This window comes from Nannobrachium achirus (genome assembly GCF_963921795.1).
Source record: "Nannobrachium achirus genome assembly, chromosome: 5".
NCBI lineage: Eukaryota > Metazoa > Chordata > Actinopteri > Myctophiformes > Myctophidae > Nannobrachium > Nannobrachium achirus.
The window spans coordinates 44,293,281-44,365,369 of record NC_137814.1 but is presented as its reverse complement, the minus strand read 5'-3'; the positions used below and the strand labels follow the sequence as shown (position 1 = coordinate 44,365,369).

At 41.8% G+C, this 72,089-nt stretch overlaps 2 protein-coding genes across 2 annotated transcripts; both read left to right on the top strand.

Moving 5' to 3' along the window:
• Positions 1–47,348: 47,348 nt before the first annotated feature.
• Positions 47,349–70,270, top strand: LOC308284723 (RNA-binding Raly-like protein; the record flags this gene model as incomplete). The annotated part of the gene is made up of 7 exons (XM_080725447.1): positions 47,349–47,604; positions 63,657–63,732; positions 64,087–64,134; positions 66,907–67,100; positions 68,100–68,213; positions 68,934–69,091; positions 70,232–70,270. The coding sequence occupies 7 exons, from the start codon at positions 47,349–47,351 to the stop codon at positions 70,268–70,270; spliced, it is 885 nt and encodes a 294-aa protein (XP_080581573.1).
• On the top strand, positions 48,420–50,827 carry LOC308286091 (14 kDa phosphohistidine phosphatase-like; the record flags this gene model as incomplete). The annotated part of the gene is made up of 2 exons (XM_080727050.1): positions 48,420–48,511; positions 50,443–50,827. The coding sequence occupies 2 exons, from the start codon at positions 48,420–48,422 to the stop codon at positions 50,825–50,827; spliced, it is 477 nt and encodes a 158-aa protein (XP_080583176.1).
• Positions 70,271–72,089: the final 1,819 nt, after the last annotated feature.

The window sequence follows — 72,089 nt, the reverse complement described above, 5'->3', positions numbered from 1 at the left end:
TAAATCAAGATTCATTTATATTCATAAAGGTCTAGCTATGTCATCCTGCAATTCGTTTGTGTTTTCCGGGAAGTAATCGACTTTTAGGGGATTTTTTTATATAAGAATATGAACATTTTCACTATCAAATTTGTCTTTGCCAAAAAATAGCCGATCTACAAGCTCACATCACGTTGTGAGCTTGTAGATCTGCTATTTTTTGGCAAATGTTCCGCCCCAGGATAATGGATAATGGATTTAGATTATTGCGATAATATTGTTTCTTTTGTAACAATAATCGTGATATGAAATATTAATATAGACTGCGGTCCCCTGCATCCAGGAGTGATGCAACGACTCCAATTCCCATGATGCATCCGTAAATGATATCATCCTGAAATCCACCCTTCCGCCCAAACCAATCTCGGATTCTCCTCACAGATTGTTTTTGGTCAAAACAAGTCTTTTTCTACGGACCATAACTAAAGCACGGACGATCGTGGTTATAGTTTCTCTTTACCAGGCAAAATAAAGATGATGGTCTGCTGCGACCGTGAGCCTCCGTTTACATACTGTATGGACACATGCGTTCATGGAGCCTTCGAAAATAAGGTAAAAACACTGAGAAACCCTGGCAGCGTCTACTGAATTAATGTTCATATTACAAAATAGTGTGACGAATAAACGCACAAACAACCCATTCACACCACCAATAGCACTGTAAACTATTCACGGAGCCAATCTGCTCATTGTGAGCGGTTAGGGGATCAGTGTCTTGCCCAAGGGCATGTTAACACGCAGCCATGAGGAGCCAGGGATCAAACCTGGAACCTTCAGACTCCAAGACGGCTGCTCTACCCCCTGAGCCACTGCAGCCCCATGATGACAGAACATATAGGAGATTGACAGGTCAGGGCCAAGACACATGATGTGGAGGAGAAAAGCAATAATGTGCAGCCACATCCTGACAGACAGACACACACACATACACACAAACGCATGCACGCACACAGGCATGCACAGCACGCATGCACAGCACGAACACAGGGCTGAACGCATTATCTCCTGGCAAGGATCATTCATGAATTTGTATTTACTGGTCAAAATTACATTGTTTCGTTGCCAGATACGATTTAATTCATCAATCACATCTTATGGGCACAGGAAATGTAATGAATTTCTGTGTAGGTTTAGTGCAAGTCTATAGTGCATGATGCAGTTGTTAATTACCTCCTGACAAATGCAGTGCAAGTGCAGGGTGCATTATTACATTATCTAAAAGTATAATTAAATATAAGGGGCGTTCATAAATATTTTGTGGCAATATGCCCTTTAAATAATAGAAACTTTGTGTCTACAATATCTTTGTCAAAAGATAAAATAGATAAAATAAATTGAATGTTGCCTTTAGCACTACTTACTAGCAAGTGGGAAAAGACATAAAGGCCTAATGTCCAGTGGGTCAGGCTGACAAAAGCCACGTCCTTTTTACACAAATTGAGTGGGCCATTTCAGGACAGGTCCCATAGTTTGAGAAATATGACTTTTCCAGCAGACACATCCACAAACGTATATCAAGATGATTTATATGTTCCTCGACAGTTTTGCGGAAATCCATTTTTATGTCAGTTTGAACAGACATGGGGGTTGCTCTCATTTACATTCCCACCTATACTTTACACAAGCTGTTAACGATCACACTTTTCATACTGTACGTGCACAACGTTGTACTCCACTGATCGCCCCCTTCTAGTTTGTTTGTATCAATTAATTCAATGCGCAAGTGATATTTACAGTTATTATGAGGCATATTTCATTTAAGCATGGCTTAAGAGCTGCAAAGCTTATTGCGACCAATCACAATGCTTGGCCCGGAACTACCCATTGTATGATTTAAAGACAAATCATCTCTTTGGAAGAGTTCTCTGTGTGAAGTTTTGAGATTTATGGCAGAGGAGACACAGAGGGGAGGTATCAGGCAGCCACTTTCTCATTTTTGACAGCAGTGACTTCCCAGCAGAATGGCATGCCATTAGCACAAGGCCTACTACTATAATATACAGTACAGTAGATACTTTTACATACTGCCACCGTGTCCTTAAGGGGGAATTGCATTTACATTTTATATACTACTAGAACCCAACTGGCCATATCCACACAGGGCCATCTTGATCTGACGTCATCCTTGGCCGATGGGGTTTACCCCCGTGCAGTGGTGTAAACTAACTAAGTAAATCTATTCAAGTACTGTACTTAAGTACAAATTTGAGGTACTTTTACTTTACTGGGTTATTTCCAATTTTCAATACTTTTAAGTTTTACTTGTACTCCACTACATCTCGGATCCAAATATTGTACTGTTACTCGACTACATATTTGAAAACTTATTTTGCAGATGCAACGTGTTGTGAGCTTGTACATCATCTATTTTCAAACATATTAGTACTTTTACTTTAGTACTTTAAGTACATTTTGATACCAATACTTTTGAGCTTTTAAAGTAAAACATGATTTATTTATTTATTCATTTATTCAACCACTGCCCCCGTGTGAATCTGGTCAATGTAGGCTATGTATGAGTAAATTCACAGCGTGCCTTGGTGAAATGACCCATTAATCCTAATTTGGTAGGAAATATGGCTGTGTCATTTGAATCGGTCAGGTGTTCAACATTTCTGGAGCTTTTATAACGTTTATTTGTTTCCTGTACTGCCTGATGATGTTGTTTATAAGTCATGCGTATACACACATAAGTTCTTATCTGAAAAAAGAAAAAGAAAAATGCAATAGACAGGATGATGTGAAACTATTACCCATCTCCTGATGCTTGCGGTACAGACAAGATAAATGTATGTGTCTCATTCAGTCGCTACACCTTCAGATTAGACTACAAACCCCCATACCCTCAGCCACCTCCACGCAGGGTACAGCTGCTGAGTTATTAATGCGTTTTTAATAATGCTGTCGTTCCCTTCCACGATCACACTCTTCTGCATGGCAGCCTAGAGGAAGAATGATGCAGTCACCTTCCATCCACTTTTCATACAGTGCCGTCACTCTGGGTCTCCATCAGGTCAGTCCAACAGAACCGGCTTAATAATTCAAGCCATGGCCGCAGGGCAGGTAGGCCCCACCTGTCTTGTATGCATGGGGTCTGCAACGTTTTCCAGGCCAAGGACCTGAGCCAAGGACCTTAGCTGAGAGAGCGATGAGGCAGGGACCCCACTATATACTGTTTAAACATTTTCATAGATTTTATAGATTTCTTCATAGACTTGTTTGACAGCACAATCATAAGTGTTGTGTAAATTAAGGTTTTTGGGTTTTGTTGTGACCGTCAGGTCGCAGTTATTAATGTAATGTAATTGCGACCGTAAGGTCGCAGTTTAGTATGAAAACCTCCACCGGCCGTCCGTCGGTCACACGTGCGGTCGACCGCACGTCACACGTGCGGTCGACGTGTGATGAGGTCACGATGAGTCATCTATGCCCAAATATAGATTTCTAGGTCAGATGGCCCATAGAGTTTGTGATGTCAAACCTAGCAACCCAATATAAACAAACCTGATGTCAGACCTGAAGTATCCTTTTATACCCATATATGGAGATACAGAGATCTCCATATATGGGCATATTAGAAAGCCCATATATGGGCATATACGGATGACATCAGGGATATCCATATATGGGCATAAAAGGGACAAGGGCTTACAGTTAAGAGATCTCCATATATGGGCATATCAGAAAGCCCATATATGTTCATATACTGATGACATCAGGAATATCCATATATGGGCATAAAAGGGACAAGGACTTACAGTTAAGAGATCTCCATATATGGGAATAAAGGGACAAGGACTGTTACAGTAGATATAGAGATGTCCATATATGGGCATAAATGAACAAGGACTGACAAACACTGAGATCTCCATATAACCTATGGGAATATAAGGGACGAGGACTGTCAGCTTGTAGACCTATTTTCTAAATATTGTTGTACATTAAAAACTTGAAATGGGTCGTTCTGCATAGTACTTGGGATTTGTTGATGTAAATGTTCACATAGAGTGTAATAATTGGTAAAACAAACTTTTGGCCTACGATTAGGGAGTCTTACTGGTGATATTTGTGGTCGCTTATCTCCCGATTAGGGAGTCGGTCACACGTCACACTGTGACACGTCACACCTTTGCCCTGCTCATATCTCCGCATCAGTATGACATCACACCACATGTGTACACACACCTTTGTGTACGTTGCTGTGGCAACAGTCTGTTGTTGCTGGTCTGTTAGTGTACGTTAGCAACCATGGTTTTACCCTAGCAACCAACTGTTTACCATAGCAACCATGTTGTTTTACCCTAGCAACCAACTGTTTACCATAGCAACCATTTTTTTTACCCTAGTCTAGTTGTACAAAGTAATCAAAGAATGGGTTGACTGGTAGGCTGGTTGACTGCTTTATCTGTGGAGAGTGTATGTCACAGAGTCCTTTTATAGCGATTGAAATCATGATGAGGTCACGATGAGTCATCTATGCCCAAATATAGATTTCTAGGTCAGATTGCCCATGGAGTTTGTGATGTCAAACCTAGCAACCCAATATAAACAAACCTGATGTCAGACCTGAAGTATCCTTTTATACCCATATATGGAGATACAGAGATCTCCATATATGGGCATATTAGAAAGCCCATATATGGGCATATACGGATGACATCAGGGATATCCATATATGGGCATAAAAGGGACAAGGGCTTACAGTTAAGAGATCTCCATATATGGGCATATCAGAAAGCCCATATATGTTCATATACTGATGACATCAGGAATATCCATATATGGGCATAAAAGGGACAAGGACTTACAGTTAAGAGATCTCCATATATGGGCATAAAGGGACAAGGACTGTTACAGTAGATATAGAGATGTCCATATATGGGCATAAATGAACAAGGACTGACAAACACTGAGATCTCCATATAACCTATGGGAATATAAGGGACGAGTACAATGCGTAGCATTGTGAGCTTGTAGACCTATTTTCTAAATATTGTTGTACATTAAAAACTTGAAATGGGTCGTTCTGCATAGTACTTGGGATTTGTTGATGTAAATGTTCACATAGAGTGTAATAATTGGTAAAACAAACTTTTGGCCTATTTGTTGGTCGCTTATCTCCCGATTAGGGAGTCTTACTGGTGTCAGTTACTATCAAAACCTCCACCGGCTGTCAGTCAGTCAGTCAGTCTGTCACACATCACGTCACACTTTTGCCCTACTCATATCTCTGACACCGTTGCCCCTATCCATGCCAAACTTTGCACACACACCCCTTGGCTGCCAAACCACAACTTCCACCCCTCATTTCTCACATGGCCCTCTTCTAGCGCCACCATGAGGCTGATTCTTGTAAAACACATTTTTTGGACACTGCTCCTACAGATCTTTGCCCTAAAATCAAAGTGGTACACACTATCTCTAAAGTCATGTCATCAACATGCATCTGTCCCATTTCCCATATTCCCTCCTGATTGGCTACCATTGCCTTCTAAAGTTTTTGTATGCGACCTGACGGTCGCTTATCTCCCGATTAGGGAGTCTTACTGGTTTACACATTATTACTTTTCTATTAATATGTTGGGTCATGTTAGCGTTCAGACATTTAAACACCTAAACCCTCAATACTTGGTAAACATGACCTTTGGCTCTGTAGTCTGTACTACTTAGTCTTTTCTTTTTCCCTCCCTACCAAACCCCCTTGCTGAAAAAATCTGATCTATAAGTGTGTGTGCGTGAGGTTGTACAGGAGACTTTCTGCAAATATTCCCCACCTATCACACAAAGATTTGGCAACCCCTCTGTAATAACTCTGGGGACCCCCCTAGGATCACACAAAGGATGCGCAAAAATGTAGGAGGATCATCAGAAAGCCAAACACACAGCTCAATATCAGCGTGCTAGATCAGCGTTGATCCAAAATGACCTGACAAGGCAACTAAAAGATGAATGGGTTGCTGTGGGACCTAACGACTCCACACAGAACACGGTTCAGGTTGAGCTGCTACAGTAGTACTGTGTACCTGTGATACATAATGTTAACTATTATGTTAATGCCATTTACAGTAGCTGGAGATCTATGTGAGCAATAACAGTGCGATATTTTAAGCTCCCATAAGTCATCTCGAAAGGAGCTCTCTGAAAATGGTGTAGAAAAAAAATTACTTTACGGCACACTTGTTACAAAAGTGGAACAGGGACCTACTTTGGGGGGTTGACAGCCTCAGTGTATGTATGTTAAAACCCCATAAGAGCACATACTAATCTCCTTTTATGCTAAGCTAAGAGGGGAGAGCTTCTCTATCTCCAAAACGTCTCCATCAGCTGAATTAATCACGAGGCTGAAAGTGGGCTACTCTTCACAGTCGTGTCATGTCTAATGTCTCCAAGTCAGGGCACAGCCTGTCCCTAACTGAACTTCACACACTTAAGGCTGCAGAAAAAGGAGACGGAACAGTAAAACACCATTAGTATTGGCATAAAGGCGTGCACGTTTGCATTAAGAGAAGCAGAAAGAGAGAGGTTCCCTCACTGGGGGACAAAGGTGTTGTAGAAGTCAAACGTTCGGTGGATTTTCAACGGACACAGCCAGTGTCTATGAATAACCCTGCCAACTTTACAGTTCATGTCATACTTTCAGAATGGATGCCATAATTTGAGTTTCTTTTTTTGTCTTTCTTTTTAGTAAGAGTGTTCACTCTCGCAGAGACCTTTCTTTGAACAATACAGACATCTTGAATTGCTATGACAGATGGACAGGTATTCCTGTGGGTGCTATTATACATGGGGGAACTTTGCATATCAAGCAAGCAACTAATAGTTTGACATTTGGATTAAACTGCAGCCCCCCTTGTTCTCCCTCTCTCTGGAGTAATAGACATACTGTCATTTAAGAGTCCCGGGGGGTGTGGGGAGCGAGTTCCATTCTCACGACCATATCGATTGACTGACTGCGCGTACCTGATTTACATCGACATGCGCGGCAGGGTTCCAAATGAAAGTAAGCATGTTTACCAAATGCAAGCCCAGGGGACACGTTGCACCAGCCTCCTCAAGACAACTGTGAAATAAAATGCTGATTTTACTGGATTTTTGTGCTCATTAAAAAGGTCTGTAAGGAGGCTTACTTGGCTAGTTTCTTCCGATACTCCTTTGAGGAAGGGGTCATTAGGAAAAATAGAAGATATTCTCCTTCGATTGAATTTAAGGTTCATAAGAGCCATAGCCTTATGCTTGTGTTGCATCTTCATAAAACGATGTTAGAGGACGTTCTCAAAAGATTGAATAAAGCTATCTCATTAGCCATGATTAAATGCAGTTATATTCAATGCTGCATTCCTGAAGTGCTGTTTGTTCTTCTTCAGTAAGCATTGGGCCATGATATTGAGGGAGCGCCAGCTATATTGGAACAGAAATGTCATCAAAGTGACATTGAGCAACTTGTATGCTCTATAAAATAATAGTCTAGTTATGTTACAATTTGAATTGAGGTCTAGGTTGACAGGCCAATGGCACAACATTATTAATAGGTCTCATTATAGCCATTCTGGGTCACACAATGTCACACCTTACAAAGTGTTTTAAAATCACACGCACGCACGCACCCACGCACACGCACACACACACACACACACACACACACACACACACACACACACACACACACACACACCACATTATAAAGTAAGCTTAGAGTCTTTAGGTTAAACAGTTGGCACAGAAAGCTATGTGCAGACATCAATTGTTTATCATTACTTTTTTTTAAAGAATGGCTTAGCACTGACGAAGTTGAGACAAGGTCACTCGTTAAGGCCTGGATTATCATTGATTTTTGGCTAACAAGAAGCCCTAGAGCTCTATATACAGTTATATAAAAGCTGCAAAAGGTATAACTGCAGTAGTTAACTGCAGGCACAATCAAGTCCATCACTGGGATACTTGAATAGCATTTCATGGCGATAATGACTCAGGCTTCACTCTCAGCCATGTGTTAGCACAGAGTAGGAGGAGAGAAAAAACAAGGTGAGTCACTGAGTTTGCCAGGTTAATTTCACAGTGTGATAGCGAGCCTCACAACATATGGACAGCCATATTGGGTAGCAAAGGGAGCAGATGGACCAAAACCCCACATAGTCAACTCATATTCGAGTCAAATTACCGTCCTCATCTGAAAAGACCAGATGTCTGGGTTTAACGGGCCAACCGGGCCATATTATTTGGGTAAGGTGCGTCGGTCAAAGGAAACAGCGATTCAACCACGCCCAGGCAGGGTGAAAGAAAACTTTGGATCCATAATTTGGATTTACCTACATTACACCACTGGTGTTTGCATTCACCAAAAGTTAAACAATGCATTTTAAAGTTGTCCTACTTAATCAATTGAAAAGCCTACTCCACACACATACACTTGTGCATGCATGCATAGGTACACACACGTGTGCGCACGCACGCGCGCGCGCGCGCGCGCGCACGCACGCACGCACGCACGCACGCACGCACGCACGCACGCACGCACGCACGCACGCACGCACGCACGCACGCACGCACGCACACACACACACACACACACACACACACACACACACACACACACACACACACACACACACACACACACACACACACACACACACACACACACACACACACACACCTAATACTGTAACTAGGGATCATAGACCGTAAAAAATATGGACGGTGGGAACCGCCACGTGACCCATTGGTTTCTATCAGAGCGAAAATGAAGCTTTTTTTTTGCCCTCATATGGGTGTCTGCCATCATTGTTTTAATGGTGTCCAAGGAATGATATTGGCTGCCGACAGTCACGTGCAACCGCAGGTATACTTGGGACATTGTCTTGAGCTTGGCGAAAATAAAGCACACGAAGAAGAATCATCACAAGCCTATGATCACAAGCCCCTCCTACAGCATATCCTACTTTAACATCAATTCTAATATATAAATGGGACGATATCTTCACAAAACACATATCATGGTGATTGAAACAAGGCTTTAAACTAGCGACAGGAACCATAAAGTATTTATGACAATGTATTAAGGTAAGAAAATCAAATGTAAAAGTTCTGCACTGATGAATTGAGTACAATGGACCATAATGGACACAAACCCCTGGGGCTTCTTGTGCAATCCTTTTAGCATAACACAACATAGTCAATCAAAATGCACAATATTGAACTTTTGGACGATATTGGACAACCAATTATATTGACCATCCGATATTGTTATCGATATTGCAATACCATTTTCAACCAGTGGGCTTTACCATACTCCTGTTATACTGTAATTGTGATGCGGGGTGCAGATGCAGATTTCTAAAAAAAGAACACTGCTTTGTTATGACCTGATTCATAAGGCATACTGAATATTATACTCTGTTTCCAAGGGCCTGATTTAAACAAGTGCAGTGTGTCAGATATGATTACAATATGCTTTTGCGAGGATCCTCTCCGAAAAGTAACGCTCCTCCACATCTCCACACTATGTATGTGTGGAGGAGTGCTATATTTTGGGATATCACATCCTCAGGTGGCTTATTAAATTGGTATTAAACAACTGTGTCTTGCTCCCTCCTTGCATGACTGCAGCTCAACAACCATTGCAAATAGCAAATTTGTTGTCACTTTCAGAGACTTTGAAATAATTCCACACCGTTGTCTCCTGTGTAGGTATTAACTCAAGCCGTTTTCCTTTATGGTTGGCACATAATTCATGCGTCATATTGGTGCAAATAATTTGCATATCTGTCCAGTACTGTCCAGCATATATGGAGGTCCATGACAGCAGGGATCTCTATATATGGGCAGGTCAGCCTCCATATATGGGCAAGATGACATCAGGGATCTCTATGGGCATGTCAGCCTCCATATGGGCAGGTCAGCCATAGGCATTGAGGTCAGCTATAGACATTGAGGTGTTACAGAATCGCTGACCTACTGACAGGATGTGGCGGTTTACATACTTAACTGCGACATCAACAAAGCCCATCTGACATCACTGACTGACATCACTACAGTGCCCAAATTTGGAGATGGCATCACAGACTGGCCTGGACACGGAACACCATGTATGGGCATAAAAAGAGTGCCAGCCAGACAGACGGATACAACAGGTATGGCACAACATGTGGATGGTGACTATTCCAGCAAGAGCCGTTGGCCGCCGCGTCCACGTCCATGGACGCGGCCGTGGACGCGTCCATGGACGCGGACGCGAAAAAAACGTCCGTGGACGCGAGGCCGCGTCCACGGACGCAAACGGCCGGCCGTCCCGGCCGTGGACGCGGCCGTGGACGAGGCCGTGGACGCAGACGGCCGGGGACGCGGCCGTGGACGAGGCCGCGGACGTGGACGCAAACGGCCGGCCGTGGACGAGTCCATGGACGAGGCCGCGAAAAAAAGGCAGCGAAAAAAAAAAAAAAAAGGTGTCTATTGTATGTATTTTTTGATGGAGAATTCAAATATGACCTTCTTTTTTGCATAGGACAACTCTAACCTGCATCAATTGGTATTTTATAATTGCCAATTGTACCCTATCCATCTGAAAAACAAATTGGATGTCTATTGTATGTATTTTTTGATGGAGAATTCAAATATTACCTTCTTTTTGGGATAGGACAACTCTAACCTGCATCAATTGGTATTTTATAATTGCCAATTGTACCCTATCCATCTCAAAAACAAATTGGATGTCTATTGTATGTATTTTTTGATGGGGAATTCAAATGTTACCTTCTTTTTTAGATAGGACAACTCTAACCTGCATCAATTGGTGCATCAACCTACTATCTATCTATCTATCTATCTATCTATCTATCTATCCATCTATCCATCTATCCATCTATCTATCCATCTATTTATTTATACTTCACCTTTAGTCCAGAAGAGAGTTCAGCATCAGGAACTTGCACACATGTAACTGTGTCATGACTGTGTCATGGAGCTAAAACAGGGCTATGTTAAATACTCAAAATGACTCTGATGGACCAATCAGGGTGGTGGTGGGGGGAGGGATCAACAATAGACAGAAACTGGATAATGCTTTGTTAACTGTCCCACCTAAGTCCCTGCTAGTCTGAACAAACATCACCTTCCCTCTCATAACACTACTACTACTACATTTATATAAAGCTGCTCTTGCATTTGAATTCAAGTCTGACACAAGTTAAGGTTAACTTAGGTAGTATTTCATTTTGCTGGCTTTTAGGGTCTGTGTGTGAGTGTGTAGGCTCACAAATTATTATAATTGTCATTAAGTGACTCTATCTATCTATCTATCTATCTATCTATCTATCTATCCATCTATCCATCTATCCATCTATTTATTTATACTTACTGTTTACATTTTCTATAAATATTTATTTCTATATAAAACTCAGTTGTGTGGAGTTATTGTGTGCCTTTTCTTGTAGCTAAAGAGTCCATTTGTTCACTAGACATTAAGTCAAGGTTACTATTTTGAGTTGAAGCTAAGTGTTTTATTGCTTTGTGGTTTAACATGATTTAAAAGGCAAATTCATTGTTATGGTTACTTTAGAAGACTGCTTTTGCATTCATGAGTTAAAAAGAGAGCCAAGCTAATTTAAAGAGTTAAGTTAAAGGAACACAAAACATGACCTAACTCGCTGCCATTGGACAGACAGTTACAACATAGGCCTACTCTTATCTTTCACAGAACAGACAATTATCATTTGTTTTATCTATTTGAGACTATGTAGCTGCTCTATGGGAAATAGAGCATTATATCAGCCTATTCAATTGATAATGACCAATGGGTGCCAGTTTCTAAGTAGTTAACCATATTAACATAACAATATATGTGGCCTAGACATGGATATTGCCCAATCAACTCGTAATCTACAGAAATGTCCACCACATCACACAGTATAAAACTTAGTAGGCTCAGTGGATTCACCTATGTTAAATCATGTCAGGTTAGTTTGGTTCAAGGTTCAAGTATAATAATTTATGAGACAAAAATGTAAACAGCACAAATGTACAATCACATCTCGGCTAGAATGATAACATAAAGTCCTGACTACTCCTTGTTATTGTGGTCCTAAATACTACAATGATTAGTTTGGATGCATTGCTTCTATCATGTCCAATTAAAAATAAATACATTACATACATACAGAAATCTGCCTTCTCCTGTATTGTATTAGTGACATTCATTATAAATAGTAAAATAACAGGACAGAGCAAAAAAGGCCTCTGTTGTGTCTTTATCTGATCACATGCAATCAGACACTCACACTGCACAGCAATATATAAACTTTATTACAGGCTCAAGGCCCACAGGGTAAGAAGACAATACATTACAAAGATAATAATTTAAAAAAACAACAACAGAGAGTACATTCACAAAGCCCCACCGGAGCTAAAGAGGCACTCATGCCAGTGTCCTCTAACGGTAGACGTGTACCTGACAGAGCTTTCCCCACATTGGTTACAGATATAAGGTTTCTCTCCGGTGTGAATTTGTTGGTGTATTTTGATATGTTCCAGTCTAGGAAAGCTCTTTCCACACTGGTCACAGCAATAAGGTTTCTTTCCAGTGTGATTTTTCTGGTGTGCTTTGAGATGATGCATATCACTGAACCTTTTCTCACACTGGACACAGCAGTATATGGCTTCTCACCAGTGTGGATTTTCAGGTGTCTTTTCAGAGCCGTCTTCAGAGTGAACCTTTTCCCACATTGGTGACAGCAGTAAGGTCTCTCTCAAGTGTGAATCTTCTTGTGTTGTACGAGGCTAGATTTTACAGTGAAACGTTTGCCACAGTGTTCACAGCAGTAAGGCTTTTCTTCGGTGTGAAATCTCTGGTGTACTTTCAGAGCAGCCATTAAACTGAACTTTTCCCCACATTGGACACAGCTGTATGGTTTCTCTCCTGTGTGAATTCGTTCATGTATTTTGAGATAAGACAATCGAGTAAAGCTTTTCCCACACTGGTCACAGCAATAGGGCTTCTCTCTAGTGTGAATTCTCTGGTGTTCTTTTAAAATCCCCTTTTGAACAAATCTTTTCCCACACTGGTCACAACAATAAGGTTTCTCTCCAGTATGTGAACGCTTATGATCTTTTAATTGTCCAGACCGAGCAAAATACTTCCCACATTGTTCACAGCTGAATGGCTTCACTCCGGTATGAATTCTCTGGTCTACTTTGAGATAATAAATTGAGCTGAAGGCTTTTTCCACATTGGTCACAACAGCACTGTCTTGGTTTAACTGAGGACAGCACAGGACAGGGAGAGAAAACACACACCTGATAAGAGCCAGATTCACACATTGATCAGCATTTAAGTAACATCATCATTATTATTGTTGAGTCTGAAAAGAACAATACAATGTGATAGATCTTTACACATCTGACCCATAACATTATTAGCAATTCACATGGTTACTATAATAGGTGAGTCATTAATTCTTTCTCTTACTAAGTGTAACATCCCAGTTCTTAATTGTATATTATTTGGAAAGGGTTAGCAAAATGTTTGCCATAAATTCAATGCTGAGTTGCATTTGTTTTCCTACATTTTCCCCTTCAATGTATTATTACAATGTATTTACTATTTCTTACTTAGGTCTACTTAACTTTGTATTTTTACATTATTATATTGATCAACATTAACACATAGTGTGTGTTAGGTTAGGTTAGTTGCAGAGTGTCCACAACTGTCCAGAATACACTGTACATAATAGACTCCAGACTTCAAGTGAAGATGAAATCTCTAGACGGCACCAGCGGCAATTCTGATGAACGGGTGGAACCCAAAGACCATCAAGATCTCTGTAAGTCACAGACTGAGTAAGTCTCCAGATAAACTCACACACATCAAAGTGTTTAAACATTACTTTTATCATTCATGACATAATATCATGTTACTGTTACCTACATGCCTTTATATGGGGAGAACCAAGCAACTTTGACCCAGTTATGATTTTGCTTTTAATAGAAAGGAATCCCTTACATTGTTGTATGTTGAATTACTTTCTGATCTGTTTGTGTTCATTATAACAGCCACAGGAAAGATACATTGTTTCAGATTGTTCCAGAGACTGATGACAGACCCTGGATGTAGCTCTGTCAGGTACACGTCTACCATTGTGGGGCGGCATAGCTCAGGGGTAGAGAAACTGGTATTAGAGCACGAAGGGTATAAATCCCGAAGGGTTCCCAGTTCGAATCCGGGCTCCCCCTGAGTTAATGTCGAAGGGTCCTTGGGCAAGACTCTGAACCCCTAATTGCCTCCGGTGAGTAGGTTGGTGCCTTGCATGGCTTCCTCCGCCACCGGTGTATGAATGTGTGTGTGAATGGGTGAATGTAATGCACAATCTATGTAAAGCGCTTTGGATTAAAAGCGCTATATAAATGCACCATTTACCATTTACCATTTTACCATTAGTGGACACTGGCATGAGTGGCATGAGTGCCTCTTTAGCTCCGGTGGGGCTTTGTGAATGTACTCTCTGTTGTTGTTTTTTTAAATTATTATCTTTGTAATGTATTGTCTTCTTACCCTGTGGGCCTTGAGCCTGTAATAAAGTTTATATATTGCTGTGCAGTGTGAGTGTCTGATTGCATGTGATCAGATAAAGACACAACAGAGGCCTTTTTTGCTCTGTCCTGTTATTTTACTATTTATAATGAATGTCACTAATACAATACAGGAGAAGGCAGATTTCTGTATGTATGTAATGTATTTATTTTTAATTGGACATGATAGAAGCAATGCATCCAAACTAATCATTGTAGTATTTAGGACCACAATAACAAGGAGTAGTCAGGACTTTATGTTATCATTCTAGCCGAGATGTGATTGTACATTTGTGCTGTTTACATTTTTGTCTCATAAATTATTATACTTGAACCTTGAACCAAACTAACCTGACATGATTTAACATAGGTGAATCCACTGAGCCTACTAAGTTTTATACTGTGTGATGTGGTGGACATTTCTGTAGATTACGAGTTGATTGGGCAATATCCATGTCTAGGCCACATATATTGTTATGTTAATATGGTTAACTACTTAGAAACTGGCACCCATTGGTCATTATCAATTGAATAGGCTGATATAATGCTCTATTTCCCATAGAGCAGCTACATAGTCTCAAATAGATAAATGATAATTGTCTGTTCTGTGAAAGATAAGAGTAGGCCTATGTTGTAACTGTCTGTCCAATGGCAGCGAGTTAGGTCATGTTTTGTGTTCCTTTAACTTAACTCTTTAAATTAGCTTGGCTCTCTTTTTAACTCATGAATGCAAAAGCAGTCTTCTAAAGTAACCATAACAATGAATTTGCCTTTTAAATCATGTTAAACCACAAAGCAATAAAACACTTAGCTTCAACTCAAAATAGTAACCTTGACTTAATGTCTAGTGAACAAATGGACTCTTTAGCTACAAGAAAAGGCACACAATAACTCCACACAACTGAGTTTTATATAGAAATAAATATTTATAGAAAATGTAAACAGTAAGTATAAACTAGAAGAGAAAATTTCTAAGAAATTTTAAGTGTGCCTGCAGCTCGCTAAGTCTGTGCAACCTTGTGTAGCGGTTGGTGTTAGCATTAGCGTTATTTCATTTGACGCAACCCGCGTGTCTGTATGACAAACGGTTCACGAGATCAAGGGTCACTTCCTGTTTGGTGAGGGGCACTTCCTGTTTGTCAGCCATTTCGACTAATTAGTGGCGTTTTGGAGCATTTTTGGCCGTTATCACGGGTCGCACTTTAACGACAGTTTTTTGAGAAAAAATTGTTTTGTGAGAAAAAAAATTTGAGAAAAAAACTTTTTTGAGAAAAAGAAATTTTGAAAAAAAAATTGTGAGAAAAAAAAATCTTGAGAAAAAAAAATGTGAGAAAAAAAATTTTTGAGAAAAAAATAATTTTGAGAAAACAATTTTGAGAAAAAAATTTTTTGAGAAAAAAAAAATTGAGAAAATTTTTTTTTGAGAAAAAAAAATTAGAGAAAAACAATTTTTGAGAAAAAAATTTTTGAGAAAAAAATTGAGAAAAAAAAAATTTGAGAAAAAAAATTTGAGAAAAAAAAATTGAGAAAAAAAAATTTTGAGAAAAAAATTGAGAAAAAAAAATTTGAGAAAAAAAATTTGAGAAAAAAAAATTTTTGAGAAAAAAAAATTGAGAAAAAAAAAATTTGAGAAAAAAAAATTTGAGAAATTTTTTTTTTGAGAAAAACAAAATTTTGAGAAAAAAAAATTTGAGAAAAAAAAATTGAGAAAAAAAAAATTTGAGAAAAAAAAAATTGAGAAAAAAAATTTGAGAAAAAAAGAAAAGGTATGACACCAGCCGCAAGTCTGTACGACAAACGGTTCATGAGTTATAGAGGCACTTCCTGTTTGGTGAAGGGCACTTCCTGTTAAAGAGGGGGCGAGGCTTAATCATTACAGCTCATCCCTATTGGTCGGAAAAAGACCAAAGTTGTGTGAGCATTTTACATTTTAAATGACGTTGCTAGGCAAAAGTATGGCAGAGTTATGTGGCGCCAAAGTTTCTGGGTTTTTTTCGGAGTCCCCCATTCAAAGTCAATGGAGTTTTTGGGCGTTGTTTTTTGCGAATTACATCGCAATCGTAAAGCGGATCGGAAAGAAAAGTAATAGCACACCATTCCCGGCCGAGCCGCACATTTTGATGTATATATTGCGGGGGTGGCGTAAATCGTGCGGCAGTTATTACGTGCCGAAGTTTCCCCCATTCTAAGTCAATGGGGTTTTTTGGCGTCGTTTTTTGCGAATTACGTCGCAATGGTAACGCGGATCGGAAAGAAAAGTAATAGCAACCTATTCCCGGCCGAGCCGCACGTTTTGATGTATATATTGCGTGGGTGGCGTAAATTGTGCGGCAGTTATTACGTGCAGAAATTTGTGGCGAAACTATGGACTTAATTAATTAAGTATGGCGGATTACAATAAGTGTTTTGCCATTGCGTTGCATGGCAGGCACACTTAATAAATAGATGGATAGATGGATAGATGGATAGATAGATAGATAGATAGATAGATAGATAGATAGAGTCACTTAATGACAATTATAACTAGAAGAGAAAATTTCTAAGAAATTTTAAGTGTGCCTGCAGCTCGCTAAGTCTGTGCAACCTTCTGTAGCGGTTGGTGTTAGCATTAGCGTTATTTCATTTGACGCAACCCGCGTGTCTGTATGACAAACGGTTCACGAGATCAAGGGTCACTTCCTGTTTGGTGAGGGGCACTTCCTGTTTGGCGAAATAGGCCCCAATTAAGGTCATGGACGATTAATGAATTAAAGCTGCAAGCAGCGATGACCAGGCCCTCGCAGCTCTACCCACGTCACAAGGCCAGCAGCCAATCAGAAACCAAACAGGAAGTCAGCCATTTCGACTAATTAGTGGCGTTTTGGAGCATTTTTGGCCGTTATCACGGGTCGCACTTTAACGACAGTTTTTTGAGAAAAAATTGTTTTGTGAGAAAAAAAATTTGAGAAAAAAACTTTTTTGAGAAAAAGAAATTTTGAAAAAAAAATTGTGAGAAAAAAAAATCTTGAGAAAAAAAAATGTGAGAAAAAATTTTTTTGAGAAAAAAATAATTTTGAGAAAACAATTTTGAGAAAAAAAATTTTTGAGAAAAAAAAAATTGAGAAAAAAAAATTTTGAGAAAAAAAAAATTAGAGAAAAAAATTGAGAAAAAAAATTTGAGAAAAAAAAAATTTAGAGAAAAAAATTGAGAAAAAAAAATTTGAGAAAAAAAAATTTTTGAGAAAAAAAATTTGAGAAAAAAATAATTTTGAGAAAAAAATTGAGAAAAAAAAAATTTGAGAAAAAAAATTTGAGAAAAAAAAATTGAGAAAAAAAATTTTTGAGAAAAAAAAAAATTTGAGAAAAAAAAATTGAGAAAAAAAAAATTTGAGAAAAAAAAATTTTGAGAAAAAAAAAAATTTGAGAAAAAAAAATTTGAGAAAAAAAAATTGAGAAAAAAAAAAATTTGAGAAAAAAAAATTGAGAAAAAAAAATTTGAGAAAAAAAGAAAAGGTATGACACCAGCCGCAAGTCTGTACGACAAACGGTTCATGAGTTATAGAGGCACTTCCTGTTTGGTGAAGGGCACTTCCTGTTAAAGAGGGGGCGAGGCTTAATCAATTACAGCTCATCCCTATTGGTCGGAAAAAGACCAAAGTTGTGTGAGCATTTTACATTTTAAATGACGTTGCTAGGCAAAAGTATGGCAGAGTTATGTGGCGCCAAAGTTTCTGGGTTTTTTTCGGAGTCCCCCATTCAAAGTCAATGGAGTTTTTGGGCGTTGTTTTTTGCGAATTACATCGCAATCGTAAAGCGGATCGGAAAGAAAAGTAATAGCACACCATTCCCGGCCGAGCCGCACATTTTGATGTATATATTGCGGGGGTGGCGTAAATCGTGCGGCAGTTATTACGTGCCGAAGTTTCCCCCATTCTAAGTCAATGGGGTTTTTTGGCGTCGTTTTTTGCGAATTACGTCGCAATGGTAACGCGGATCGGAAAGAAAAGTAATAGCAACCTATTCCCGGCCGAGCCGCACGTTTTGATGTATATATTGCGTGGGTGGCGTAAATTGTGCGGCAGTTATTACGTGCAGAAATTTGTGGCGAAACTATGGACTTAATTAAGTATGGCGGATTACAATAAGTGTTTTGCCATTGCGTTGCATGGCAGGCACACTTAATAATTTGTGAGCCTACACACTCACACACAGACCCTAAAAGCCAGCAAAATGAAATACTACCTAAGTTAACCTTAACTTGTGTCAGACTTGAATTCAAATGCAAGAGCAGCTTTATATAAATGTAGTAGTAGTAGTGTTATGAGAGGGAAGGTGATGTTTGTTCAGACTAGCAGGGACTTAGGTGGGACAGTTAACAAAGCATTATCCAGTTTCTGTCTATTGTTGATCCCTCCCCCCACCACCACCCTGATTGGTCCATCAGAGTCATTTTGAGTATTTAACATAGCCCTGTTTTAGCTCCATGACACAGTCATGACACAGTTCCATGTGTGCAAGTTCCTGATGCTGAACTCTCTTCTGGACTAAAGGTGAAGTATAAATAAATAGATGGATAGATGGATAGATAGATAGATAGATAGATAGATAGATAGATAGATAGATAGATAGTAGGTTGATGCACCAATTGATGCAGGTTAGAGTTGTCCTATCTAGAAAAGAAGGTAACGTTTGAATTCCCCATCAAAAAATACATACAATAGACATCCAATTTGTTTTTGAGATGGATAGGGTACAATTGGCAATTATAAAATACCAATTGATGCAGGTTAGAGTTGTCCTATTCCAAAAAGAAGGTAATATTTGAATTCTCCATCAAAAAATACATACAATAGACATCCAATTTGTTTTTGAGATGGATAGGGTACAATTGGCAATTATAAAATACCAATTGATGCAGGTTAGAGTTGTCCTATTCCAAAAAGAAGGTAATATTTGAATTCTCCATCAAAAAATACATACAATAGACATCCAATTTGTTTTTCAGATGGATAGGGTACAATTGGCAATTATAAAATACCAATTGATGCAGGTTAGAGTTGTCCTATGCAAAAAAGAAGATAGACACCTTTTTTTTCTTTTTTCGCTGCCTTTTTTTCGCGGCCTCGTCCATGGACTCGTCCACGGCCGGCCGTTTGCGTCCACGTCCGCGGCCTCGTCCACGGCCGCGTCCCCGGCCGTCTGCGTCCACGGCCGCGTCCACGGCCGGGACGGCCGGCCGTTTGCGTCCGTGGACGCGGCCTCGCGTCCACGGACGTTTTTTTCGCGTCCGCGTCCATGGACGCGTCCACGGCCGCGTCCATGGACGTGGACGCGGCGGCCAGCGGCTGTCTCTCGACTATTCTGGGCACCGGTTCTACAACATTACTTCTGGGACTCCTACATTCAATCCCTCATCGCACACCCCCGGGCACAGGACTAGTTATTATATATTTTTGAGTGGTGCTAACAGCTCCTACATCTGGCTTTGTGGCTTTGTGTGTAGGTCCCTATGTATGAGCACGGAACTCCATGCATGTACGTCATGGACAGAACGGCCCATACAAGGAGATATGCACATGTGTCCTGTTTGATACCATGCGAAGTGATAATATAATGAATGAATTTGAAAGTGAATTCCTATTGGTCAGGAAACATGATGTGAGTGGGCTGATGAGATGATGTTGTTGATGATGTTTGGCACTGCAGGATACGAGAGATGACAGACCCCAAAAGCACTGGCTGACCAGAGGGGAGTGAGTCTAAAGAATGAATGTCCAGGGTTTTAGTTTCACTGCGGAACACGACAGATCCAGGGAAATGTCAGCATGTAACCACATTAAAAGGGTATGCTCCATCAATCACACACGCACACGCACACACACACACACGCACCCAGTCTCTCTCACACACACACAGGCTCATAAGCCAAACAAATGAGGGGGGAAAACCACTACCACACACACACACACACACACACACACACACACACACACACACACACACACACACACACACACACACACACACACACACACACACACACACACACACACACACACACACACACACACACACACACACACACACACACACACACACACACACACACACACACACACACACACACACAAGCCAAACAAATGAGGGGGGAAAAACACTACCACACACACACACACACGCACGCACGCACGCACGCACGCACGCACGCACGCACATTCGTGACCATTCCTCTAATCATTCGTTTTAGGTAAGCAGCACAAATGGTGCTTTCATGAATCTCCCAAAAACCCAAATTACTTTCGTGTGTGGTGAAAAACAGACTGCAAAATGAGGGATGAGAAACTAGAAACGTGGGAGAGGGCAAGCTCTCAAAAGCTGTAATTTAGATTCCATTAAAATGCACCTTTTTTTCCCCATTTCTAAAAGACTGGCACAACATTGGCCTCTTTATAGCAACACAAAGCATTGTTGATGTTCATACACACCACTCAACCACCCACTTTCACAACTTCTCTAATCTAAATTGGATTTAATGGCTCCAATCAGCATACTGTAAGAATCGTGTGCCCCTGCCGCTGTCGTGTTAGAGAAAGGGGGACATCGTAGGCGAGTCAACCGCCCCCTTCTCCATTAACATTGCATTACGTGTCCTGTCTCTCCTCTGTATTTATAGCTCCACGGTGAGCCGGTGGGCAGATTTCAGACTCAGATCAAAGCTCAGAATACATCCAGCCAGTCAGATGTGATGATGAGGGAGTGACTCAGGCCTTCTACCTGCCTACACACTCCTAACTCCAGCCATACGCACACATATACTGTAGGAGCCAACCAGTGCCTGTGCACCTGCCTCATTCACCTTCACAGGAGAATGTGCCCTTTTTTATGCTCACATTCCCTAGTTTACTTCTCTTTTGCAGAACCAAACCACAGCCGCTCTCATTCAATACAAAGTCTAGGCTGTGATAAGTATGGTTTTAGGACATGCCTAGCACATCTATCCCATGTATGTCACTCCCCAAAAGTGTGATCTTGCTAGGTTCCTTTGATAGGTTGTTTACAGGTTAATCAATAATAATAATTCTTAGGGCTTAATCTATTATATTATATTTATTATCAATATTTATAACTAATATATAAAGTGTTGTTAAGACTGTGTCTAGATTGTTTATCACCTCTGGTTCCTTTCTACTACTGTCCATCTGTAATGAATAGGCTATTTTCTTCTTTTCCTAATTTCTGTTTTTATTCAATTTGTAAATTTGAATTTCTTTTTGGGAGGTAGGGGTGGGGCGTTATATTAGGCCATCCCAAAAGTCTGTCCATACAATCCCATCCTAGCTGCATGGGGAGCAAGAATGGGCTTCTTAAGCCGTGACATCATTTTGTAGTCAGACCCCCCGCTGGTGCCAAGCAGATTTATCTTGTCAATATGGGCAGTGCTGTGTCCCTCGCTATTTCAACAGATCCGAGACAAAAATAACGACTAAAGTATAATTTGACTAGCCTGACTGCAAGCGTCATGACTCATCACTACGTTTCACTTCGGGAGAGAGTCTAAGATTGTGGACGGAGATTCTACTTCAGCGTGGGCGGGCTAAAGCCTATTGACGTCACACACACACACACACACACACCCACCCACACACACACACACATACACACACACACACGCTTAAAACGGCGACGTGGCGTGACATTGCAAAAATACGTTATTTCTCATAACATATTATATGACTGCATGTTTACGTTAGTGCAAAATGGTATTAAAACGTAATGAAACGGCGCTATTTTATAGTTTATTAAAAGAATTGGAGTCGAATCTGACTCCGCCATGACAGTTTTCACGGACCAATCAGAGTCCACTAAAGACTCAAGTGGGCAGAAGAGCACCAATCAGAGTCCACTAGGCACTCTCACGTGGGCAGAACAGCTCCGAAGGGAGGGGGCTGGGGGGGGGGCTGGGACCGGACAAGCCTACCACGTGCCTCAAGTCTACAGCCCTGATTGGCCCATTCAAAGCGCCCGCTCCTCAAGCGCGCTTGAAATAAAATAAAATATCTCCGGGTTCAGTCCACACTACACACCACCCACCAGCAGGGGGTGGTGATGTGCGGACTGAAGTATCAGGCTATAATTTTACCACTTTCCTGTCAACAAGAAAGAGAAGAAAAATTAGCTTACAGTAAAAAGATTCACAGGCGCTGGTGCCTCGTTGGCACCAGAAGTTCTCCTCCGCCTACAAAATGATGTCAGACTTAACTCTCTTGTTGCTATCAATTAAATCTCTTTGAAGGTCCAAGTTGCCATGGTCTCCATAGACTTCCATGTAATTCATAGTGCACGGATCATGCACGCCCATGCCTAATCATGCACCACCTGAAGATAGGATTATGGGAAGATTGCAAGGGTCCTGGGATGACAGGGGCCCTCAATGATACTGTGGTTTATAGAATTTATCATGTCCTGTACTATGATACACACACCAAAATGGTGGTTCCTATTAAGCTTAATTTATCCACTTATAATTACCTTTCAAAATAAGTTGCCCTATAATGTCGAGCCAAAGAAACACCTTTATTGCTATTCAGCACCATTTTTCTGTAGGGTGTATGTTGTCATGGGGACCACAATTACAAGCATGGGGGGGAAAATGAACTACATGCACGCCGTACCCAGTCCTCCCCTCCTGGGCTACAGACACATGGCTGGGGAGTCTGTGGGGAGTCAGATAGTAGTGTCTGAGCCAGAGTGAGCTGTGTGCCAGCTACTGTTTGACCATCCATACGGTGCTCAGGATACCTGCCAAGGAATTATCATGTGCACAGAGCAGAGGGAAGTGGATGGAGATGAATGGATAAGGCAGTGTTTGGTCATATTTGTCTGGAATGGCAAACGGCTCTGTGACGTGCCAGCATAACATCGTTCTCGGGTGAAAACCTTGTATGTCCAAAAGCGTTCGTTTCGCATTTATCATTCTAAAAATGATTTAAACTAGTGAAAACAGCCGATCTACAAGCACACAACGCACACAACGCCTCGCACTGCGAGGCGTTGTGTGCTTGTAGATCTGCTGTTTTCACTACTTTTGTGCGACTGCCTTGTATGATGAAGCAGGGCTTTACTTTGCGAAAGAACGTACACATTTGAAACTTGGAGATACGAGGTTTCCACCCGACAACGATTATAAGTGAGCAAGTGTGTGTGTGTGTGTGTGTGTTTAAGCAAAGATGATTGACTAGATCTCTTTTCGTCACTTAGCTGGTATCTCTGCCATGGCTGATGTCTTCCTGGATGAATGGATGGCAAGTCATCCACGATGGTTCCAAGAATCGCACACCCCTCCTATTAGGGGAGAGGGTTTTTGGTTGATTGATTGAATACTTTATTAACATATTGCAAACAGTCTAGAAGTACAATTAAGCAAGAAATACTAAAAGTATTACACCAAAAAGCCTGATGGCTTGTTTCCAGTGTGGAAAAAACAAGACATACAATATAATACAAATCATCAATTATACCACGAGCAATACAGAAACGGTGCTATATCTCGGTCCTGTTGTGACTTGTGGACAGGTGCTCCTTTACAGTGGTTTATAATGCAGATAGGGAGTCGCATCATTTGATTTCTGGTGGTAGGGCGTTCCGCATTTTGGTGGCAGACTAGTAGAATGCATTCCATTCATCCCCATGTTTGGGCCGAATTTGGGTGGTTCGAGATCAGTAGAGGTGTTGTGCCCATAGGCGTCTCTCACTCTAGCCCATTTAGACCTAAAATTATCGAATGCTTTAACCAGTGAAAAATAGCAGATATACAAGCTCACAGCGCGGCACCGAGTGCCGCGCTGCAAGCTTGTAGATCTGCTATTTTTGAAAAAGTCGTGAAAATATGTGCAAATCTTTGAATATATATATTTTCAAAGCGAACGTTTGTAACTCAAATTTTGCTTCTGGGTGGTCCCTGGAACTAGATATTTTGAGATGGGGGTCCGTGGCCAAATAAATATCATTTTGGGGGTCCTTCACATGAAAAGGTTTGAGAACCACTCTCGAGAACAGACTAACTGAGCTCCAGTTAAGTGAAAAGGACCTTTTCTTTGACGATGGCTGGCCAGATTGCTGACATAGAAACATACGTTTATCAAAAGAACTTTAGAAGGATTCAAAAGACACTTATAGAATCAGGTCAAAATTCTAATTTTCACGATTTTTCAAAAATAGCAGATCTACAAGCTCGCAGCGCGGCACTCGGTGCCGCGCTGTGAGCTTGTATATCTGCTATTTTTTTATATTTAAAGCATAAAATATTGCGTCATATTGTGTTCAGGCCTAAATGGGCTAGAGATATCATTTGACAGATACATGGGCAATAAGAATATTGAAGACGAGGCCCATTGCAAGTTGCTGTACTCTGTCTGTCTGGTAGTGAGGTCTAGTAGTAGTAGTTTGATTTGAGAGATATGTAGTTCTGATTTTAGTGACATTGAGGTGCTAGAATGCCATGAGATGCATGCATAGTCAAAATGACACTGGATGTGAGGGCTCCAGCTAGGATCCTAAGTGCATTCTTATTGATAAACGAGGAGATCCTGTCCAAAAAATCTTGTTCTTTGGTTGACTTTCTTGATTGCTTTTGTTGCCATTTTTTCACCAGAACATTTTTATCCAAAATAAAATAATAAAAGTCCTGATAGGTAACCTCTTCTTTACTTTACACCACAATCTGTGGACTTACTAAGGTTAATTTTAGATGAAAAAAAAGAATGGATTCAGTTTTGCCCAGGTGTAATAAAAGTTTGTTATCAGTGAGTCAAATGTAGATTTTGTCGAGCTCTGAGCTGAGGGAGGCTGCAGACCTTAGAGCACGGGCAGACATTATGGCCCAGGCAGTTTCATAGCCAAACCACATTAGCCATGTAAGCCCTATATTAAAAATTGTTCAAAATGTTTTTGAAAACAGACAATCTACAAGCTCCCAAAATGTTGCAGCTTGTGGATCGGTTATTATTGAAAACTTTGAAAGGTTTTTTTTTTCACCTACTGTATAAGGACATGCCCAAAATAGGGACTCCAACTGTATCTGTATTGATCTCTATTTCACCTATAGTAAGGCAGGCAGTAGCAGGGTTGACCCCCGTGAGACACGGCCATGGTAATGCAGAAGTGAGTGAGTGCCCATGCCAAGTGGTGCGATAGCTGCACCGTTGACTCAGCTCTGTCCGAGTTGAAAACTGATAGGATGGCAATCAGTTATAAGAGACTAGTAGAGACTACTATAAGTTATATGAGACTATGTTGTGTCAACAACATCCACACCTACAATTGTTGAAAACGTATTTTGGGCCCCGAATATTATTAACACATTCTTAAACTAGCCGTTGTAATTGTGAAATTAACGAACGGCATGGTCTATTTCTTCCTAAAATGTTATCAGCAGATGTCAGGGGCAGCCAGGGTCATGAAACCGCCTGGTCGTGAAACTGCCTGGACCGTAGAGTATATATCTGCCTGTGCTCCAGGACCGCAGCCCCCACTTCTCCCAACGTTCAAATCAGCCTCAGCATCCTTTCTCGGGGCCCGGTTTAGAAGCTGTTGCTGATTCAAGCAGCAGTTATTATTTGCCTGTAAGATCAGCAAACAACAGCACTTTCATTAATCACGTGAGTTCCAGTATCACCTTACATCTCATGTTGTGTAGAGTAGACCATACTGTATGGACACTTTTCACAGACAGCGGGGTAAATACAGCTGCAGCTAGGTTAAATAAATTAATAATGAGTCTGTTTGATATAGGTATGCCAAAGAGCAAGCTCTTACAATAGTATTGACAATGCTTTTAACTGGACTACACCTAAATCAAGACATACCCTCTTGCGTTTTTTGTAGCTGCAGCTGCCAGTGACCATTGAAAATACAATTGATGCATAGCATACTGCTCTTATAGGACTTGCCTAATGTACTATATCATCGTTGTCGGGTGAAAATCTTGTATGTCCAAAACCGTTCGTTTTGCATTTATCATTTTAAAAATGATTTAAACTAGTGAAAACAGCCGATCTACAAGCACTTGTAGATCTGCTGTTTTCACTACTTTTGTGCCACGGCCTTGTCTGATGAAGCAGGGCTTTACTTTGCGAAAGAACGTACACATTTGACACTTGGAGATACGATGTTTCCACCCGACAACGACGATATCTAGAGAGAAATCCCTGCAAAAGAGAACAAACGGGGCCTTTGTGGTACATGTAGCAGCCTTGTATATTTCTGTCATCTCCTTGAAAATTCCACTGATCCATACAGACCCTGTGCTCTGTGCCTTGACAGACGATTCAGCAACAACAAAAGACGAGTTTCTTTCTGACAGAATGTTTTCCTGTCTTACTGGCCGTGATCCCCGCAGCTGTCACCCCAAGTAACACTGGAAGATCAAATGAAACATAATGATGAGACACAGCATGAAACAGTCTTTTTTCTCCTTCATATTCCACCTTACAGAGACCTATTGAACATTTATTAAGGGGAGTTCGCCAAAATGTTTCAGTGCACAGTTTTTTTTAATCAGCGATAGGGCTATTACCACTACCAGGTTGATTGTGATTTATTGTTTATATGTGAAGGTGTTGTGACATTGTGAAGGTGCTGTGATATTAGACCTGGCCATAGGAAGCCATACCGTTTTTCAACTGTTTGTGTCTGTGTGAGTATTTTCGTTTTTTCTTGTCACAAGTTAGTTGTTTAATTTTCCATTACGTTTATGCTGTCATCATCCTGCTTCAAAAATATATAATAAACATTTAAATGCACTCAAGAGAAGACCTGATTTACTGTGTACAGTATGTGTTAAAAAGGGTTCTTAACACTATGGGTGCGTTCGGAAACCCACACCGGGTGTGTGCCTAGTGTAGTGAGTGCAGTGGGCGTGGCGTTGGAGAGTGCGTTCAGTGTGGCTTATTTACGAACGACCAGTTAAGAGTCAGCTGTGTACTTTTTCACTCTGAACTCTGAAGGTAAACTTCCTTAAAAGCAGCAGTTGCTAACGTAACGTTGATATTGAAAGGAGATGTAATTCATAATATTGGCATACCTGCTGTTAGTTTACATGTTGATGCGTGTGAAACTATCAAGCCCAAACGACCAATAAAGCTGTAAATGCTGCATTTGCGGTCATTTCCTCCATTGTTCACAGCTGAGAAGCGCTCGAGACACGGCGATGAAAACCAACCAATCAAAACACCACACTGACGCTGCGTGACGCACCACACCGCCTAACCCCATCTTCTGAGTAGGGTTGGTGAGTGCGTGCACTCAACACACCAGTGCGCCGCGCACTGGATTTCCGAACGACAACGCACCAAGTGCACCGAATAAACGAACGACAACATGGCACACCAGTGCGTTGAGTGCGCATTTCCGAACGCGCCCTATATCGCTCAATTTTCTGTTGTTCGGTTACCTTTATTAATTCCACAACAGTTACACTGACAGTTACACTGATTGATGATAGCTACTTGCGCAAGCAGAGTGCGCAAGTACTGTAATCGGCTGGGTATGTATGTAGGTGACTGGGTTTTTTGAAGACGTAGCCCGGAAATGGCTGGGATTTTGGGAATGTATGTAGGCCTATGTATGTAGGTCTACTATGTATGCAGGTGTCTCCCTACAGCCAATGAGGGACCAGCATTCCTGGTGGTGATTTCATCTCAGTTTGGTATAAGAGTGCTCGTGGTAATGTCTTCATTAAAGGTCAAAGACAGGCCAGCAGCGCACACCTCGTGGCACGCTCTGCTTGCGCACAAGTAGTGTGTGGCCTGCTTGAGCGTGAGACGCAAGTTGGCACCTTGACAGAGTGCAATTATAGTTATAATTGTGATTGCTTTTAATGTTTAACCTATTGCCTAAACCTACAATACAGTATATGCCCTATATCTTTTCTTAATCTGAAACCAGGGCTGCATAGGACATTTCAGCAACACTGCAGTCAAGGAAACAACAGTTCTGACAATGGAGAAATTGTGATGTATGGTCAGTGGTTCTCAAGTGGGGTCTGCTGGGGTCCCTGATCCCCAGGGTTCCTTCCTTGATGGGATTTTCAGGACTCCCTATATCTAAATGAGTGTTGTTGTAATGACAGTTAGCCTACTACTACAATAGCCTAAACAGTTACAATAAGAACGTATATCATACAATGGCTACTTTGAACATTGTTTCACTTTCTGAATGCCTACACCAATATATAGGCCTACATTAACATTATTTTATGTATAAAGGAATTCTGGACCAGACATTGGCTGTCTGGACGCAGACAACCTGATTGATTGATTGAAGACTTTATTAGAAGTTTGCATAGGAAAAGGTACAGTTTCACGACGGTACAGTTCACTGGTACAAGGTCTACTAAAAGGAGATCCATGAAAAGACTAAGCTTATTTCCACAGGAAACCATTTAAGTATCTCATATAACATTGAATGACAATGTTGAGAACCACGCCATAAAGTTTACTCGCCTATTATGCTGTCGAAGAGTACAGGACTAAAATTGTTCTATTATTTTTCATTGGGCTGTGCATTTCCTATCCGCGGGTTATTTGCAACAATATGTTTCCCGGGTTCACAGATCATACTCAAGTCATTCCGACAACTAAAAGGAGCAGCACAGCGCAGGGCGAAGAAAATCAATAACATTACCAGAGAAAAGGCTCCTTCAGTTCTTCCTGTTCATTCTCCAACACAACACAACACAGTGTCGCATGTGGTGGCGGTGAAAGCTGAATTCCAAAACTCTACAGTCACATGACTCAACAACACCGGCAGCAGCGACCGAGAGAGAGAGACACACACACAGCAGAGAGAGGCTCGATACACAACAAGCCTACACACCACCAGCACCACGTACCGCACGCTTTAATACGCCCAATTCATTTTTAATTGAAAAAACCTTTTACTCCCGCGCGGTGAGTACCTTTTCCATGACATTTTCCTATTTTTTTTTTAATTCTCTTTTTCTTTCTTGTCTTGGTGTCCCGACATTTGGGGAATGTTTTCTCGTTTTCCTGCATGCCGTGCAATGATTTGAATCTTGGATGCTGACTGAGTATTGGTGCTCCATCCTTCCACACAGCACTATACGTGCTTGCGGTGTCGGAGCCACTGTTTTTTTCCCCCGCTGTCCTCGAGGCGGCACTTTGTTATCCTCTCTTGCTTGTTTTCTGTGTTTTCTTTTGATCATGTCTCGTTTTGGTGTGATTTTTGTTTCGGTGGGTCTCTGGGAGCTCGCAGTGTTTCTCGGGTGTTGGAGACTCATCTGTCACTCTGAGCGCGCAAAGATAACGGTTTTGATTTTCATCCTTGAGGATTTTGTTTTTCTAATAGGTGAGAATTGAACTTTGCATTAAGTTTATGTTGCTGTTTTTTCTTCTTCCTTTCCCCCTTCCATATTCAGTTAGTAGGCTACCCAGTCTTTCGAATCACACATCTTTGACAAAGCAGGATTTGACATATCAAATGCCAAATGTCTTAATTTTAGACATACTGTAGGCCTACACTACATTTAGATTAGAATCCACTAAGAATCATAATCAAATACACAGTCCTTAAATGACACTTAACTTTTCATCTTGGAACTCTTGGAAGTGATTTGTGGATGCGTTCCCTTCTACTGGCCAACGTTTTGACAAGTTCAAACAAGGCTTTCATGCATTCATTGGTATTGTAAAGATAACGGTACAGTAAACGTTTGTCTGCCAATTGAAACAGACACTGCTGTGTTGTGTATCCCCTCCCTGATTCTCTTGCAGTACACGTGTATGTGGTTTTGCTTGGGATTGTGGCTGTGGGTGGAGAATTGGAGATAAGGCAAGTGCTTGAAAACTTGAATGAAGTGCTGCCAGAAAAAAAGAGGTAGGTCTTTAAGGCCTAACAAATTCTGCAGCAATTCAATATGCAAATCGCTCCATGCTGGTCCCTTAATGATAGATTTGATTAATGACGTGACCTTGACCACCAGAACAGGCAGCCAGCACACCCATGGGAATATCTGCCAGCTGAAATCCAACAACAACACACAAAAACTGCCAATAAACATTAGACATTACCCTTTGAAATGAAGCCCCTGGGTTGCATCCTATAAGATATCCACAACTAGGGGTGGGCGATATGGAAAAATACAATATCACGATATTTTCCCAAGCTGTATCACGATACACGATTTTATCACGATTCTTTTTCACGTTGGTTTTTATGGTTATTTTTCAAGTTACTTGGGATATTTCACTTTCAAAAAAACTTTTGGTCATGTTATTGTTTAATCAGGCTTTTATGAACACCCTGAACAGATTTTAATTTGCATGTTTCAATATTTAGATATTTAATGTAAATGTTACCAGGCCCTCCTCCTGCAGGAGGCCTCCACATACACACCCATTGTAACTTCAAACTCCATTTTAACCATGATAGATTCATTAAAAACACCTGTTATTTTTTCTGGTGACTCATAATACCCTCCTAATACGTGAGCAGGCCGTGTTTTTTCGATAACTTTTTTCATTTATTTCTAATAATATTTTGTTGTATTTAATTATTTCCATTTTTCAAAAGAATTATTAAAAATACATGAAAAAAGTTATTGAAAAAACACGGTCTGCTCACGTATTAAGGGGGTAGTATGAGTCACCAGAAAAAAATAATGGGTGTTTTTAATGAATCTATCATGGTTAAAATGGAGTTTGAAGTTACAATGTGTGTGTGTGGGGAGAGGTCCTGCAGGAGGAGGGCCTGATAACATTTACATCAAATATCTAAATATTGAATCAAGCAAATTAAAAACTGTTCCGGGTGTTCATAAAAGCCTGATTAGACGATAAAATGACCAAAAGTTTTTTTGAAAGTGGAATATCCCTTTAAGTGGAGACGTTGACATTTTAAAGTTTGAGAACTACTGATTTAGACCAAAATGCAGGTTTAAATTGAATTCTGCAATGAATCTCTGTATTAGCGATTCAACAGGATTTTTTACAAGGCTCCCTCATTGTATCACGATATATACGATACCTCTAAAAAGGCATATCGTGGAGACATTGTATCGTCTCAACGATAATTATCACCATATCGTCCACCCATATCCACAACTTTAGACAGATTTGAATAGATATAGGCCTACTGCACAGATACATTTTTGATTAACTTTCTCCACCCACTCCAGGAAAGAAAAGAGAGAGAGAGAGAGAGAGAGAGAGAAAGAAAAAAAAACACCCTTTCAATCATGCTGGAGAGATATGGATGGGGAGCATTTGAGAGCTATTCCAGCCTTCAGATTTGCAGGTCAGGGAACAGGTGGGAGTAGCAGAGCATGAAATGTGCCTGCTACGCAAACAATACTTATCTCTCACTGGGCATGGTGCGGGAATAGCCACCACGCCAAAGTCAGCCTATATAAAAGCATGCACTGATGACCACGGCCCAGAGGGAGAGAGAGACAGTCAGCGGGTGCGGGTCAAGTTTAATGTCATTTTTACTCGGGTCAGGCATCTATCAGTCTGTGTGTGTCCTATATGGAGGCCTATCTACTTTAAGGGTTCTGAGCCAGAGTGGTCACTGACCCTTAGCGGGTGTATTTTGCGGGCAATCCATGAATTAGACAGTTAATCTTCTGTGAGATATTGATGGAGGAAAAAGACGTTTTAGAGCACGTTCCACATTTCAGAGTTTGCAGGTCAGGAGAGCCAAGTGGAGGACTTCTTCTCCCTCTCGCTGTGGGACAGAGAAATAGAAGGATACTAGAGAAAAGGAGAGGACTGAAGATACATATGAAAGAATGTACGTAGGTTTTACTGTTAAACGTCTACTGCAAGCATGTTATCTGCAGTATTAGTTTACTTTAATGCAGAGCATTAAAGCACAGGGCTACAGCATCTTACATTGCATGTAATGAATGTGAATATGTAATGAAAACGACAACACCCATTGCTTAGATGACTGGTTCTCAACCTTTTTAATTTCAAGGACTCCAGTTTGATATTGTCGCTGTCGGGCTAAGACCTTGTATGTCCAAAACTGTTACATTTCAGGAGATGGAAAAAATAACATGTGTTCCAGTTGATCCCATACAGACCTAACAGCTTTCAAACTGGTAGGAAAGTGGAAAGTGGTTTCAATCATGGTTTTGGTAAAACATTTTATAATTTTTCTAAATAATTATAAAAATAGTGAAAATTGCATATCTACAAGCTCACAACACATCACAATGTGAAGGGTTGTGTGTGAGCTTGTAGATCAGATGTTTTGCCTACCTTTCTGCAACACTCATACAATGGAGCCATTTCTGAAAAGTCACACCTAGTGTGAAGTGAGCGGTGCTGTTGATGAGTTAATTTCATCAAGCACCGCTCCAATCACACCTAGTGTGAAGTGAGACACACCTAGCGTGTCCTGCGAAGCTTGGCTAATGGGACCCTGGCGTACAACAAACTTTGGTCCCGGCCATCTTTGTCCTGACCTGGACCCCCCTGGTTTTCGACCGGACAACAAACTTTGAGCTGTTTGTGCCAGGATGTGGTGCGGACATTTCACAGTTCACTTAAGCCGGGACATTTTTGACCAATTTTCCCATTGGTCTTTGACCGGACAAAGCCAGATGTTGGAGCTATAGCTCCTGTTCCAGGAGCACCGCTCAGAAAAATAAATTAAAAGATGAACAGCGATGAGAATATGCATTTAGCCAGGGACTCTGATTTGACCATTTTATCTCTCCATCTACACTGTAACATTTCCATTTGTACACTCTCATCATTGCAGAGAGCAACAAGTGTGTAAGTTACAGTATCAGTCCCTTAGCTGCAGACCCCCTGCAACCTAGTCTGCTAAAGAGCCAATCAGCATCTGCACTCAGGGCCCTGTGATTGACAGACGCTGATTGGCTCATCCACCTGGGGCCAGACCGGTCTCCAGGAGACACATGATAATGTGAACTCACATGACCGGGATGGTTCCGAAACCCCCTCTAGGACCCCTGGGGGTCCCCGGACTCCTCGGTGAGAACCAGTCTCTAAGGTCCCATATTCTTGAGGCTGGCCACACTTAACCTCCTGAATAAGTCAGGAGGTGAATTGATCAAAACAGTACTTTTAAAATCACACCCAGTGTGAAATGAGCGGTGCCTTCTATGAGTTAATTTCATTAAGCGAAGCTTGGCCAATGCCAAGCTCTGTTGCGGGACGGACATACACACAAAGCCAGATGTAGGAGTGGTTAGAACCGCTCAAAAACATAATCCTGACTTGCCAGACAGTCAATGGTAAACCATAGCCATGATAAACAACAGTATTCATTTGCAATTGCACCTGATTCTCAATAATGGTTATGAGACATGCTGTTAGCCTGGCTGGCAGCTGAGGCATCTCAGCACCACGGCCAGCTCCATTTATTCTCTATCCAAAGAGATAGCAGTTGATTTCAGCACCATGGACAGCTTCCAATACATTATTACTCTAGCAGCACCTGGACTGGAACACCGTTGTGTTTTAATCTACTAAACCAGCGGTTCTCAACCTGTGGGCCGGGGCCTACTGGTGGGCCGTGAGGATATTGCAAATGGGCCCCCATATAATTGGCAAACACTAAGATTTTAATGATAATACAACAATTATATATAATATATACATAAAAAGAAAGTCATGGGGTTAGGGTTAGGGTTAGTCATGGTAATTTTGAAGGAAAAAAAAAACTGGTGGGAAAAACGTGTACAAAAATGTCCGGGGCTTAAGTAAACTGAAGTGTGGCCTACTTCACTAGTTAACCAAGAAACACACTATGAAAGGTTTGAGGGTTTTTGATTTAAATGAATTATGAGCAAAACAATAATGAATAGGGAATGGGAAGAGGAGATGTGGGTTCAGGGGAGGGTCGCTGACCCTGGAGTCTTTGGGGTAGGGGTCGTATAGCGTAATCGTCTGGACCTGGACCGTCAGTGTCAGTGGCGACGTGAACTGAACCCCCCGGCAGGAACCTGAGAAAAGAATAGAGAGAAGAGGAAGAGAGGGGGATAGGGAGAGGAGGAGAAAGATGGAGCGAGGGAAAGAGAGAGCTGTGGTGGTGGAAGGATACAAAAGCCTTAGGGGATTCATTCTGGGAGGTTAGAGTGAAGATAAATAGAGCCAGGTAGATGGCTCGGGGGCGGAGCTAAGGGCCAGGCCTAGTTATGGCTTACATCATGGAACAAACGTCTCAAAGTTTGTTGTACTCGCAGGGTCCCATTGGCCAAGCTTTGCAGGACACGCTCATATTGACCAGCTGGACACTTGATGAAATTAACTCATGAATAGCAATGTTCACTTCACACTAGGTGTGATTTTATGTTTACAGCCTTAAGAGTTTTCATTGTTCTATAAATTGGAACTTGCATTATACTACTGTATGTCAGTTCCATTGTTCCATGTCGAAACAGCACAATCAGTTGATTGATCAAAACATGCAGCAGCCCACCCATCTGACCACTGAACACGGCAGCTGATAGGCAAACACTTCTGAGAGTTTCAAGTGGGCCCTGATCCAGAAAATATTGAGAACCACTGTACTAAACCATGCGTACCGTGCCCCCTCCCCACACACACACACACACGCACGCACGCACGCACACACGCACGCACGCACGCACGCACACATCTTAAGCCTGATTCATGCTTTGTCGTGCAACAGTGTCGGATACCGAACATAGCCGGTCTATAAGCTTACTTTGGAGGATTGTAGGTTAATTTAATTTTGACAAAGCAATGATATTAAGTGGTTGCTTCAACCTTTAGAGATATTGAATGGAAACAATCTCGACCTTTTATTCAAAACCCTTTTATTCACTGTGTGGCTGTTTAAAAGCTAAATTCACTAGATAGATAACATTAGCATAGAATAGAAATACATAAAGGGTATATTGTAGAATCCTCAGTGTTAACTACAAGAGTTGTACAAATGGAACCAAATGGACCCATAATATAGAACCAAATATACAGTATCTGTAGGATAAATGATAACTGAAGATTTGTAGTGTATTAAAAAAATGTTTCTTTAGAATATCTTACAAATTGACTGAGAACAAGATTGATTTTGGCACACTGTGCAGCAAGCACTTTATTAGTGCAGGAGCTGGAGTAAGCTGATCTTTGCCCCTCTCTCCCTCACATATGCACTTCATTACTCCTCATTAAAAGACCGAAATTAAGACTTCAATCTAACCCAGAAAGTGTTGTGTTCAATTAATTAATATATACTTCATCATGGGACTGTATCACCATGTGCCACATTTACGGATGGAAATCTGTTATTTATATTTGAGCAATTTTCTTTTTTGCAATGCTGGGGGTGAAATGATTATACTGATGATTATGTACATCGAATTATTTACAATACAGCCAATGAGAGATAGATAGACGTTATTGGTCCTGAAGGAAATTCCAGATGATTACCAACTCTAAAAATTATATGTACAGTACAAGTTTGATGATAACTCAGTAGTTATCAATAAAGTTTACTTTCATGCACACTTTTAATTTATTTTATTTTGATCATATTATGTTCATTACATTAGAACATGCTCCACAAATACAATAATTGTTTCCCCAGGGTCAGTTTACCATTCACTCAGCAAATCTAGAAGAAAACAGCAGACAATACTTTTATGCTAAAAGCCCCATCCTGAAATAATAGACCCTTTTCACAACCATAATGACATAAATAGTTGTTCAATGTGGGTTGCATCCGTGTGTTACCAATGATACTAATTAAGGTTGTGTTCCTCAGCCTTGCTACACACAATGGAAAATAGCCCTAATTAGTATCACTGGTGGTAACACCTTTACAGAATGTACTGTAGTAACATTACACAACTATTTACTGTATGTGAGTATGGCTGCCATGAAAAAGATCTTTTCAGTCCAAACTTGTACTGTATATCGTCACTGTCGGGCAGAAACCTTGTTATCTCTCAAAGTTTCAAATGTATGTTTTTTCATAAATGAAGGCCCTACTTCATCATACAAAAGTGTTGCACAATAGTAGTGAAAATTGTAGATCGGCTATTTTCACTATTTTGAATCGTTCTTTTTTAAATAATAACCCCTAAAAAGGAAGGTTTCGACATACTGTACAAGGTTTCCACCCGCCAACGACGACATTCTGTTGACTTGAAAAAAAAAACTAAACAAAAACCCTGTAGTCTGCGCGGACTGCCCGCACCATGACACCTCACCCCATATCACTGCACTAAAGTGACATTGTGCCTCAATCTCCAACCTTCTGGTGCTGTAAACCAGAGCCATATTTTGTTATCAACTAATTACTCACAGCTCTAGTGACCCAGTTACTTTAGCCTGGTGGAACGGAAGCTATATTTGGCAGCCATGAGAAGGGAATTAAAGAAATGGAGAAATAGGTTTGTGCCAGGAGATTTATGAAAGCATGGCGTATGTTCTACTGAATGTCTGGAGGAAAGGTCTGATCTCCCTCTGGTCTCAGCAGTAGATAGTAGTTTCACCCTCATGGTTTCCTTCAAAGGTACTGTAGTTGGCAAGAGTCAGGTATATTTCACATGTCAGTAACAGTTAGGTTTCCTATGGATTCTTGTGAATAAGGGATTCTGCTTTGAATGCTTTTGGGAAACACAAAGTTTCATGAACAAACTTGACAGCTGCCTTCAGCAATGTTATTAAAATAATGGAAAGAATCATTTTGCTCTCGAAAAAGCTAAAGTATTTTTTTATTTGTGCACTAAGGACAAACAAGCAACATAATTATTTTGACCAAAAACGAAATGTCTTCTTCAGGCAAACAGATATTTGTCAATGCACACAAAGGTCTGCTCTTAAACAAAACAAAATATGACCTGTACAACTTTTGCTCCGTTGCGCCTCAGCATTATGTTACAAAATGTACATCTTTTTATTTTTGCTTTATTCAGACATACAGTGGAAAGAGAGACATGAAATGCAGACAGGTGTGACATGCCACAAATGTTCCAGTCGGCTGGGAATCGAACCCGGGACTCGCTGTCAGGCATTAGAACCCATGTGGTACTGTAAACACTCAGCTATCAGGTTGTCCCCAAAATATCTTAATCTTAAAACCACCTGAACCCTACAGACAATTCTGTTGGTATATGGCATTTTAATCAAGGTGGATTCTACCGAGCAAAATGCCCTGATTTAAGAGATATCAAGACCAGCCATTATTTTAAGATGTAAGATAATACTCAAATAAGACACAAGATAAAAATCTCATATACAGATAGAGCTCTATAAGCTCTCTCCCATCTCTCTCTCTCTCTCCCATCTCTCTCTCTCTCTCTCTCTCTCTCTCTCTCTCTCTCTCTCTCTCTCTCTCTCTCTCTCTCTCTCTCTCTCTCTCATTCCATTTCTATCTCCCCGGCATCATCAGCAGTCAGGGGTATAGGTTCCTCAAATCAGATTTATGGTATAGCTCATTTTAGGGCTGTGAGTATCTGCCCTCTGTCTCGGCGTTTCAGAAAGCCTCCGTGAGTTCACACAGGGAAAGAGGAGAGATAAGGGCATTGGAAATTGGAATGTATTTTACGGACAGTCTGTATTACTGTAGGCTTTCAAGTTCCCACATTCCGCCCTCCGTGAGGCACTGTGTTACAGCCTCGCCGTTCAAAAAGTTACTTCATTAAAGGTATGAAAAATATGTAAATGATAAAAGGGCGATAGAACAGCAATATAAAAGGATAAAGCCACAGCAATAATTTATAAGCCAGCACTACCTACCTACCGCATAGTGTGTCTGCATTTTATAGTCTTTGATATTCTGTCCCAGGCCCAGTTCTAAGCTCCTTGAAGATGATTGGCATTGCAAAGGCCCATCGTTCTTTTCTGAAGTTCCCCCGTTCCCCCCTCACTCTCTCCTTCTCATCTCTCCCCCTCTCTATCTGTCTTGCCCCCCCTATTTCTGCTTCCATAACTTTATTTCCTTTTGTTGCTATTTTACGCTCTGCTTCTTCAATGCAAACGCTGACAAGTATCATGCTGGAAGTAATGGCATGTAGAGATGGAGGGGAAAATAGGATAAAGGACCTTGACTGTCAGGACCATTCCTTGTTAACGTACAGCACAATATGATAGTCTACAGCACAATATTGTAGTTGTATTCAACGGAATTGAAGCTGCACCATAAACAGAGCAGGAACAGTTCTGTGACAGCACTCGCTGTCTCCCATGCCCCGTTAGGCAGTGTTTACTGTACAAGTCCAGAAGGGGAGATTAGACTCCATTGCATTCCATTTAGCGGAGCGGTTAAGTGCTACGATCTTTCAATTTATGATAAAAGCGTGAAAATTGGCATGAGCAATCTCCATGGGTCACTTGACAAGAAAATTGTCCGAGGCAATTGAAATTTCAATATGGCGGCCGTTTTTCAAGATGGCCGACACCTTAGTGCAGCATTTAAGTAATATAATGGTTTATTTGGTGATACAAGCATGAAAATTGGCATGAGCAGTATCTGTGGGTCACTTGACAATAAGCCACCCACAGCTACTTGACATTTCAAGATGGCGGCCATTTTTCAAGATGGCCACCACCTTAGAGGAGCAGTTAAGTGATATAAGGGTTTATTTGGTGATACAAGCATGGAAATTGCTATGAGCTGTCTGAAAGGCTCATTTGACAAAAAAACACCCACAGCCACTTGAAATGTCAAGATGGCGGCCATTTTTCAAGATTGCCACCACCTAAATGGAGCATTAAGCAATATAATTGTTTAGTTAAGTGACACAAGCATGCAAATTGATATGAGCAGTCTTTATGACAAGAAATCACTTTCAGCCACTTGACATCTCTATTTTCAAGATGGCCCCCTGGATCCTCAAAAGATACATTTTCTCATAGAAATGTATGTATTTTTCATTAAGGACGATTTGATGTCATTTTTTAATGACAAGTTAAATAACAACTTTTAACACATCAAAATACAACTGTGTTGATGGTAGATTAGAAAAGTGTGAATATCTGCACTACCAGGGCACACTGGTGATATATCACTGTTTTTAAACTCAGAATGGGGTTCAATGTCAGCGAATTGAAAGTTAGTATCCCAAATGCTGTCTAATTTACCCCAAAACTGTTAGATAGCTGCACCTGAATTGACAGGTTGTGCCAGTGCGGGAGAGACAAGCCAAGGTTAATGGGGTTTTAGTTAACCGGATGGTGTACAGATCACACAGCATTTAAATGGCATTGGAAGAACGATTGGACTAAGTGTAGGGTAAAGGCATGAACTTAGTTACATCAAAGTGCTTGGTAAAAGGTGGTAAAAGTATAAACCCTAAGCCTCTGCTAAGACATGGCAGAAGCCATCATAACAGTTGAGAAAACTAACTGGGACAGATGTTTCATTTGTCAGCAGGTCACCAAGGAAAAACAAATTGGGGACATATCCTCAGTGATGTAGCCCCAAGCTTATCGGTGTGTCAGGTCTCACAACATCATGCCCCTCACTTGGGTGACCCAGCCGGGGTTGATCAAGTCCCGACTTATGTCCCAGTAGCTACCCACAATCAGTCTTATTAGGGAAAGACGGAATTCACTCCATCGCTCCGGAACTACTCTGCAGAGACTGTGAGAGGCAATCTGGCGCATGGAGGGACTAGGCTGAGTGGATTGAGTCCTGTTCGGGCCCCTCCTATGTGTCACCATGTCCTGGACCTGTGCGTTGCACCAGACTCCAGCCCCAGACATTTCACTCAGGAGTGGTAGATTCTTGAGCTGCAATGGTACTGCAGGCTCCACCTGGCCCAACGGTGGTGCTGCATGCAGGCTCCACTTGCGGCTTGAATGGCCCTCCTAAAGGCCTAACCGTGGGTTTGTTGGCTGGGGCGCTAACCCAAACTGCTCCCGGATGCCGTCTACATTCTGGCTGTCACCCGTCTCTCCGGTGGTCACCAGACTATTCCTGGTTGTCACATAGTCTATTCTATGAGTCACTATAAATAAGATCAATGCTCTGCCTATCTTACTTAGTCCAACCCGACTAGATGAAGGTGATGCCATAGCTAGCACATTGACAAGACACAGGGCAAAATATCATTCAAGCTGTAAACTTAAGTTCACCAACACAGAGCTGGAAAGGGCCCAAAAGAGAGCATCTACTGCTGCTGAAGACGCCAACGATACCAAAGATATCCATGTCATGAGGCTAAGAAGATCCCAGCCCTCAAAAGCTGTGTGCTTTATCTGTGAAGATGAGAGTGCAAAGTCCCCCTTACAGGACACAATGACAATGAAACTTAATTAAAGTTAAAATGAATGTGCCAGGAATCTAAGCGACAAGAAGCTCCTTGCAAAGCTTGTCATTGCGTCCTGTAAGGGGGACGTTGCACTCTCATCTTCACAGATGAAGCACAAAGCTTTTGAGGACTGGGATCTTCTTGGCCTCTTGACAAGGATATATTTGGTATCTTCGGTGTCTTCAGCAGCAGTAGTTTATCCTTTTACCAACTTTTACCAAGCACTTTGATGTATGGGATACAACTAAGTTCATGCCTTAACCCTACACTTGGTCCGATCGTTCATCCAATGCCATTTAAATCCTGTGTGATCTGTACACCTTCCGGTTTGTGCCCTGGTAGTGCAGATATTCACTCTTTTCTAATCTACCTATGATCAACACAGTTGTATTTTTGTGTTAAAAGTTGTTCTTTAGCGTTTTGATCTTTTGAGGATCCAGGGGGCAGCCATCTTGAAAATTGAAATGTCAAGTGGCTGGAAGTGATTTCTTGTCATAGAGACTGATCATAACAATTTGCATGCTTGTGTCACTAACTAAACAATTGTATTGCTTAATGCTACATTTAGGTGGTGGCAATCTTAAAACAAAAACCGCCATCTTGAAATTTAAAGTGGTTGTGGGCATTTTCTTGTCAAATGAGCCTTTGAGACAGCTCATGGCAATTGTCATGCTTGTATCACCAAATAAACCATTATATCACTTGACTGCTCCACTAAGGTGGTGGCCATCTTGAAAAATGGCCGACATCTTGAAATTTCAAGTAGCTGTGGGTGGCTTATTGTCAAGTGACCCACAGAGACTGCTCATGCCAATTTTCATGCTTGTATCATCAAATAAACCCTTATATCACTTAATTGCTTCACTATGGTGTTGGCCATCTTGAAAAATGGCCACCATCTTGAAATTTCAATTGCCTCGGACAATTTTCTTGTCAAGTGATCCATGGAGACTGCTCATGCCAATTTTCACGCTTTTATCATGAACTGAAAGATTCTGATGAAAAAAAGCAGTTAGCCGCTCCACTAATTGGACTGGGAGCAGAATGGCCCAGCAAGGACCTCTATTCATTACGCCTTAATTGCTAATTGAGGTCCTTGAATGATTCAGCAATAGCTGCTGCTGTTGGGGTATTAGCTGAGTAATTTATAGCTCCCAGGGAGCTGGGGGAATAAATAGTGAGTGAGAAAAAGTGTTATTAAAAAGGACGCTGTTCCCCACAGCCCGTGGGCACAAAGTATCGCAAGTTTGAATATTGTTCTCATGGGGAACATTCTGTCAAAAAGTTTGAGAGCAGCGAATGTTTCATCGCTCATTTAGGTTTCCCAAGTTAATTTTAACATAATGAATTTTAACATTGCATTCAACTTAATGGAGACTTTCAATGTCATTTCACTTATGTTGTTATAGGGTAGGCCTATGGTGTTTCTCTGTAACATCTAAGTCTTAAACCTCAGTCCTAATATTATTGACAGAGAAATGTTTGTTATGCAGAAACATGCTCATTGTTTTCTTGCCCAAATATTAACTGTAGTTAAATAAATCAGATACATACGATTTTTTTTCTGATTTAAAACGGAGGAGAAAAGTAGGACAAAGGGAGACATTCCCTTGCATCGCTGTATACATGTATAATATATATATATATGTATATATATACAGTACGCCGTCCGTATATACAGTATATGCGTGTGTGTGTGCGTGCGTGCGTGCGTGCGTGCGTGAGTGCGTGCGTGCGTGCGTGCGTGCGTGCGTGCATGTGTCTTGTCAATCAATGGAAGGTAAAATGCCCCAGAAACTGCCAGGTGACACAGAAGGTTATGTGTGTTGATGTCTGATGGCAGACAAGTCCAAAAGTCATTCACAAGTCAAGCTCAGACTCATTTTGTCTGGTGAGAACAGCTACACTAGTGTTGTTCCTTGATAGAAATAAAACGCTACATTGCAACACACGTTAACAGTAATGTGCAAGTAAGCCCTAAACATATACTGTATATCTTATTATTATTTATTTGTTCTGACTGAATTAGTGAGTATTAGTTTGCTGTACCATGATGAGGCATGTTGGGTGAAGTGTGCACAGGTAAACCAGTAAAATAAAGGCTTTTTCAATCTCTTACACACACAAAAATTACAAAATAACGTCATTATGCACTTACCGAAAGCAGCGTTTTATACGTCGCTTGATGGTGTTCAGCTAAAGTGAACATATACAAACTGCATTGCATCGCGACGTATTGTGAGCATTTTTTGTAATTCTTTGCCTTTTCTTTTTATAAAAAAGGCCATTGTCTATTTACAGTATGCTGTAGTAGTTAGTCACTGAAGAGATCATATGATCATTTTTCCAATTTCCTTTTTTCCCCCCCTTACTGTGGGGAATTCCGACTCTGCAAGACAGTCGGTGTGAAAGCCCCTCAAAGAGGATGTGAGAAATACTCTCTGCCACCACAGCAAAAACCCCAAGAAGCCCCGAAGAAAATCCCTACTGTCATGCATTAGACTCTCCCTGGGAAAGGGAACCGTCAGTGAGAGCTCTTAATATTTCAGAGGTAAACAAAAGTATTCACATGGGAAAACATGCCAGCGATGAGTTGGATGCATTTACAGATTTCGCTGATGCATGAAGACACTGTTTAGCATTCATCTCTGGAGCAAGAGCATGCTGGGATGCACCCCCCGCCGGGATGCAACACCCCCCTCCCCCAAACCCCCCACCCAGATTGTGTGTGTGCAGGGGCGTCACAAGGTGTAGGAAAGTGGGACTGAGTTACTAGGGCCCACAGTTTAGCTAATACTTTAGCTATTGAAAAATAGCAGATATACAAGCTCACAGCGCGGCACCGAGTGCCGCGCTGCAAGCTTGTAGATCTGCTATTTTTGAAAAGTCGTGGAAAATGTGTGCAAATCTTTGAATATATGTATTTTGTAACTCAAATTTTGCTTCTGGGGGGTCCCTGGAACTCAATATTTGGAGATGAGGTCCGTGGCCAAATACATACCATTTTGGAGGTCCTTCACATGAAAAGGTTTGAGCTCCACTGACATCGAAACATAGGTTTTAAAAAAATATATATGATTTTCATGATTTTTCAAAAATAGCAGATCTACAAGCTCGCAGCGCGGCACTCGGTGCCGCGCTGTGAGCTTGTATATCTGCTATTTTTCAATAGTTAAAGCACAGGGGCCCCACAGTGAATCATTGTACCCAGGGCCCAGAATGTGGTGCGACACCCCTGTGTGTGTGTGTGTGTGTGTTTTCTGGGCTGGGACGTTCCACCAGCGTTTTGCCAGCAGTCACGCTACACACTGCTTAAAAGGCTTTGAGGATCTCAAAGACTCATGAATATTGCAGGAGAATCTCCTTTGATGTCTCTTCAGCTTCAGCTACCACTGTGGAAGGGAGTCACGTAATAATACACTCTTGCCTCCTATCTTTATTTACAAACAAACAGACAAGCGCTAATTAAGCGTAATTGGGTGAGAACGAAAAGTAATGCTGACTAACACTGCCAGAGTGATTGAAAGTTTCGGAAGTTCATCAGGCCAATGAACATCCTGCAGTTATCTTTCTCTCAGTTTTGGCAGCTTGCAGTGTTCTGGGGTTTTGCATATTGGTTTCTAACTGTTCCATTGGTAGTTATACCAATTAGAGGAGCATTAGATCTGTTCCGTTATAACAGTGGCAGTTCAGTGATGTATTAGATGAAATAATGTCTTGTTTCCACAAACTTAGCTATTTTCACAGAATATTCGCCCCCAGAATAGAGAATGAGATTCTAGTGTAAAGCTTTTGATAAAAAAACAACAACTTTAAATGCTGAATAAATCACTGTTTGAATCTTTTCCACTGAAGGACCATCCACTCTGTGGTATGCCTCTGTTGAACGGCTTTTGAGTCACTCAAGAAACTGAACAAAATAAACACTTCTCCATATGCAGGTACACTATAGCTGTGAAGAGAGCTCTTTTTAATTACAATGTGTGAGACTACAGTAAGTGCAAAACTCCCTTCTCTTGCCTTGCTTTTCTGAGTCCATGACTCCTCTCTGTCATGTGACCTTCATTCATCCTAGTCAGCCGCTATTTAATGAACAGCGCTTTCAACGGCACTCGATATTCCCAGTTGCATGTGAGCCATGGTAAGCAAGCTCTCATTTACTCCTTTTAAACCCACTTAACATGTGCCCCCACCTGCTTGGTTATCCCACTAATGGCATCACCCCACTTCACTTGCCTTAAAGAGGATTCCTCAGTGGCTGCAGACATGTACTCAATGTACTTCAAAATACATCAGTCACTAAGAGGGAGACGAGGGAGCAGTGTTGGAGATGTGGCGTCAGAGGGGGGTATTATTATGCATTCAAAGGTAGAGATGGGTGAATGGGATTTAATTGGAGCAACTGGTGGGCTTTTAGTTGGCCTGCTTGGTCGATGATGGATTGCATTAGCCACACAAAATATAATATAAATTAAAACCTAATCATTGTGTTCCGGGCACCTGAAGCACCATCAAAATATGCCGTCATGGACTACAAACTATTGAACCATGAAGAAAGCGCAGGAGAAACATGATAGATGATGTCGGCCCAAAGTAGAAAGATTGAAGCAAGAAGTGGCCAGCCAAGGAGTATGAGTGTTAAGTGTGTAATGTAAGTGTAAGAGGAAGAAATAGAACTCTGTGTGTGTGTGTGTGTGTGTGTGTGTGTGTGTGTGTGTGTGTGTGTGTGTGTGTGTGTGTGTGTGTGTGTGTGTGTGTGTGTGTGTGTGTGTGTGTGTGTGTGTGTGTGTGTGTGTGTGTGTGTGTGTGTGTGTGTGTGTGTGATATACTATAAGTGCAAGTGCAACATGAAGAGAGATCATTTCTGCTTTTAGGTTAAGTGCGTGCGTGCGTCTGTGTGTGTGTGTGTGTGTGTGTGTGCGCACGTGTGTGTGTGCTCATGCGTTTGCAATTGCATCTGAGCTGATGTGTCAAACTATCACCTTCAGATTCACAGCTGCCTCCTCTCTTCATTCTGGCATGCCCACCCCTCTATCAACACTGGAAAAAAAAGGTAGATACGTGTTATTACTGTTATATACTATTACAGCCTCATAAGAGCTTCTCCTGAGTCCACAATGTGTCTAGAGTCTGGAGAGTCTCGGTCGAAAAATACCACATTATCACTTCCTGGCACAAACCACATCATATAGTCGGGGAATTCCAGGAACTTGCAACCTATGAAGAGCCTCCTTCATCTTCAGCTTTGATTGGACGCACCACATTCCACGCCACTGATTGCTATGGCGACACTTCCTTTATCCCCACAGGGGTGCAGTGGCATTACTAGCACAAACAATGTGGGCTCCACGGGAGAAAGAGAGAGAGCACATGAAGGGCTTCTGATGTTTAGAGAGGGATGATTGCAGGCCTCATTTGAGATGATCTGTGGGGCTTGTCCCCGGAGAGACGCACACAGTCTGAAGGTCCAGCTCAACCTACAGTATTACTTCCTGATGATGTCCTTGCGTTCTACAGTATTTCAAAGTAATGACGCTGTCTTCGGTGCACTCCCGCTACCAGCAACTAGGCCTAAGTGTGCACACAAGGTTCTGACAATTTTGCTCAAGTGATATCTTTACATGAATGTGAGGGTTATTGCAGTGGAGTTTTCTATTCTAGTTTTAATAAATTGTTAAATGTCACACTATGCACAATTCAACTCAGGATTCCACTGTTATTTCCAGGTACACTAATGTGCTACTTGCAGGCATATACACAGTTTCTCATATGAAGTGAGATTTGTCAGATTGACTCTTCTGAATTGTTCACTTCACCTCCCTGCAGACAAGGGCCTGTCAAGGGCCTGTCAAGAGCCTATCCCACTTATAACGTACTGTAGGCTACTGATACTCTCCTCTAGTAGAGGAGCGGATCCTCTGGTAAGTTTACAATGAAGAGGGATGTTGTGAAACTTATACTGTAGAAGGTCAAGCAGGACTTTGTGAATGGGAACCTACACTTGCCAGACTGTATGTGAAAGACCATCTGGTGAAATATCATGCACATGCTGTATGTGTGTGTCTCTTAATACAGACATGCAAAGACATAATCTACAGTTTAATTGTCATTCTCTCGTGTAAGACAATAGTTTTCAGGTTGAATGGAATTGCATTTCTATGGCTGAAAGATAGAGCAGGAGGGGGGAAGAGAGAGAACATGCAGACTTGAGTGAGTAGGTACATGTTTACTGTATTCATCATAGGTAAATAATATATAAGTTACTTGTTAAGTTGTTTTTATGACCTACTGTACAATATATTGCTAAAAATGGGCCAAACACAAACCTCTACTATGATCAATATATTCTCAAGTCTTAAAATAGTATTCTCAAGTCTTTCTTTACCTCTGATCACAACCTATTTCCCATAAGCTCTCTGCGTTCCCCCTCCTACTATAGCTGTCTAAACCAGTGTCTGTCATATCTTCTCCCAGCAGGCAGTGAAGTAGGATTAGGATGACTGGGAAGACCCAGACCAGCAACGTGACCAACAAGAATGACCTGCGGTCCCTCAACTCTCGTGTCTTTATCGGCAACCTCAACACCGCTGTTGTCTCCAAGGCTGACATCGAGGCCATCTTCGCCAAGTATGGAAAAATCGTCGGCTGCTCAGTCCACAAGGGTTTTGCCTTCGTCCAGTATGTCAGCGAGAGGAACGCCCGTGCTGCCGTGACTGGGGAGAATACCAGGGTCATCGCCGGACAATCACTAGGTAATCTTAATACCATGGCGGGATTTTATCTGGAGTTGTGCATGACCTACAGCTCACATTTAATGCTTGGGTGTGTATATTGGTGCATACATAGGCAGCCGCATGTCTAGCTGGATACAGACTTATGCTGCATTCACACTGAGAGAAGCCAAGCTAATGGTTGGCTTGGTAATTCAATGTAATGTCTATGCAAACCAGCTTTTAAAATTTCCATGCTCGAAAAAAAGCTTGGATATTTTTAAAGCTGGTTTGCATAGACATTACATTGAATTACCAAGCCAACCATTAGCTTGGCTTCTCTCGAGGCCTAGGCCAGACGGAGCTGGATAAAGTCTTCAGAGATATCCGGGTTCCATGTCTACACGGATCCAGTGAATCGGATATTTTTCAATGTCTCCACTTATTTATCCGGTTTCAAAAATATCCAGCTTCGCGGCCAAAATGTCTAGCTTCAGAAATATCCAGCTCTGTGTAGCCGGAACCAGTGTGAATGCAGCATTAGGACAAAAATCGGGACTTGATTGTCAATTAGTTGGGTGCCCCTGCTGTGAGACTGGACTTGCTTGTGACTTGACTGATTGCTTCAACATGATTCAAGACTTCAAAGCAAAAACTTTATCAAATTTGACCCGGTATACCTTTGGCACATTAGCTTATTTAAAGAACATCCATCCATATATTTTCTTCCACTTATCTGAGGCCAGGGCACAGCACGTATAGTAGCCTTGGGAACCAACCAGCAACATCTGCACAATGCTGGGTGAACGCATTTTTCTGATGCACATATTGGCTACACAATCAAAATCTCACAGTTGATGAACAAAACTGTAGGCTGTAATAGGAAGAGTGTCAGGAGACTACCGGTAAGCAAGTATCAAGATGAGGATGACGAGTCTGAGAGGAGACAGTGAGTTTAGGGAATAGACGACAATATGTGGAAGGAATCAGTGATGGACAGTAAATGAAATATACAGTACATTTATTTAAGTCCTAAATTATATCATTTCAAATATAGTGAAAATAGCCAACTCACAAAGTGTCAGAATGTGATGCGTTGTGAGCTTGTAGATCGTCTATTTTCACTATGTATTATTGATATTTTTGGAAAAATTGGAGTCTTTTGGGAAAATGACCAAATTGCAAAGTAATAATAATAAGTTCTCCAGCACTGAAGACTGAAGAACATATTTGACTGAGCACCTTTCACTTGTAGTTGAGTAATCTTTGACCAGAAGTAACTATACTTTGACTAAAGTACTGGGTTTGGGTACATTGTCCACCACTGGAAGGAGTAGACGAGACAGGTGGCCAGGTCGCGCAGAAATAAAAAGCAATAGGGCACAACACATTTCCGAAGGCGGACTCAAAAAGGGGCGGTCAGCTGCAGATCCCGGTAAATCTTTCCTATATTACTTATTGATCAGTTCTCTGCCTCCTCTGTAGAAAATACAAGTCCTCTCTCTCTGGCCTACGCTCTCATTAAATATAAATAAGAGTCCTGCAGGGTCACATCTGAAATTCCATCCCTTTCTCAGCATTCCATTTTCATGCATTTTGGGCTCCGGCCATTCTGTACGGCATTAGCAAAACTGCAAGGCTGAGCGATGTCCACGCCGCTGTGCTATATAATTAGGGGGCTTGAGGGCCATTATTACGGGACTGTATGATTGATATTCATTTTGTGCACCTGGGGGCGAAACCACGGGTGGAATTGTACTGGAAGTCAAGTGAATTGACAGTTCTGGGAGCCTCTCATTGTGTTAGTGCTTTCTCTCCATTTTGTGCCCAGAATGCCCAACATTTTTCAGCAAAAAATGTTTGAAAGGAGGCTCTTTCCAATAGAATAATCTACAGTTGATACACTGTGTGGTTATTCCTCACTGTCACAGCTTCCTGCCACAGTATTATCCCATTGGTTGTAGCTTGCTGCTCTTAGGCTATTCCTTCATGAAGAGTGACTGGTAAGGGGAAAAATTAATCACGGTTTCATACGCTGATAGCCTATGTGTGTGTGTGTGTGTGTGTGTGTGTGTGTGTGTGTGTGTGTGTGTGTGTGTGTGTGTGTGTGTGTGTGTGTGTGTGTGTGTGTGTGTGTGTGTGTGTGTGTGTGTGTGTGTGTGTGTGCGTGCGTGCGTGCGTGCGTGCGTGCGTGCGTGCGTGCGTGCGTGCGTGCGTGCGTGCGTGCGTGCGTGCGTGCGTGCGTGCGTGCGTGCGTGCGTGCGTGCGTGCGTTCGTGCGTGCGTGCGTGCGTGCGTGTGCGTGTGTGTGTGTGTACACTATATAGTGTATATTCTGTGGTTTATTCTGTACTCATTTTGTACAACTTGAATGCTCACTGCTCAGTATGAATAAACAGCAAAGTCCTATTTTTGTATACTGGTAGATTGAGTGGGAGCGACCATCACACCCGATCCCCTATAAAACCAGCCTTCAAATAAACCAAACAAATAATAATCAAAACTATAACTGCTCTGAATCTGTCTGTCTCGACTCTCGGTCTGTCCTCCGCATATCTTGACTTAAAACTTCATCGGCCAGCTGTGTGAAGTTGGTCGGATCAGCGGGTGTCCAGAACCGGCGTGCATGTTTGTTGACAATGGCATCGGACCTAGCTTTAGGCTTGTCTCTGTCTGTCTGCGCCCGGTATGCCTAAATATGGATATGCCTGATGTCATGTTGATGACGTGTGAAACCATAAAAGTGGCGGTCGAGGAGCTCATTGAGGAGTGTAGTAGCTAGTGTGCCTGTCAAGATACAGATCAGTGTTGTCAAAACATATCACGTAGTGGTTTTGTTTTTCTAGCATATATTTATTCATAGCAACTGACATAAGCGTAGAGTGTGCACACAAACGAAGGCTGCAGCAGTGATGGCCAACATTCAGCAAGCAGACATCGATCCGTCGGGTGTTTTTAAATATGTTCTCATACGAGTTCACAGCAAAGAGGAAGATGACTCAGTGATAGAGGTTGTACGAGGATATGCCTGGGCAGAATATCACGCTGACATCTATGAGAAGGTGTCGGTGGAACTGGAGAAGGGAGGACTACTGGACTGTGAGTGTGTCGGTGGAGGGAGGATCCGTCATGAGCCGCTGGAAAAGAAGATTCATGTCTATGGCTACTCCATGGGATTTGGAAGAGCGAATCATGCAGTGTCTGCAGAGAAACTGAAGGCCCAATATCCAGACTATGAGGTGACCTGGGATAATGAAGGATACTGACCTCCATTATAATGAAGGATACTGACCTCCATTATGTTGTGACTATGTTAGAACAGCTAATGATTCATTTTGTTTGTCTCTGGTTGATGGTTCTGATATATCATTTTGTTTGTCTCTGGTTGACGGTTTTGATATAATAATAATATAACATAACTAGAAAGATGCAATTGGAAATTGTAAGTATGGTTGCCGTGACTATATTCTGCAGCAAGTTAACTGTCATGTGAAGCTCAACCAATACTCGAGCTAGCACCACTCCTCTAATGTTTTTCATTCAATTTCCAATTGCATCTGATTTCCATCAATTTCCACTAGCAACAAACTTGGGGTTTTCTCAACTGTTTGCTGGAAAAGCGTCTCATCTCCATATTTACACTGAAGCTCCGCTCAATCTGAACATGTCTGTGTTGTAACGCTGCTGGTGAGAATAGGTCGTTACATGAGGGCGAGAGCAGACACTGGAGATGCAAGCGGAGCATCAGACAAGCAGTGCTGCCTGTCTTATGTTGAGAAGTCGATCAGTTCTCCAGAATCACCTGCTCCAAAGGGGCGTGCATTCCAAGACACAAATACTAGGCTAGGGCTTCGCACTATTAACTTAATGTTGACCACATATTCTGTACATCAGGCTACTACTGTTTTCAAACCATTGTGTCTTTTCCTAGCATTACCATTCTCCAGCCCCCATCCTCAACAATCTTGTGACTAGGAAGCAAAGAGGTAGCTGGCAGCAGAAGAGTAAACAAAATGCAGGAGCTTAAAAAAATGTGAATCAACAGTGTTGAACCAGAATAGCTAACGGGACCACTCAGTCAGTTGTCTTTGATCATACCCAAGTCCAATGCCAACCTACAGAGAAACCAAACACATAGGTTGAAGTATGTCATGACAGGTTCAAACAGCCAACAGTTTCTGATTATGTACAGGCCAATTCCTGTTCCAAACTGTACCACAGCCAGGCTGGAGCTATGATGCCATACATAACAAGCGTCTCCGCTTGTTATGTGCCTAGTGGCACTAAGCAATTCCCAAAAGAGACACACCACACTTAAATGCCCAAATCAAACAAATTCTGACTAAACCGAATGCTGAACGTTAGCCATATACTGTAGCTTTCACCATACAGTACAGCAGCTTGCCTAATACTGTAGCTTGGTATAGAAAGCCACAGCCATTGCAAATAATTGTAGACCTTATTAATATAACAGCACAAGTCGGGAAAGAAACAGGTACAGTGTCAATGACCACATGCAAAAGAAAGTCTGGGTAAAACAGGACGGCCCACAGGAAATAAAGCTTCTCCAGTAACTAAGCTGCCTAAATATACTGACCTATATAACATCACCCTAGTCTTCATGTGGCTTTATAGGGCATGTACTTGTGTACCAAAGCCCAATTTCCACGACCAGTGAACCAGTAACTAACTAAAGCATGGATATGCTCCCAAGCTTAATGGCTTTAACCAGGTATGCCATATCACAAACATTACAGACAAATCCCAAAGACAAGAGAGAAAAAAAACATAGGGACAACTGTATCTCCAGTCAGCAATCAAGACAAACTGGCTGTTGCACACAAATAGATAAACATCTACCCACCCTTGGAATAGACAGGTCTCTAGCAAAAAACAATATCTGGAAACCAAACAAAGCATTTCCCTAACACACCTCCTAAACAAACAACAATTATGCCAAAGTAACAAGGTAGAGGTTAAACATGAAGCATTATGTTTGATTAACTGTTTTGTAAAGGTTCTTGTAAAGGTTCTTAACTAAACAGTAGCCATGAACAATAGCCACAGGCCACAAACAAAAGCAGCTAATTGAAATCAGATGATGATCAGACCAAATTAAATCAACTTTTGTCCCCCACATGGCCTGCATGTCTAATGCCCATGCAGGAAGGCAATAATGGTAATAATGATTAAACGATTAAACAACCCCCGTTATAAACATCTAGGCCAAATTACCATACACACAATCCTCAAAACTCAACTGAAGGATGTGATGAAAGCTTGGAGAGAAACACCAAGTTGAGAGTAATCTATGAATAAAACTAAAGAAACTTAAACGTAACAATAAGCATGTGTGACTGTGAAATCAGTTGAAGTCAGTGGGTGTGTGGAAGGTATGGTGTGGGGATGTTGTATACTGCCAGGGGTGTCGCACCAAATTCTGGGCCCTGGGTACAAGGATTCACTGCGGGCCCCCCATAAATGTTCTTCATAGGGGTTTAACCCATTTAGACTGGGATTATTATTACGCATTGTTTTGTGCTTTAACTATTGAAAAATAGCAGATTTACAAGCTCACAGCGAGCTTGTACATCTGCTATTTTTGAAAAAAATTGAAAAGTCTGAATATATTAAATCCTTCTAAGGTTTTTGAAAAACCTCCGTTTCTACATCAGTGGTGCTCAAACCTTTTCATGTCAAGGACCCCCAAAATTATATGTATTTGGCCTCAGACCCCCATCTCAAAATATTTAGATCCAGGGACCCCTCGGAAGCAAAATTTGAGTTACAAATGTTCGCTTATACATATCTTCAAAGATTTGCACACATTTTCACGGTTAAAAAATAGTTAAATAGCAGATCTACAAGCTCGCTGAGAGCTTGTATATCTGATATTTTTCAATAGTTAAAGCATAAAATAATTAAGGCCCCGCCACCTTGGGCTCTACTCAGTCCCCCCCCCCCTCCCCCCCTTGTGACGCCCTGAATACTGCTAAGCAACAAAGTTGTTTGAGTGGGTGCCTGTGCCTGTGCGTGCGATGGTGCGAGAGATCTGAGGACAGGTGTATCCCATCCCATCAGGGCTGAACCCTCCCACCTCCACCCACCCAGTTGCCTGTGAAACGAAAGGGAGAGAGAGGAAGAGAGAGCCTATTTCACCCCGCAATAAGCTGTATAGTACCTAATACAATCTGAACGCACTGAAGTGAACGATGTGTTGCAAAGCAACGTATTGTCAGCGCAATAACCCTGGTAATGCCGGGCAAGCTCATAACATGGTGCTTCACACCACATTTTTTACAAGTAAACAAATAAGGCAATGATAGACAGAGTGGGAAGGGCATCACAATACAGCCTACACTCTACTGGTTTAAAATTTGTATTTAGACAGACATTTAATCACATTACATTAAAATATATATTTAGACAATACTTTAATCACATTATACCAATGATGTAATTGAAATAATTACAGTATATTACAAATTTAGGAGGGTAATGTGAAACCGATTACATTTCAGAGTTAATGTTCCCAACCTTGCCCATGCCTGTGCAGAGTCAAACACACAACCACACTCACACCCACACAGTGTAGTGTCAAAGAACTGTTGGTGCCAAGCAGGGTGATACTCTGAAACTCCCACTGCCATCACAACTCTGCCCTTGCAGTTCTCATACCTTATCTTTTAAACATAAGCCTTCTATTTGATTACATAGCCATGCCACAATGTCAGAAAGTACTGCCACCGCAGGTGAGGAGGCTTGTGAATTTACGAATTAACTTTTTTTAGGTCAGTTTTTTTAAGGCATTCATGATGTATTAGATATATTACACAGTGGAGAGTGACAGGAATATGAGGGTGAAGGTGTGACACGCGACAAAGGTCACAAGATGAGATTCTAACCTGTAGAGTCACAAGAACATGGCACTGGTCTGGTCTTAACCTTCTGAGCAATCAGGATGCCTGATGCTTGAGTAAATGTAATCGGACCGAGATACAGTACTGACACACCGGCTATTACTGTACTAAATGTAATTCCTTCGGACATGACTGGATTGCTGCCACAACTCTAAATAGCTCAAGCAAATAGATGTGACACACTCCGTCATAACGGTAGTAGGGATGAGACGGGATCTATTTGGGTCCTGATGAAGATGTCTGGTGATGTTGAACAGCGGGGGTACAGGTTTCAGGGCCCATTTGACAATGTCAGCACTTCTCCAGCTCACACCTTGATTATTATGTACAGGCAGATAAATTAGACGTGAACTTTATTTTTAATTGGTGAATGGTATGCATGACTATGTGTCTGTGTGATGGTCTCTCTCTACTTGTAATAACCCAGGAGTACTGACTGATGGAGTATGAGTGCCTCCCTGTGGGAAGAAATAGTTACTGCACATCATTATAGATAAATATAGACCTATATTGATCCATGTGGGTGAAAATTCACTCTGGTTAGTGTGTGTGTGTGTGTGTGTGTGTGTGTGTGTGTGTGTGTGTGTGTGTGTGTGTGTGTGTGTGTGTGTGTGTGTGTGTGTGTGTGTGTGTGTGTGTGTGTGTGGGGGGGGGGGTGTAGGTGGTAATGTATACTGTATGTGTGCTAGGGGATATAGGGGAGGGGGAGAGAGAGATGGGAGGGGAGAGGGAGAGGGGGGAGAGTTAGTGTGTGTGTGTGTGTGTGCGTGTGTGTGTGCGTGTGTGCGTGCGTGCGTGCGTGCATGCGTGCGTGCGATGCTGGGTGAATGTAGTGCACATTGTAAAGCGCTTTGAAGAATAGTGCTATTAATGCACCGTTTGCCATTTACCATAATTTATAACTATTAATATATTGGCATGCTGTAAGTATAATGAACAATAAATCACCAATAATATGCACATACTACATTTATTGTCAATGAATATACAGACTATCAACAGTGGATATGATGTGAGGCTGATATACTGTACTGTATGTGTCAGCCAGCCTACACAATGAGGATATGGATTAATATTCAGTCAACAGTGAATATAATGAGCAAGATACAAGAATGAGAGCTGTTGTGTGTATTCCCAAGGGAAGAGTGTGCTGTCTTGTTTCACTTTTCCAATTCAAGATCTATACAGTAAAGAAATAAGAAAGAAGGAAATTCAATAGGCGGGTGGCACGGTGGCGCAGTGGTTAGCGCTTTGCCTCACAGCTAGAAGGTCCTGGGTTCGATTCCCGCCGGGGGACACTGTGGGCGCTGGGGGCGTGTTCCTCCCTCCGCGTCGTCAGCGCCCACACCTTAGGTGGGGTTGGCGATAGGGCCTTTCTGTGTGGAGTTTGCATGTTCTCCTAGGGTAGATGCCCTCACAAAAACATGCAGTAATCCTGGTTTATATACTATCTCCCCCTAGCCAGCCAGGTGCTCCCCAATTCCCCTGGCGTGGCAGGGGGAGAGCGGAAACCAGGACTAAATGTTAGGTAGTTGGCACTGGGTGAGTAAATGGGTTGCAAAACCGTGGGATATCCAATAGGCTAGTATTGTAACATCCACTTTCTTTCAGGGGTGAAACTGCTGTCATTGTTAAAGTTGGAATCACGAAATAATCAGCATTTGCATTTCATAGTAATAGTTTTCAGGGATTTTTTGATCGATTGAAAACCTAATTAGAAGTTTGCATATAGGAAAAGGTACAGGACAGTACGGTTCCCTGATACAAGGTCAACTGAAAGGGCAACGACCACAAGAAAGCTCAATGGCTTGTTTAAATGGGGTACCTTTTTTCTCCATTTATCAAGGCAGTCAGAGAACCTAGAAGGAAGCAGACAATGAAACTTTTGAAATGCAAACTTAAAGTCGATTTAATAAAGTCCACAACGGCGGTCAATCCTCGGGCCTTGTCCTCGACGAAGGGTTGGAGATGCGTGGGGAGGTAGTCTGGCTGGATAAGGATGGAGAGACCAAACATTAGCGAAGGCCAGAAAGGATCAGGATCTCAAACAAGCTAATGGCTGAACTGGAGAATATAACTGCCTTACTTATTAAAGCACAGGCGTGTGCACTGGCTGAAAAGGCTCTATCACAGAGCACTGTGTGCCATCTCTGCCAGGTATTTAGCCAGCCAGGTGATTGCCAGTTTGAGACTAGCCAGGTAACTCCCAGAACACACACCTCCCCACAAGTGTAACGCAGCTCCAACCTAATAGACATAGAAACAGAAGTGTCAGAACTAGGGCTGTCACAATTATTACATAATCGTCTAATCGCCATTATTTGACATAATTGCAATTATTTTGTCATAATCCTCATAATTGTTTATACATGTTGAAAGATTATCATATTTTCAAACATTTAAAAAAATAGTGGGAATAGCAGATCTACAAGCTCACAATGCGTCGCATTGTGACGCGTTGTGAACTTGTAGATCGGCTATTTCCATTATCAAGGTTCTTTTTCAAGTATAAAGTTGTCAAATATGTAAGTAATGTCTTTGTATATTTAGGTGATGTGTCATATCTGCCATGTGCAACTTCAAAGCCTACAAGCCAAACAGGAATGTAATTGACAGATGACAAATAGTTAATCGCAATTATTTGAGTGACAATTAATCATCATGTAAAATGTCATAATAGTAACAGCCATAGTCAGAACAGACTAAATAGAGATAGCAGTACTTTTACAGTGTTATGTTCTATGACCCATGGCTGTTTATGGACTCATTAGCAGTAGAAATCAAACCTTTAACTCAGGTTTCCGAACAGTGTTAACCATAATGCCACCTTGTTGTATCCACATATTGACAGCAGCCATCAGATCTCACAGTTTTTCTGTGAGTATAATACTGTGAGTATAATAGATTTGTTTTGCATTAAAATGGAAGTAGGCCTACATGTGAATTTAAAGTTTACTAGGCTATTTCCACTCTGATTTAGTGAGGCTCTCTTAGTTTCATCATGGTTTCTTTCCACCTGAATGAACACTAGATGGTGCTGCTGCAGCACAGCAAATGGAGAAACAGAATCATCACTGAACCAAATGAAGCCTGGGTTTCCGAGGCTATCACTGAACAAGCAGTCGGACATTATCAATACACATGTGCACGCTCTCGTCGTTACAGCTGACTAACTAGGCTATGCCACATTTTGTTTGGGAACAGCTGTGCTGCTGCATACCTATTAGTAATAGTAGGCTTATTATAAGATCGGTTTGGTGAAAACCTTACAAGTGGACCGTTGATTGGCCTATTCTGCGTTGAAAGATGCTGCTGATATGGGATGGGAGGGATTTTGGAATAACGTTATTTATGATTTGGAGCAGTGGTTCCCAAACTTTTTAGCTCAAGGCCCAAAAGAGAAATGTTATAGGCTACATTTGCAGGACTCTATAGTGAAAATAGCAGATCTACAAGCTCACAATGCAGCAAAGTAGTTTTCTAATTTATGGAATAGACCCATCTTTTATTTATTTATTTATTTGAGGAAATAGCACTACCCGACAGTTTCGCGCGGGGAACAAAACAGACAGCTGTGCACAGTGTGCAGCGAGTCTCCATAATTAGATAGAACAATACCTACCCTACAATTAAGGCTTTTCTTATCTGCATGTGGCGCAGCACAAATCAGACTGTAGGCTAGGCCTACTAGGTAGCCATAGGCCTAGGCTATAGCCTGTAGGTCATCAACTTTCAATTTAAGGATCATGGACAGAATGAGAATCATTATGACAGTGTCGTGGCGTGGGGGTAAAATACTTCAGACAGATGGCAATTAACAATTCGGATTTGCGCTCCTATTAGTGTCGCGCCCGCGCAACTTGTGTCGTGTGTGTGTGTGTGTGTGTGTGTGTGTGTGTGTGTGTGTGTGTGCGTGAGTGCGTGCGTGCGTGTGAGAGAGAGAGAGAGAGAGAGAGAGAGAGAGAGAGAGAGAGAGAGAGAGAGAGAGAGAGAGAGAGAGAGCGAGAGAGAGAGAGAGAGAGAGAGAGAGAGAGAGAGAGAGAGAGAGAGAGAGACGTCATCATCACTCAGAGAGAGAGAGAGCAGGATATCACCCATGTGGGGAAAAAAAACTAAACTAGAGTTACCCCCGCCCCGCCCCCCGTTTGCCACCATAAGCCATTATTATTAGCCCTTTATAATAATCAATATAAACTAAAATCCTAATTTGTAAAATTAGCAGCTGCTACAGCCAGCCCAAGTTGATGCGAGAGCTCCCCCTGGAGTAGTTTAACAGATGGTACAGTCTGTGTGTCTTTACTGTAGAAGTGCAGCCGACACCTCCACAGGCTGTCTATTTTGGGCAGAGAATAGGCAGCAATAAGACACGACCGCGGCACCATCATCAGCACCCCTCGATCCGTGTCTCTCTCTTCATGACCATGTACAAAGGCAGGCGCCGCAACCGCAATCACAGATGTAAGTATGAGACGTCAATCATCATCCGCTTCGTTAAAGACAGTTTAGGTGGTCGTGTGCGCTGTTAATAATGCTCGTTTTGATCATTATCCAGGCGGATGGGTCATGGGTGATGATGACTGCCAGCCAAGTGATGTTAGATAGATCTCTTATGTTGGGAGTTTTTTTTCTTCCCAAAATTAATCCAGCCTATCTAATTAGCCTTCTAATTAGATGGATCTGAATTAATTTTGGATTGTTATGTCGACTAAAGAGTTGTAGTAATAGTTCTTATTTTACACAGTTTTTTATAGGGAATTATAAAAGTTTCTGAAGAAGAATATGTTTTGAACATAAAACTGATAACACCACTAGGTCACTTTATCATAATAATCAGGCCGCCTTGACAAACTCATAATAACATTTGGTATAGTCTTCTTGCAGTTCAATGTGCACTGAGATAATTACAGTAACAGTATACTGTTGAAGTCCCACCTGCTGTGCTCCACTTTTGAATTCAGGTTGTCCTGTTTTCTTCTTTCTTTTTCTTTTACCTGGAATGACCTGGCAGAAATGAGTGTTGTAAATCAGAACTATTTGGTGATATATTGTGTAAGGGAGTTGGGACAGTTTTTTGTCCTTTTAACCCATCCTATTTACTCCGGGAAATAAACAGGAGCTGGATATGTGGCTGGTAAATCTATCTACTCCTGCACCAGCGGATGATGTCAGGTAACCATGCCATGTGTGGTTTTTATAGTCATTTCTAGGATTTACTTAGTTAAATAGTTATAATATGTAATTGTAATATGTGCAGGGGGAAACAGTCTGCTGGGCCATTCTTGTGCAGGATAGAGGCAAGATATGTATGTGTATGGTGGTATCATTGGATGTGTATTGGCTATGGATAAGAGTACCTAATTGCAATTGAATTACTTTACAGGCCGCATCTTACAAGGATAGGCTTAGGAATGATAGTTCATCGTTTAGATAGAGATTAATGTTTATAATAACCACTTAAGCCCTTTATATTTAGACAATAGCAAAAATGGCACATCTACAAATCACAACATGTTGCATGACAATGCGTTGTGAGCTTGTTTTTTTGACGATAACCACCTATAATGACATGCCCAAAACTGGGACACCATGTTTAAAAGTGCATGGTTAAATGGGCTCAGCAGGGTGCCCACAGTAGTCCTCAGTGTTCATTGTGCATGTGTACACTCTCAGAGTTGGAAAATGGACACTGAATAAGAGGCTTTTACTTTTGGTACTTTAAGTACATTTTGATACCAATACTTTTGTACTTTTACTCAAGTAAACTTTGAATTCCAGACTTTTACTTGTAACTGAATATTTCTACATTGCAGTATTGATACTTTTATTTAAGTAAAAACATTTGAGTACTTTTCCCACCACTGAGAGCGTTGCACGTACCCATCATGCAGTTACATCATGAAACATCGCCAAAACAGAGGAAGGAAACTACAGAACACTCCAGCAGCGATCAAAGACAGTCATCTTCACCCATGGCTATGGCAGTATGCCCATTATGATTTAATATGAACATCAAACGACCCATGCCAACGCTAAGACAAAGCACACTTCTACCGTGTGTGTGTGTGTGTGTGTGTGTGTGTGTGTGTGTGTGTGTGTGAGTGTGTGTGTGTGTGTGCGGGCTGTGCGTGTGGTATTATGATATAACAGCATGCTTGAGTGGCCACGCTTAATTGCGGTTTTAGCTGTAATGCGCTGAGCACAACCAGTGAGAAATATTAGCAAACTCGCATACGGTTCTCCCCTTAATGGGACATTTCTCTGCGCATCTAATAAAGTACTTTTATTAGATGCTTGTGAGGTTGGGAAGGGGGGCTGCCAAATGTATGCAAGTGCCAGATAACCATTTTCCTTAAAAAGGGCGAAATATCAAAGTCCAAGGAATTCATTATGAAATGACAGGCTGTAACCTCAAGGTTCTGTAACCATGATTAGAGTAAGCTAGGACTTAATGCGTTCTGGATCTTTCTGTGTTTGCATTGCCTGCGTGTGTGCTGTGCACGTGCGTACAGGTGCTTGTGTGAGTGGCGGCTAGGTGAATAGTCTTTAGTGTCTGATGTCTAGAAGCTGACAGGTTGGCAGCTTGTTCCCTTGTGTGAACCAGAGGTCATAATCTCTCTCTCTCTCTCTCTCTGTCGCACACACGCACGCACGCACGCACGCACACGCACACACACACACACACACACACACACACACACACACTTCTTGCCAAACTTGTTCTCAGATCTAACAGAGACAGAGAGTCCACTCATGTCCTTGAGATGAGGGGAGAAAAGCAGAAAACTGGCAAAGATCCAATCTGTAGCCTCTGTCATTCTACACATCTCTCTCTCTCACACACACACACACACACACACACACACACACACACACACACACACACACACACACACACACACACACACACACACACACACACACACACACATTTGTATTCATACAGGTACCCACATAGACAATCTATTTTTCAAATACTTGCTCACTTGCTCCAGAACCTGTAATAATACCACAGTTCGAGCCACAAGACATCCTCTTGCCTGCTCAGGTTTAACCTATAGGCACCTATACACTATACATTGTCGCACAATGAATAGTGTAAGCATCAGATCTAAAAGCTCACAACAACACGTCTCCTTGTGATGAGTTGGGCTCATGTTTAACCCTTCAGCTCACCGCTCTCCTGAGACACTGTATGTTTCCTTAGTATCTGCAAAGGTCCAGGGAGAATCTGAAGGATTCCTTTAATTTACAGTTCTAATTAACAAATTAACTATCCCCTGACAGAGTGAGACTAATTAAATATTGCCAGAGAGACTGAGACTTATTAACTATCAGCTGACAGATATACTAACAAACTATCTTCTGACGGAGTGAGTGAGACTAATTAATGAGATGACTGAAGAATGAAGAAAGAGATGGCCTCAGGATTCTGAACCTCATTCAAAACATCTAGTTAATTTAACTCTGGGAAAAATGTGTACATTTGTACACTCTCGGAGTTACAATCGGATACGTTAACACTGAGAATTTTACTGCGCAGCAGCAATGCCCTATTATTCAGTTCAAATGCTTCACATTCATGATGCTTCACATTCATGACAATCACGTGTACCATATGTTAACGTGCCTTTCTTAAGGGAACAAACAGTCATTATTAAGAGTGGGGAAAATGACTCTGCCCACATTCACCTGCCTGGCCTATATACTGAAATAATACCATAGTCATGCAGCACGCCAGGTGCTGTATCTGGCGTGATCTCTTTGTGCGCTCAATGAACCCAAATAGCTGCTGTTTTGGTGCAACCTATTTATTCATAATGATGTCAGCAAAAAAGTTACATTACTTTTGATGTTCACTCTCAATGCGGCACGACATATACATTATCAATCAAACTCTTCGTGTCTATTGCTTAGCAACACATTATCCTCCATATCCCGGCATTTTATGGACACGTCACGCACAAATATCCATATACAGCCGCACGCACACTTTAGCACACGGGCACACACTCACGCAATATTTTGTATACGATTAGGGTAATGACTGTAATTAATCAGCCGTACAGTATGTCCCTGTCGGGTGGAATGACATTAATTTGGAGTGCTTTTCAGTGCTCTACTCTCTCATTAGTGACCTCAGCAGGGGGCTGGAACAGAACCCACTCTACAGCACTAACCATTCCTCACATCCTACTGGCCGCTAATGGCTACCGTCTGAGGACACACTGTGATACCGCTGTCAGTATCTGTGTACCAGAGAGACTCCATACAGCTCTTGTCCATTAGAGAGACAGATGGGTGTCGGGCACCGGGGCGGGGTGGGCTTAAGAGCGAGAGACATGCAGAGCGGAGTTGGAGAGAAAGAGACAGTATCAGGTCTATTTTGTTGTTTGTTCTCTCTCCTCTCTTGACAGAACCATTTTCAATAGCCTGGCCAGCCTCATACTATGCACTCACTCACTCGTTCTTTCCCACAATATGAGTCTGGGCTTTGGGCTATAGGCAGCTTGAAAAGTGGAAAACATCTGACCAGAGTGCAGCCAGTCGGAAGAACAGCAAACACGTATTTTCGGCCGATGAGCTCCGCTAGCGCGTACTCCTGTTCCTTTTTAATAATTGTAGTAAATGATTACAACTCTGAAATAACTTCACTTATTGCTTGTTTTATCATTTCAGCGTTAACTGTTACACTGTTGCATACGCATCGAGCGCAGCCATTGTTGTTTTGAAACATGGACCAATCAGGGGAAGCTTTTCACTTGTTGTGCGGACAGCAGTTGAAACGCAGTCACTGATTGGCCCCGGACATTTTCGGATTTCTCATACTCGGTGCCTATAAGCCTAAAAGTCCAGACCTGATACTACTGGGGAAGGAATGAGTGAGTGAGCGCAGTATCAGGGCTGGCTTGCCAGGCTACATTTTCAAGCCATAATCTCCAAACCATGTGAACTATGTGGCCGAGCCTATCTCCTTTTTCTGTAGCATGAGGTGGGTTGGTGTACACAGGGATTCACAGGGATTGATGATGAGGGTATAGGGGTGTGGGGAATTTGGGTTCGACCCCATTCAAAAATGCCATCTGGGCCCTTGATCGGTTGGACAGTTCTTGAGATACGCGAACTATTAGATACACTCGCATAGTAGAATTAATGTTTTTATATTTTGTTTTTGCAGACATCAACATGGCAGGAGAACCCAAACCTTACAGACCAAAGGTCGGCTCCAAGAGGCCTCTCTCTTCTCTCTACAGGTTGGTTAGTTGCTGCTGCATAAGTCTGATTTGACTATTTGCTCTATTTTTCTTGATGCACTAATTTCCTGGTGAATGTGTTTGCTTAAACATCTGTTACAAACAGGCCATCTGAGCCTGTTAGGTGCAGTTAACTTAGAATACAATTACTATTTAACATGCGACGTGCCAAGCATTACAATACAATAAATTTTTGAATCCATATCAGTACTGTGTTGTGTAAGGGTATTTATTGGCAGGGGCGAGTCTGGTCCGTGCTATCATTATTTTCTTCTTCTATTGCATTCTTGTCCAGCTGTGACTGCATTAACACAGAACTCAAAACATACTAAAACATACTTATTGTCTTCACAGTGGATATGAGTTTGATTACGACTACTACAGGGATGACTTCTACAGCAGGTATGTACCAAAGTATTAGGGGTGAATCGATCAATTGAATAATCATTTCATTGATTGACAGAAAATACAGACGCAATACAAATAATCATGTTGTTTGACTCGTGGGAAACATGTTGCTCTGTTGCATTCACACAAGACACACTGATCACAACATGCTTCAGAATCAATTCATTGAAGTTTTGAAAAACCTTCACAAACCAATGAATTTGTTTTGTCAGTTATATAATCAAACTCACAATTGCTGACCTATTTGTGAATGCCAATGAATCACTTCCCTGTATGGGAAGGTAAGCCCTCGATCCCTTATTGGCTCCCTCACTTTTGCACACAGAAAGGGCAGAGTGTAATTGTTTTGTCAACCTTTCGTCAACCTCTGCCTTATCTGCAACTACTGTGTTAAACAGCATTGGCGAAGAAACTTAAAAAAGAAAGGAACTGAAATCCCAGCTTGTTTTCACAAAACCGTTGAAATCCCCATGGAATTTGGAGGTTTCTGGAAGCTGCTGCACATGGAGAAAGAACCCAGCAGCCCAAGGCGGGCCTTCTACTTGAACCATTTGGATCAACTCATCTCTGTGATTCAGGATTGTTTATCAACACATAAAGGATTTTGGTGGGCCCACTCATTACTAGGAAAATGTGTGTGGGAACTGGAGGAAAAACAAATTCACTCCGACTGGGACAAATGCCCTTCTGTCTTTTCTTTTAAAGTCTAGAAAACAATATCAATGACAATATAACGTTTGGAGATATACTGTTACAGACACACAGACAGACAAACAGATTGACATGATCATTGGCAGTTGTAACAAAGCGTAAAGGCAATGAGTAATATTCAGCAGCACTCAACTATATTGTCATGACAATCTGCCCATTACAATTTCTATATAGCTTGTGAGAAGGTGAACATTTTGGCCTGAGAGTTATGCTAGAGGATATTACACAAAAATCTGCAGGGTTCTTCCCCCAGGGAAGAGCAAATTCCAAAGTAATCCAGGAAGTAGTTTTCGGGCTATCTTGTTTGGTACCATGCGATGTGAGAGTGCAGTCTAGCCAACACCAACTCGGGACTCCTGAATCGCTGTCCACAGTGTTGTTAGCTAAGCTGTCCTGCCGCAGTGCATCTACTGTACGTAGGTGGTGCGCTTTTGCCTTTCTTGGCTTTGCCCTGGGTTGGCTCCCACAGTATCATTTTGCTAGTTCCTAGTGTCTGACGCAGTGTCCTGCCAGCCTTATTCTTCTCTCTGTAACTTTGTTTGTGACCTGTGTTGGAAGTGGGATTATGTGCTATTTACAACCTCAACTAAATGTTTGTCCTTGTTATTACAAAATGAAACATGATTTTAACTGCTGTATCTGTTTAGTGGTAGATAACTTTACCACATTTTCGAAATTCTAGAAAAACACAATTAAAAAGATAAAATAAATAATAATCAACAGATTAATCGATTAAGCAAATAATTTATGTTGCAGCCCTAGCAAGTATTTGGTGTCAAAAGTATCTGCATTACGCTTTCCTTACTCTGAGTTACTTGTCCCAGATAAGTTGTCCTTAGCTGCCCCCCCTTCAAGTTAACAATTTACAGAAAGGGACATTTTAGCGAAATTGCCACATCCAGGCATAATGGATGTCATTTTGGGGAATTTTTCATTCCTCTCTATTGAGTTTGCTAATGGTGCTTTTATCTGCAGAGATGAGTGCTGAATGTCATGGCCAGTCGCTTACGCAAGCGAGGAAGAAAATGTTTCTTCTTTCTGACATTTACATTGGTTTGATTACATCCCCCACTTTGCAGTATCCCTGAAAGACGAATCATTCAGCTTTGAGTCTTAACTGCCATTATGGCAATTTGGTATGCTTCAGGCAACTGGGGACAAAATATGATGGTGTGACCATTAGGGATGGAGCTTGAAACCTGAGCCCATTACAAACTCGATAACAAATGTATAGAGACCCGGTGTCATTAGGCGCGGCAGTGGCTCAGGGGTAGAGTGGCCGGAGATGGCTAACGTGAAGTTCCCAGTTCGATCCCGGACTCCCCCCAGAGTTGGTGTCGAAGTGTCCTTGAGCAAGACACCAAACTCCTATTTGCTCCCGATGTGGTGCACTCCGCCATCGGTGTATGAATGTGTGTGTGAATAGGTGAATGTAATGCACGATTTATGTAAAGCGTTTTGGATAAAAAAGTGCTTTGCTGCATTTTTACAGTCTCTGAGTTACTGCTGGGGACACCCTGGAACCTCCTCAAGGACGCTTGAGGGTGTCTGGACCAAGGCGCTAGCTTTTCTCATGTTGAGAACAATGGCCTCCAGTATGAGTAAGCCTTGCAAAGGGCTTCCTTTCCTAAAACAAAATCTCCAGAATAGGGGAAAAGTGTCAGCTGTCTACTCTTAAAAACTGTTTTATATGGTTTATGTCGCAAGATTAGAACAAATCATGGCACTTTTTTTAGAATGATAGCTAATTAACAGTCTTTGCTGACAAAATGATATAATTCTTTTTATATTTCAGAAATAGATAGAAGTTATTGACTGCCTTTTGGATCATCTAAGACAGTGGTTCTCAAAGTGTATTCCAGGGACTCTGTGTGTTCCTTTAAGGGGGTCTAAATTGACTCATACAAGTCTGTAACTCTTGACAGTGTACAAATGGAACCAAATGAACCCTTACAGGTTCATTTGGTTCCATTTGTACACTGTCAGAGTTAAGGGGAGTTTGAAAGTTTGAGAACCACTGATCTAAGACACTTTTCCCTCCCCATGTCCCTCCAGACTCTTTGAGTACCACGGTCGCGTGGTGCCCCCGACTCGGGCCGTGATCCCAATCAAGCGCTCCCGGCTTGTTGTGCCCTCCACGCGCCGTGCCAAATCCTCCTTTCCCATCAGGATCTGTTCTTCCTCCTCCTCTTCCTCCTCTTCCTCTCCCAGAGCGCTCAATGCTGGGTCCCCTGTGACAGGCCCTAAGCGTATGTTTTTCTTCTCCTGTCGTTCTTTCTCTCCATCTCTCTTTGCCTCTTTCTTCCTTTCATCTCTCTATTACGATTTTCCACCTCTCCCTCCCTCTCTCTCTCTCTCTCTCTCTCTCTCTCTCTCTCTCTCTCTCTCTCTCTTTCCCTCTCTCTGCTTTGAGCCATTGCCTTTTCTCAGTTAGCAGTCCGACTGATATCATTCTCAGTCTGTCTGTTCACCTTCATCCCATTAATGGCTTTATTCTTAGACTTCTTGTTTGATTATATTGTGTCCAAAGTTATAAAAAATCCTTGAATAATTAAAGGGGAACACACTTCGACTGCGGACGTCACGTCGCGTGTCAAAACAGCTGCCCTCTGGGGCATGCTGGCGCAGTCGGTAGCGCTGGCGCCTCACAGCTAGAAGGTCCTGGGTTCAATTCTCGCTTGGGACGCTAGGGACGGTGTGGGCGTGTTCTCTCCTCCGTGTCATCAGTGCCCATACCCTAGGTGGGGTTGGCAAGAGGGCCTTTCTGTGTGGAGTTTGCATGGTCTCCTAGTGTAGGTACCCTCACAATAAACGTGCAGTAATCCTGGTCTCTATACTGCCTTTCCAGGCATTGCCGCACAGTGACAAATGACCGGTAGCCTGTCCGCAGTTGGTGTGTGTTCCCCTTAAGTCAGTGTTGACCAAGAATAACTGTGCAGTTAATATAATTTATGAATCAATCTTTTCTCCTTTGACTATTGTCAGCCAGACAAATAAGTCACTTTAAAGTAATAACTTAAGTATAACTTTGACCAAGAGAAAAATAAGTCCTTCACTTCTGCGTGGGCAACAATTATGTTTGATGTTACTTTTGTCAAGCCATATTAAGTAGTAATATATACAGATACAGTATCCCAACATGCACAGTGTATATAATAAGCTTTCATTTGCACTAGTGTATAATATTCTGTAAACATGACATTATTTATGCTCTTTCACCTTCATCCACATGTGCTCACACCTCACAGTGAAGACGGATCAACTTCTGACTATAAAGAAAGAGCTGTTGCAGATCAAGACCAGGATTGACTCTCTGCTGGGACGTCTGGAGAAGATAGAGAGACAACATCGCTGTGATGCCGGTGAGATGAGAGCAGGGGAGGGGTGTTGGGGTCTAGAGAACATTGTGGTGGGATTCAGGATCAATCAGTAATAGGAAATAAAGTGCTCAGAGGGCTTCTTAAAGGTGGTGGTGGTTGTGCTTTAATACATGAGTGGACATGCATGGGAGAAATGGGAGTAACATTGAGTACGCACAGGCCTGTGGTCCAGGGCGTTCTGCTAAGAGCACAAAGAATCAGACCATGGTTATACTGTCATGTGACAAGCTGTACCAAAAACATTAGCTATCAGAACTACATTAGGAGAGATATCTTGGCTCTTACGTCATGTAATATATAATGTATCATGGGGATGAACAATATAATGTACTGAAATGAAGGTTACATTCAACCAATCATAATAGCATAATTGAATTTGTTCCTCAACATGAAAGAGTGCATGCTGGGTATGGAAAAGAAACCCATCCAATGAATACAAGTCTTTATCTTCTTTGTGGTAGCGAGTCTAGCGACTACTGAGGTCACCGTGCCCTGACACACTGCCTAAATATGTCTCTCGCTCTCTCAATCATACGCACACGCACACACACACACGCACGCACGCACGCACGCACGCACGCAAGCACGCGCGCGCGCACACACACACACACACACACACACACACACACACACACACACACACACACACACACACACGTCATCCTCTCCCTGTTTTCTTATATATTTTTTTTGGTCTCTCAGAGGTGCAAAGAAAACAGGAGGAGGCGTATGAGTGTCTCCATGGCGACGAGGCGAACCTCTCTGCGGAGGACGAAGGGGAGGGGGCGGCCGAGGTGGAGGCAGGCGAAATGACGGACGGTGGCGATGATGAGTTTGAAGATGAAGGCGCCGCTGACATGGTGAATAGGCCAAGTAGTCGTTTACAGCTGTGCTCTTAATAGTAAGGGTGTCCGACGTGTGCTTTTACGTGTGTGGGAACGTGTTACAAGTAACGCACATGAGTAAAAAAGTAGTTTCTTGAACCTGTTAAGCCCCTATGCACAAATTGGAACAGTTGTGGACACAAAACTACCATGATTGTGGTTACTGTTGACTTACCAAATGTCAGCTAACCCCTGAAAAATCACAAATGCAGTGTAAAACATCACATTTCTCTTACCAAATTGTCCTGCTGTGATCATTTAGCTAGGAAAAGATGATTGAAAAAGACCTTCGCCTATGGAAACTTTGCCTTCTGAATAGTGAATGAGCCTCAAGACCTCATTGAAAACATATATAGTGAATAGAGAAATTGTTCACCAAGTTGTCATCAATTGATAGGCAAAATTGTATGAATATATTTCAAACCATGTAAACTCTACAGATGTTTTAGTGAGAGTAGTGCTGTAATTAGTATTGTTAAAGTATAGGGTGAAAAATGATAAAAACTAGTAACAATAAGTAGTTGCGACCGCCAGGTCGCAGTTACTATCAAAACCTCCACTGATAATAATACTGTAATATGCGTAATGTATGGATGAAAAGTGGCAGCTGATTACTATGCTGTAGGACCACTGTAACAATAATCAACAAAGACATTGTAGTTCTAAAAAGAACATCCTATGACTGTGCTGGATTATTTTTCTTTGTCAGGGAGGACTAATGCTACAAGATCATCTTTTGTTGTTGCCTCCTCCACTTAGTGTAAATATCTCAGCAATGCAGACACCAGCATTTTTGCTGTCAGTCACGACTGAGCATTTTCTACAAAATGCGATGAATTATGCATTATGGATAGAATAAGATAACAAAGGGTATAAAGGTCACTACCCACTTCAATCCTACAGTATATAATGAATTGTATGATAATGAAAATAGCCAATCTTCAAGCTCACAACTGTTTCTTGACAAACAAGCATCTAGCAATGTTAGTTGTACTATGAAACTGTAACTGTCAGAACTCAGAAGCACAAAACCCATGTTTAGATTAGAGGAACAACCAAGCCCTGTGTGAGAAACTGATGACACTTTCATCATCTGTTTTTACCTTTTCTTTTCAGATAGAGAATGAGAACCACATATCGGACATAGACAACTGAGCAAGGTCAGTGTTGGCTGTCATTTCTTCCCTGTCCTGTCCTGTCCTCTGGTCCAACGAGAACGCCACTAAGAAAATAGATTACCAGAATGATGACAAACATTAATGGCTTGTCCTGGGTGTGTGAGGTACACTTTAAGGTAGCCGAGGTTTTGCAAAAAATCTATCCACCAAATAGCTCCCTGAGGTCGATTCTAATGCCTTAAAATCAGCAGTTCTCACATGTTCAAGATTTTGTTCAAAGACATGCAGGTGTACAAGCTTGCAGTGCAGCACGAAGTGAAGGGCTGTGTTTTGGAATAGCCAACGCTTAAAATCTACAATGGCACAAATGCATTCCCGGTTTTAATGGGTTTAATAAAGATTTTAACATTTCAAGCAACACAGCTTTTGACACAGGATATTCATTTACAGGAATGGTCTAAAATCGAAATCTTCATCGGGGCATTTACGGGCCAGAGTGCCCAATGTACAGTATGTATAGAGAAGAGTTCCATTTTAGGAGCATAGAGTGTATTTTTTTTTCGGGGGGGGGAGCAACTAGGGGTTCAGAGTCTTGCTCAAGGACTCTTCGACATTAACTCAGGGGGAGCCCGGATTCGAACTGGGAACCCTTCGTGCTCTAATAACGGTTTCTCTACCCCTGAGCTATGCCGTGACCTCTCCCCGACTAGAGACACTGAATGAATATAATTAACTGGATTGAAAACCAGCAGTAGACTACTACTGTATGGTACAGGGACTTACACAGTATATAAGTCCAGGGCCGGATCTCCCCATAGGCAAGGGGGGGCATTGCCCCCCTAAATGCCCTGTCTGCCCCACCAAACAAGATGGCATGAAAAAATAAAAATATATATATTTCGTTTTTTTTTTTTTTTTTAATATTATGCTACAGCTGTCGCACCACCAAAACCAACACCATTTCATTATATATACATTTTAAAAACTCCGATCGCCAATGCCATCTCTCTCCCTCTCTGCACCTCAAAAGAAGTAAAACAAATAATAATGTTCCAGCCAGGCCAGCAGCTCCGCCCCCGATATGCGTTGAATGCGTAGGAGGGAACAGCAGTCAGTCAGTCTCGTCTCGACAGACAAGTACACGCACCACTTCTGGTTGCCAACTAACTTCAGTTTTATCCAGCGCATTAAGGAACTAATCGAGAGAAGGAACAGTTTGTTTTTTAGTTGTGCTTGCAGCTTGTTTCACTTTAACTTCTGTTCTCTTTCTCTGGCTCTTTCGGTCAATATGCGTCGATTTCTGGTTTCTAAACCTCGCGACGCGAGTAGCACTGCTGCTACGGCTCCAGTCAGTCCAGAGGCAGGCTCCGAGCCGTCGTCGACTCGGGGTACAGCTGCTCCTCGACCCGACCCAAACCCTAACCCCCAATTGAGTTCCACAAGCACGGCAACAAGCTGAAAGCGTCGCCGTTCGCAACGCAGCAGCGGCCGCCGACAACAGCACACAGGGAGCAGGAGGTAGAGCTGCTGCTCCTCGACCCGATCCAAACCCTAACCCCCAATTGAGTTCCACAAGCACGGCAACACAAGCTGAAAGCTTCGCCGTACACGACGCAGCAGTGGCCGCTGCTAACAGCACTGGCTTAAGCACAACAGCACCATCACAGCCCGCTAATCTTGTGTTTCCAAAACGTCATTTTGGCAAGACAGCACGCGCATTCAGCCCGGGCTGGTACCGTGGAGGAAGACCATGGCTGGAATATTCAGTGAAGCTAGATGCGTGCTTTTGTTTTCCTTGTCGCAAATTTGGAGGAAATATAATGTCATTGTCTGTCTAGTGTCATGTCTGTCTGTCT